At 43.5% G+C, this 70,662-nt stretch overlaps 6 protein-coding genes across 7 annotated transcripts in view; 4 read left to right on the top strand and 2 right to left on the bottom strand.

The window, feature by feature from the left end:
• metrnla (meteorin like, glial cell differentiation regulator a) overlaps positions 1–1,826 on the top strand; it is a 6,261-nt gene extending 4,435 nt beyond the window's left edge. The window contains exons 3-4 of the mRNA XM_076080156.1: positions 711–770; positions 918–1,826. Of these exons, the coding sequence (XP_075936271.1) occupies positions 711–770; positions 918–1,231 (374 nt within the window). The 3' untranslated portion in view covers positions 1,232–1,826. The remainder of the gene's footprint in view (positions 1–710; positions 771–917) is intronic.
• A 9,190-nt stretch (positions 1,827–11,016) lies between these two features.
• Positions 11,017–17,137, top strand: LOC142937314 (medium-chain acyl-CoA ligase ACSF2, mitochondrial-like). Its single transcript, XM_076080164.1, has 16 exons — positions 11,017–11,120; positions 12,947–13,142; positions 13,609–13,737; positions 13,954–14,007; positions 14,582–14,700; positions 14,842–15,004; positions 15,111–15,206; positions 15,287–15,438; positions 15,522–15,613; positions 15,724–15,800; positions 15,906–16,013; positions 16,092–16,243; positions 16,349–16,490; positions 16,718–16,828; positions 16,913–16,981; positions 17,087–17,137. The coding sequence occupies exons 1-16, from the start codon at positions 11,017–11,019 to the stop codon at positions 17,135–17,137; spliced, it is 1,815 nt and encodes a 604-aa protein (XP_075936279.1).
• A 1,694-nt stretch (positions 17,138–18,831) lies between these two features.
• LOC142937322 (medium-chain acyl-CoA ligase ACSF2, mitochondrial-like) lies at positions 18,832–27,115 on the top strand. Its single transcript, XM_076080174.1, has 16 exons — positions 18,832–18,935; positions 19,979–20,174; positions 20,648–20,776; positions 20,986–21,039; positions 21,623–21,741; positions 21,877–22,039; positions 25,091–25,186; positions 25,267–25,418; positions 25,502–25,593; positions 25,704–25,780; positions 25,886–25,993; positions 26,070–26,221; positions 26,327–26,468; positions 26,696–26,806; positions 26,891–26,959; positions 27,065–27,115. Exons 1-16 carry the CDS (start codon positions 18,832–18,834, stop codon positions 27,113–27,115), a joined length of 1,815 nt encoding a protein of 604 aa, XP_075936289.1.
• A 785-nt stretch (positions 27,116–27,900) lies between these two features.
• ndel1b (nudE neurodevelopment protein 1-like 1b) lies at positions 27,901–35,817 on the bottom strand. 2 transcript variants are annotated; one of them, XM_076085870.1, is made up of 9 exons: positions 35,693–35,817; positions 33,568–33,664; positions 31,833–31,986; positions 30,955–31,103; positions 30,667–30,803; positions 30,402–30,569; positions 30,232–30,323; positions 29,945–30,090; positions 27,901–29,808 (listed from the first exon to the last, which is right to left on the bottom strand). In XM_076085870.1, exons 2-9 carry the CDS (start codon positions 33,651–33,653, stop codon positions 29,718–29,720), a joined length of 1,023 nt encoding a protein of 340 aa, XP_075941985.1. In that variant the 5' UTR covers positions 33,654–33,664; positions 35,693–35,817; the 3' UTR covers positions 27,901–29,717. The 2 variants fall into 2 exon arrangements, with proteins under 2 accessions (XP_075941985.1, XP_075941986.1); XM_076085871.1 differs by lacking the exon at positions 35,693–35,817 and adding an exon at positions 34,125–34,273.
• Positions 35,818–35,954: 137 nt separating this feature from the next.
• LOC142938486 (RING finger protein 222) lies at positions 35,955–37,555 on the top strand. Its single transcript, XM_076081691.1, has 2 exons — positions 35,955–36,038; positions 36,893–37,555. Exon 2 carries the CDS (start codon positions 36,929–36,931, stop codon positions 37,553–37,555), a length of 627 nt encoding a protein of 208 aa, XP_075937806.1. The 5' UTR covers positions 35,955–36,038; positions 36,893–36,928.
• A 5,836-nt stretch (positions 37,556–43,391) lies between these two features.
• arhgap44a (Rho GTPase activating protein 44a) lies at positions 43,392–54,160 on the bottom strand. The gene is made up of 15 exons (XM_076080185.1): positions 54,095–54,160; positions 53,834–53,915; positions 53,237–53,364; positions 52,447–52,558; positions 51,849–51,930; positions 51,584–51,664; positions 51,178–51,291; positions 51,000–51,091; positions 50,296–50,479; positions 49,468–49,485; positions 49,178–49,366; positions 47,569–48,081; positions 45,744–45,889; positions 45,253–45,654; positions 43,392–43,546 (listed from the first exon to the last, which is right to left on the bottom strand). Exons 1-15 carry the CDS (start codon positions 54,143–54,145, stop codon positions 43,392–43,394), a joined length of 2,349 nt encoding a protein of 782 aa, XP_075936300.1. The 5' UTR covers positions 54,146–54,160.
• Positions 54,161–70,662: the final 16,502 nt, after the last annotated feature.

The following is a 70,662-nucleotide window of genomic DNA, read 5'->3' on the forward strand; positions in this document are numbered from 1 at the left end:
GCCTGGGGTCAGGCTTTTAAAGTACTGCCTATTTCTCTTTTCTTTTTTAGACCCAATTATTTGCCCTTAAGTCATGAGAGCATGTCTTCTCTTGGCTTGCCCTTTTATTGTTCAAAACCAGATATGTTGATGTGGGAGGCTTTGCCCTTCTTATCGGCCTCCTCTCTGAAGTGATTTCACTTTTAAGGCTGTTATAAAAAAAAAAAACTCTACTTGAATGTTATGGTTGAGACATTGCTCGCTGTTTCAGTCCCAGCAGGCCCGCTGAAGCGCTAACATTGCTCGGGTCAGAGATGAAGCCTTTCCTCGTTGGCCGTGCTCTCCTCACCCCTTCTCATCTGGTCCTTGTTTGTCATGGAGCGTCATGGGCTCTAGTGGCGGGGGAAGCTCACCGAACAGCCCCCATGAGTATTCAACACTAAATGTTTTTTTTAAAAGGAGTTCATGACAGCTAAATCTTTTTCTGCCATCTTTGTATATAAATAATCATTTGTGGGGGGAATATAAATGACTGTTTCCCCAATTCCTTCGTGGCTGGCCCACAGTGGTGTGTTTTGTTAAAGTGGTACTTAACTGGAGCGTTGTGGACCCAATGACGATTTTTATCATGCAGCGAGACTGGGGAGTGCCAAAGACATAGTGGACGTTTCCTGTTCCTGTTTGTCGTGCTCTACCAAACTCATCCGCCTCTCCTCTCTGTTTTTATTCAGCACCCTGTCAGCCCTGCAGCGACGCCGAGGTGCTTCTAGCCGTCTGCACCAATGACTTCGGTAAGTCCAAACGCTGTTTTGGGGGGAAATTATAAGCGTCCTGCTGCTGTATGTACATAAATGTCCAATAACAACACGACTCTGTCTAGCATGAAACACGGCCGGTACCAGAACCTAAATCCTGTCTTCCTTCTTGGTGTTTTTCAGTGGCACGGGGCAGCATTACGAAGGTGGAGTTGGAGGAGGAGCACTCGTCTGTCACCGTGGAGCTCAAGCGCCTCTACAGACAGAAAACCCAGGTCTTTGTGTCTGGGGGGGTGAGGGTACGGAGGTGGACTGGCCACATCAAGATGCCCCTGCAGTGTGGGGTGAGGTCAGGGGAGGGCGAGTTCCTCTTCACCGGGACGGTGAGGTTTGGGGAGGCCTGGATGGGTTGCGCCCCGCGCTACAAAGACTTCCTGCGGTTGTACGGCGAGGCGCAGCAGCAGGGGACCAACCCCTGTCACGTGGACACAGACTGAGTGCGTTACCTACCCTCGCTTTGAACAATGACAAGTCCTCGCTGTGTGGGGAGGAGAGCTGAAAACAGAGTTCATGCTGTGGAGAGAGAGAGGCTGATGGACTGTTCCAGTGGCAGACTCTCGCTCTCTCGCTCTCTCTCCTCTCCTGCTGTCTCGTGACTCTTTTGGAGACAAAGACCGGAGCTCCTGAATGTTGCCAAGCAGCATGCTGGATGGACTCTGCTCTCAAAGTCCAACGTGACGCAACGTGGAATATGTTCGGACTGCTTTTCTCAGACGAGTAACTCCCAGTTTTTAAATGTAGCAAACCCCCATTTGGTTTTTCTTTTGTATAAAATGTGAATGGACATTGTATATTTTGAAGCTCGGCGTGCTTTGTAAAAACAGCTTGATGTACAGTTTTGAAGTTATTACTTATGAAAGGAATGTATAAAGTGAAAGCCTGTTATTTTTATTTTGTTAAAAAAAAAAACGATTCGCAATTTTAATGCCTGAATTCATGTTTTGGTTTTTCAGGCTGTACAATTGTAGAAAAACAGACCAAAAAAAAAGCAAAAACTTTTTTGCCATTGAGAATAAAAGCTTTTATTCCCTGGATGAGTGTTACTGTCTGTGGTGTTTACAAAATAAATAATTGACAAAATCCGCCTTGGGTGAAGAAAAAAATGTCATTGATTTAAACAAAAAAACAAACTTTTCTCTGTTTGATATCATAGTAACCTTATTTTCTGGGGTTTTGGACCGTTGGCTGGACATCTCCAGGCTCTGGGAAACTTCAAACTTCCAAACAATTGATTAATTAGATATATAACTGGCAGATTATTGCACGGAAATAGTTTTAGCCCTAATCATATTTATTTTAAACGCTGTAAACCAACACTTAGTATTTTACATTTGGACATGGTGGGTAATTTAAGATCTGAAAATATTCTCAGTAATGCTAACGGTTATTCTCCCCCCCCCTTATATTCTCCGTTAGAATAAAGCCACTCTCACATGATGTGCATTAGCCTCCTCCGAGATTCACCTCAGCCTAGAGCTGGGACCGTCTGCCAGGGGTACAGAGATTGATATCGGAGAGTTGGAGTGGATTCCTCTGCGTTGGTTCCTGTGGTGATGGGGGTGGCCGTGTGTCAAGGTCAATGTGAAAGGCCTCTTTGTTCCAGTGCAGCAGCCTGGTATGAGAGAGAGAAGACCGAAGACAGACCTGAATACAGCCCTGTGCCTGGGCACGCAGCAGAAAGCAGCACTCTCCAACCACACTCCAAATTTTGATTGGCATGTGCAGTCCAGGCTCGGGCTCCCTGTTTAAATGAAGGCTTTTCATTTTCATCACCTCAAATCAAACATGAGGAACAAATCGCGAGCCGAGGAGGTTATTGGAGCTCTTGGCTGTGCTGCCCCACCAGATGCAACCTGTGAGCCAGGCCTGTCGAGAAGACATCCACTTCATGGCCAAGGCCCTTTTTGTCCGCCCTTTCTCTTAAAACGGAAACGCACCTAGAATGTCTTTCAATAAGTTGCCCCGCATAGACAATTGCTTCTCCAGACAGCACTATGACATGAATTGAATGTCTGAATTCCAGCTGAAAGCCAGCGGTCCCTGAATTGCTCACTGGGAAATGCAAACAGAGTTTCTATGGTAACTATGCCTTACTGTGAACCTTCTTGCTCCGGCTTTAAGACCAAGAAGGAGAGGAGGGTCAGTGGGCATAACTTGGCTGGTGTGTTCTTTGCTGGTTCCTCCCTCTCTCCTTCCTCAGATACACAAAGCGGTCGGCTGTTTTCACTGCAACATAATCAATATCTGCTTCACTGTCCAAAGTGTTAATGTGCGCTGTAATCCAGCGCACATTAACACTTTCCACCCCCAACTGCACGCAACAGAGGCAGCATTTATCTTCAAAATTAACAAACATCAGTTCCAGCTTCTTAGATTTGTGATTATATGAAAACTGTGATAGAAATGTTTCACTGTTGTCGAATAGCTATTGGCTAAGAGCTACTCTCTTTCTGGGTTTGACTTACTTCATAAGCAGGCCTAGGGTGAAAACAACAAAAAAGGATTTGGTCATAGTGTCACTGGGTGTAGCTCGTTCAATTAATCTGACTAACCTGTTACAAATGCACACGCAATTGGTAACAACTTTATGGGTGAGGTCAGATTTCTTTGTGATAGCTAAGGAGGACCAGTTTAAACCAGGCGTGAATACGAGGAGCCTTTGTGCCGTTGGTGTGATTCAGCCAGAAGTCACTGCGTCGTCATCTCGTGGGTGGAATAAAAAAAGTTCTGTTGAAAACTACAGCCAATGGCAAAGTGCACAGTGACTTAGCAGAAAGAAGAGTAGTCAAGTTGAACGGCAGGAGGTCCCCAGCAGTGAGAAGAGGCCTGCGAGCTCAGTGTAGTGGCGAATATTTTTTGCCTCTTTGGGAAGTGGTGGAATGTGGGGAATGTGTTGACTTCACACACGCGTGCACGGCTTCCCTCAGTGCCGCTGCCTTGATTAGCTGTAATCAATAGAGTCTCTGTTTTGTGTGTGTGTGTGTGTGTGTGTGTGTTGGTGTGTATGCCTGCACTGTGCGCGTGGCCCCAACCCCAGCACACATAAACACAGCGCCCCAGCAAGCGAGATAGCCGCCACCCACACTGAGCCACAACTGTCTCTGCAGCTGCGGTCCTAACACCTCCGATCTGACTCAATGCTGCCCTGACACTTCTGTGAAGCAGCCCTCACATGCTCACGTTTCAGGTTTAAAATCTCAATAATCACCACAATAATAATGTGCAATACTACTCCTTTTCTTATGATGTTATTTGTTTTTAACAACTTTGATTTAGGATTGTTTTCAGCCTTGTGTTTGTCAGATGTTAGGGAGACCATGGGAGACTAAAATTGTACAATGATTTCTGATTTATTTAAATTGTCCCAGGTTAAATAAGTCCAGTTACACACAGAGAGAAACACAGGCACTTTTATAGGGGTCATCCCAGGGTCATGCTCTTGATATATTGTGATTTCAAACAAAGGAAGGGAGCCGAATGTTTCAATTGCAGTTTAAAAGGTAAAAAATAAAAAATCAGTACGCTATAAGCTGTTGGTATAGGTGATTTCAACTTTTGACCTAGAGCCTAGAGCAACATACATTGTTGAGAACATAAAAACCCTTTGAAAGGTCTTGATAATGTGTCATATTAAGCTGGGGAACACAGGACCCTAGGAAGAAAGATACGCTCTCCTATTGACAAAAAAACAACTATACCAAGAGTCTACAGCATGTTAGCAGCTCTGTGTAGGCTTAGGCACACACGTGCTTTAAGCTAAATGCTAACATTAGGATGCTAACATGCTCACAGGACAATGCTAACATGCAGATGTTTTGCAGGTAATATTTACCATTTTCACATCTCAGTTTAGCCTGTCAGCCTGCAAACATTTGATAATTAGCACTGACACAGAGTCCAGCTGGGATTGAAGGGAACATCAGTTTTGCAGGAATGCCTATCTGATAATCAACAAAGTATTGGGCAAATTAAAATTATGACCTGACAGAGCACCAGAGCCATTAACATTTATCCCCTAGTGATGTTGAAAATCTATATCATATTAAAAGCCAATCCATGCAAAGGTCTGAGATATTTTAGTCAAAGTGATGGACTGACGACATGTCCTCCTTACAGCCACTAAAAATCCATTGCTGTGCCTGAAATAGGCCTTCCCGTATTTAAGTACCTAAAATGATCTAAAGAAGATTCATCTTTTGATAACAATAAATATAAAAGTACAACTCCATGTATGTAATTTCCAATTCAAGCCAGATAGAGGTGAACATATCAGAAAGCGAGGGTCAGCAAGCCAATAAAGCCCCCCACAGAATGCTCATTAATCCCCAGTGGGTCATGAGTTTCCCAGTCATGAAATACCTCGCAGTCGCCTCCTTAGCCCCGCCTCTCCCACCGAAGCAATGCGGCAGGATTAAGGACTCTGGTGTTGGGTGTCTCTAGCAGAAAGTGATTGCGGGGTCACAGCATGGGCCTACATGTCTAAATATCGGGTATCAAAGGGAGTCTGGGAGTTGTGTGCTCCGACTGAGTAATGGGTAGTGTGCACGAAGTAGACCAGGCACTGTCTTCATTGGATGGTGTGGAGATCAGGGTTGCTTTATTTTGGCAGAGACTCATGGGATCACATCCAATTTACAAACATACAGTAGCAATAGTCTGTTGATGAAACTAGTACCCATGCATGTGATAGAAAGCTCCGCACTGCAAAGCTTTTATCATGTAAATGCCTCTTTCTTGGCTGATGTCTGTATTATGACTAATTATTTCAGTTTGTGAATGGTGATTTGCTGCTGCAGTCTGCCGCTACAAGACTGTCTCCTTCTTCCTTTTGTCCCCAGTCGTCCTCTTTTCTAAATGAGTGAATGTGCGCGGCCGCTGTCAGCTCACATGGCTCCCAGAGGCCGCGTCGGGGTGCCCTGTTCGCTCAGCAAACACGCCAATGTCCTCCAGAGTGGGGGGTCCTGCTGCACAGAGCTACTGGGAGCCCCCCCAATGCACTGCGGCCTAATAACGGAGCAGGACTTGGCTCCGACGACATCAAGCAAACACACTGCAAATGGGCACTTTTATTTACTTGCCTTCACGTCCCCGCCCCCAACAGCCTTCATTTACTGGGATCTGCAGTGCCATTTCCAGGAGCCCATGGCAACAGTCGGCCTTGTCAACTGGGGGGGGGGACAACTTTCTCATGATGTCACCATGTCATGGTTATTAGCGGCCTGTTGCAGAGAGACGAGATGTCAGCATCGCAATGGAACTGATTTTTCTTTTTACAAACACAATTTGGATTTTGCTATTGAACCTTGAACTATGAAGTCAAGTATTTTTTGAAGGATCAAGTTTTGTATGCATTTCACAATTCTGTTCCCTTGTTGTTTCTGGTTTCTTTCCCCATCACCATGGTAAAGACGCCAATCAAACTGCTTGTCGGACTGTTGAATAGCTTCAGTTAGCCCCTCCCCCCCCCCCCAGACATTTCCGAGGTCGGATTTGTTCTATAACTTCCTTAAACTGACGATCTGTAATCCGATGGCCAGCTCTTCACCCCACCTCGTAGCACGGAACACTTTGTCCTTCCAATGTGAAGGCAACATGTTCTATAAACGTCTTTTCTAGCATTTACAGCTCTAAGTGATACAATGGATTGAGGATGGACCATCACAGAAAATTTCCCTGATCACAATAACAAAAGCTTGTCCTGTCACTAGAGCTCTCTTGACTTAATCTTGGCTTTGAATGAGCGTGTTGTTGCAAGCTCTATACAACCTTTCACTCATTATCCCTTGCTTCTTGTCTGATTGGGATAATGCAATGTGCCCGGGCTCCTCTGCTCTCAGGCCTGTCAGACTCAGCAGATCTGCTGTTTGCACAGTCCAATGATCACCAGTGGCTTTGCCTTGGCAACCAGGCCGACCCCCTCTGACCTCTGGCCTGGGTTGTGGCCTTTGGGTGAGAAAAAAAAAAAAAATGGTTCCTGTCTAAATTCAGCCATTAGAATCTGGAGGAGACGGGGGCGTGCCCTCTAGCCTCTAAAGGAAATATGCATCTTTGGGCATTGGGGGGTGAAAATGATCATCAGCCAGAGCGTGATGGATTGTGTAATGGAACATGTGACGTTTGATGGATGTCTAAATGAGGGGCATAATAGCTTGTGTGATGGATAGGTAGGAAGCGAACACTTAGATTTTCACACAGAAGCGGATGTGAGCTGTTTGGTTTGGGACAAAGGATGACAGATCGATTCTTGAGGGAGGAGGACTGGGCAAACGACGGAATAAATGCATCGTACTGCTGTTTAGTTTTTATATTGTTTCTGTTTTTATTGTGGATGGTTTCACGTCTAAACACAATTTAAAGCCAAGAGACAGAGACCATCATGATCCAAATCAAATATAAAAATTACAAATGTTGCTCTGTTACTTTCAATAAGGCAGATACAAGTTAGACATGGAAAGCATACAACATAGGTTATAATCTTCCTTTATGTGCAAAATTGACCCTCAGGAGAGCATACGAACCAAAGGCACATCTATTCAGACAAAAATTCAACAAAAAATTCATGCACCGGTGAAGGAATGTGATAGATGGTTGAAAGTTCTTGTATTCAGTACATTTAATTTTAAGCAAATACAACCACATGCTGTGTCATCAGAGATTGGTGTAAATTCTTAAAATCTTAAAATGAACAGAGTTATGTTCATTTGAGGGTGATTGCCAATAAAAAAAATCAATAAAAGCTGTAAAATATTTCGAGATAATATGAGCACATGTTAAACTCAACCCAACAGAAGCGCTGCCTAATTCAGGATAGCATCAGAGGAATTTATAGGGCCCGTCACACACCAACTCACATATAGCACAGCTCAGCACACATCCCAGCATGTCAAAATTGGATTAACAGGATTTTTACTCTTGGTTAAATTATTTAAAACAACTTTTCTCTCTGTACAATCTTTGAAATAAGATCTATGTTGAATTACTGGGTTATGTGTCACACAGGTGTTGCATTAAAATCATTACTGCGTAAACCAGCATGCTGAGTTTTGAATTACGGCAACAGTTATTAAGTGGACAAGTGTTGGCAACAGCTGAACGGTCAGCTGGGAAAAGAATGGCTGAGCATAGAGAAAGTAGAGCTGCAGGGGGTCACGCACACACACACATAAACACACACACACATGTAATAAACACACACTTGTGTGCACATGCATGTAACTGTTTCACATAGTAGCTTGGCACGGGTGACAGTCAGTGACCCTTAATCAGAGTTCAGGACCCTGTTATGTTGCTGGGCACCTGCTGGCACTGCAAAGGTCACATGTCAACCTGATTAATTAGCATTGAGGATGTAATCCACAACTGCAAAGTGCTGAACTGAATTCAAATTACAATTTTGCCGTTGAGCTTGTGAGAACGAACACATGGCAACGACAGGACAGAGAGAGAATAAAAACAGGCCATTTGTTTTGATAAATGAGACCACAAACATGGGAAACCACATGTATTTCATCCCTTTTGACTTGAGCCTGTTTCGGGTCTTTGCTCCACTTGCAGAGATGTCTTGAGAAAGCTGTTGTGGAGCTGTGGGCTGATGTTGCAGCCCACAGTCGATTCTAGTTTACCCAGTTGCAAGCTGAAGAGACAAGTGTTCACTGGTATGACATAATGTGTAGATTTTGGGAGGATTATCACCGCTCTGCTGTGGAATGCGCATAACATGTCTGAGTGGGGAAATCAGAGAGACGGCGAGCAGCCATGAGGACACAGGAGCCTCACAATGTGCTGACAGTTTGATTCTGGTTCTAAAAAAACCTAAACAAGTAACCCTGAATGTGTCACCAGAGTCATCTAGCTTTGGGCTTGGACACTACAGTTTTTTTGTTATTAACTGGGGGTTGTGAGTGTTTTTTGTAGTTTGAACCACTACTTATTCTTTAAAGCTGTTTCAAGCAAGTCACCCACGTATTTGGAAGTGCAAAGTTCCGTTAAGTTGTTTTCCTTCAGTATTTAAGATCATGTTATAGGATGTCGTATGAAAAAGAGATTATTAATTATAAGGGAATATTACTTATTTTACTTCATCAATCTGAGTTATACATATGCATTGGTGATCAGAAACATCACCTTTGCCGTAACAGAAAAAATTGGACACATACAAATTCACCCTTTACTGTTTTTTTTTCTACATAAGACAGATGGTGCCCCCTGCAGGAAGAACGTCTCTTGCAACTGCTGTTTATGATGAATCCTGAGACAATGACGATGTTGGGTCCAGAGTACATCCCTTCACTTATCACCTTATCATCATGTCTGCACCAAAAGATCGAGTTATGTATAGTATTAACCCACAAACCAAACCCATAATAACAGTGTAGTGAGAGCACAGAAAGTAGGCTTTATGTGTAGAGAATCCCAGAGAGAACGCTCATATTTCCAGCCGTGGTGAAATGCAGATTGATGCTGTAGTCATAACAAAGCCGGAACAAGTCTGACACGGCATAATAAAAGGGCTATGATCATTTGTACTGCAGACATGCCGTCTCGTCCACACACCGATGGATGGCTTGAATCTGTCTAATCAGTGGATGTGTTGAACACAATAAGACCGTGACTACCTGCAGTACTGCTGCCCTGCTGATGCAGAAAACGGACAAATACAAGTCGCTGTCCTAAAGACAACAGTGACCCCGCAAGGGAAGGAAACTTTACTCTGCTTTCTGCTGAGAGTGATTTGGCCGAGTGTGTACTTAAAAACTCATCAGTGTATTCACAAGGGTTGGATTTTCAGTGAGTGTCGGGGGATGTTTCATACCAAATTTAGAAGGAAAACATGGTCCAACAGATCAAGTTCTGTTCATGACGCCTCCAAAGAAATTCAGTAATAAAATAACAGTTGTTTGCCTGTGAGGGGTCTATGAGGTTGTTTTCAATGGGCCTGTGAACACTGACAACCTTTGACTCATTTTACTGATCACTAAATGCAAGACAGTTGTACCATTACATTACATTACAGTCATTTAGCAGACGCTTTTATCCAAAGCGACTTACAATAAGTAAATAATACCATATTTTCAGGATTTACTTTCGGGAATCACTTCATTTGTTTCATTTTTTTCTCTCATACACACTCATACAGTTCTTACAGTGGGAAAGAACAATAACATTTCGGTCCTTTCTCTCTTGATGAAACAAGAATTGTATACACATATTTTACAGGTAGGTCTACAACAGTTGCAGCTACATTATATGAATATGGTCAGAGTATAGGTACATTTACAATTCAACTCTGGCTTCCTCACCATCCTCATCCTCCTTGACCTCAGCGCCGCCTTCGACACCGTCAACCACTCCATCCTCCTCTCACGTCTCCAGTACTCCCTTGGCATAACTGGCGCTGCCCTCTCCTGGTTCACCTCATATCTCTCAGACCGACATCAATTCAATTGTCATTGCTGATTATTGAAATTCTTCTACTTTTACTTCACATCTCACTCCTCATTACTTTGTTGTTTTAATGTTGATATAAAAGTACAGTGAGCTTATATCATCTTTGAGCTTAAAGTTTCATTATTTACCTTAGAAATAGTAATTAAATGTACGATGCTTCTGCTCTAACACCATCTGATATTCAGATTGTAGTCCCAATTTGCTACATCAGAAAAAATAAAAATAAAGCTGCTTACATAGCTGGGTGGCCCGTGTGAGCCTTTCGTGGATGTTTGGGCCCCACTGAATCGCTCCAGGCCGCCGCTCTGCACTGCGCTCATACACCGGTTCCCCCTCAGGTAAACACCGTAAGCTCTGTCAGCACCTTTGTTGTAGTTTGTACTGTTTGCTCTGTTATCGCTGTTAAATATGAGCTGCCAGCTCAGGTGCTGCCATGTTGAGAGCCAATCAAAATGTTTCCAATCTCGTGTTATGCACCTTTAATTTAGTCTGAGTGGAAAACCGTTAATTATGGTAATAAGGGATCTTTCCCCTGTTAATATACAAGAAAAAGTAACCCATGGCATGTAGGTGGCACTACAGGCTCCATCATGTGAAGCTGTAAAAAAAGTTTAAAAGTAAAGTTATAAAAGAAGTTAAAGATTACACAAACAGTGATATAATCCAACCCTTGTAAAGGAGGCAGGTAAGAACCAGCTCATTTGTTGTCAAGACCTCTACCTCTAACTACACACTATTTACATCCAGTTGACAGAGATCGGGTGCTTATAGACCAATGTCTGCACTGCTAAGCTCCTGTGCTCACAAACTCAGATATGTGGAAGGACTCCAACATAAGGCGTGGAAGATATGCAGCACAAGTTTGCTCCCGTGGTGTCGGTAAGTTTATAGCCTACTCATGTTCAGTGGTCAAATGGCAACATGGTGTCACGCAAAAATGTATTGAAGTTAGTGTTCCCTTAATGCAGTGGTTCTCAAACTGTGGGCGCGGCGGTATTGCAGGTGGGGCGCAGGGGGAAATGCAGAATTTTTTTATTTCAAGAACTGTATTCATACCTGCAAACTTGTCGTTTTGAATCAAAATATATCATCGTGTAGATCCGTAGAGCTTTTTTTTTTTTTTGGGGGGGGGGGGGGGGGGGGGGGGGGGGGGTCAACTGGCCAGCCAGCGTTTCTCAGATTGGAGTGAGATAAGAAGAAAAAGTGATGTCGTGATCTTCACAATGAAACCTCTTTGATATGACGTGTCGAGTCTTGGCCAATCAGCTTTAAGATGTCTACAGCGTCTTCATTTCCCCCCGTTAAAGTTTAAGTTACGTTATGTTCCGTTACCGTTCAGACTTGCTGGGTTAAGTTAACGTCCACTGCATGCACAACTTTATCGACTGTTAACGTTCGTCATTATCACGATTTAGGAGGAAAAAACGTAACGTGTTGAAAGATGCAGCCCCGCCCGTGTTCCGGTTCAGTTCACGCGGTCACTCATTAACGTTAAACCCGAACACCGGCACATATGGTTGCAGGTTGTTTGTTTTAACAACCTGTTAAAGTAGAATGAGGATGAGATGATGAGGTCAAAGAGCTCCAGGGAGAGGAGGCTGGTTGTGTAGCGCAGCTTGACGCAGGGCTGAGATGTGAGTGGAGCTGGGCCTGGATAAAGGTGGAGCTGGGCCTGGATAAAGGTGGAGCTGGGCCTGGATAAAGGTGGAGGTCTAAACAGACGTGAGTACAGCTTCCTGCTGTCACAGTATTTTAAATACATTGATAAGGCAGGGTATGCTGAATGCAGCCTCTGCTCCAAGGAGATGAACTACAGCAACAAGGGCTCACGTGTCCTCTCATCACACTGTTCACTGTGATGACCACAGCCAGTGTACTAACAGTCCCAACAGTCCCACGTGCAGCTATTATTATTATCACAGCTATTATCACAGCTATTATTTTACTTTTAGAATGCTACATTTTAAAGCTCATATTTAAAATAAAATGCTCCAGATATGTGTGACACATATCTGCACTCATTTTGTTTTGTTTTTCACAGGTTGCAGTTTATTGTGAATATCTTAGAAAGATATTCACAATAAGCAATTTTTTGCCAAATATTAGTTATTTTTTGCACAGATTGAACTTTATTTGCATTGTTCTAACAAAGTGATTGCACATTGTATTTGTTTTTGTCTGATGGAGCAATCTGGTTTACTTGAAAGTGATTACAATTTTCTTTATTCTATTATTTGAAAAAGCACAGATGGAGGAGTCACAAAATGTTATTTCAATAAAAGTTCAACATGGACCATTTTGTTACAATTTTGTTGGGGCGGTGGGGCATGAACATTTTTCTTCCTCCAAAGTGGGGCATGACAGAAAAAGTTTGAGAACCACTGCCTTAATGGTTCATTGTAAAATGAAATTCTCTCTCTCTCTCTATATATATATATATATATATATACATATGTATATATATATCAAATATATTTATCAAATATATTTTGATTGTGAATCCAAATGTGGGAGTCTTTGCTGTGTTTTTTATCTTTTAATTTTTACTTGATGTAAATTGTACTAGTTTACTTTAAATTGTGTATCTCGTGTATCACTTGCTGGAACTTTTGCACTTTTTATCTGCAGTACATTTTGGCGTTGAAATCATAGACCATGTACTATATTTGACCCCTGTGCTTTTTCCCTAAATCGTTGTATGCCAGATCCCTCCATGTGGACAGTCCTCCGCACACGTCCTCTCTGACCAGCAGCTATGTGCATGGCACCTCCTCCTTCTCTCTGCTCCCCCTGACTGTAGGCCAGAGCCTGGACTCCGCAGTCCAGCGCTGGCCCGACCGTGAAGCTGTGGTCTTCCTGCAGGACAGCGTTCGGAAAACCTTTGCACAGTTTCAGCAAGATGTGCGTCTCCTACTTTGTGCCTCCATGCATGCATCAACACTTCAATGCTATTCATGCTATACGAACGAGTTTCCTGTTTCAATAACGAGACAATTTGTTGGAGCTAATGAGTCAGATCATGTCAAATCATTGCTAAATAGCTAGTACCGTTTCTTTCTGTACTAACTTTTTAGGTTAATAGAATTGTTGTTTGATCTTTTGAAACCTAATGAAATCACATGTGTTGTTCCCGAGACACAAAATGTGCCTCCTTAAAACTAAGTGTGCTTTGTCAATGAATCTAAATGAAGCAGCACCCATAACATTCAGTTTTACTATATGAATTGGTTCTCTTCTTTGAGTCATCACGAAACTTCTCTAAGGAAACTTTTTCTATCAATCACTATCGCATCCACAAAGCTAGAACGCTTGTGTAGATTGCCAGAAGTGACACTACTTTGTATTTTTGTGACATTCATTGCTGCAGGTTGACAAGGCGGCTGCAGGTCTGCTTGCTTTGGGCCTGAAGCGAGGCGACAGACTGGGAGTTTGGGGACCCAACACGTATGAGTGGATCCTCTTCCAGTTTGCATCAGCAAAAGCTGGAATTATACTGGTCAGTTTGTGAGTTTATAATGTTAAAATCACATTTACTGTGTAGCCTTGTGGTTAGACAGACAGCTGCTCTGTGTTACCAATCACCCTGCTGTCAAGGCACAGTACATATATATCATATGTGTATGATATGGTATGTACTGTAAAGCCCTTTGGAAAATATGTGTTGTGGGTCTGTATACGTACACTTGATTTTAAACAGTTTTCATATGTGCAGGTGTCATTGAACCCGGCTTATCAGGTGAAAGAAGTGGAGTTGACTCTAAAGCAGGTACGACGAGTTGTGTTACAGGGCATTAGCCTACTTACATAACTTACATCAGAACCTGGGGCACAAGGTACATAAAGGAATAAAAGAGAAACTGAGGTATCCCTGCCGCCCTCACACAAAAGTTTTTAGTAACTTTCCCGATTTAGATTAATGATATAAACTAATCAACTAATGAAATATAACATTTTATTCTGGATAAAGATAAGTATTTATTGATCTATTGGTGAAATTCAGAAGCTACCCAGCAATATATATTGTAAAAAGCCTCACCTTTACTAGCTGCAACATTGAAGTAATATGCATTCAATAACTATATTTAACTAATATGATATACATTATTTAAGATGGGCTATACAGCATGTGAACCTTTTGTACTTTAAGTATAATAGGTGCAAATATTTTAGAACTTTTACTTTAGTTAGAGTTGAAATGCAGAGTAACAAAGTATTTCTACACTGTGGTATTACTACATTTACAAGATCTAAGTACTGACAATTTATCTTTTTCATAGAAATAGTAATCCTTACACATGACTGTGTCAGTACATTTAACAGAACTGATTTGTCATATGCAGGTCCAGTGTAAAGCTGTGGTCTGCCCTGCCCGCTTTAAAACCCAACATTTTTGTGAGATGCTGAGGGAGCTCTGCCCGGAGATCAGCACGACGCCAGAAGGCATGATCAAAAGCTCCAGGTTCGACAAAGCCAATGTCAAATGTCAGATGCATGTTTTTTCCTCTGTTGTCATTATGGGAGTAAGAGGCTGCAAATACTTCACAATCTATGATAATAGTTCTGTAGATGTGATATTAATATCCCGTGTTGGGTCTGCCAGGTTGCCAGACTTGCGTATGGTGATTGTGACGGATAGCAGACAGCCAGGGATGCTCCATGTTGATGATGTGATGCAAGCAGGGGAGAGTCGGCACCACAAACAGCTGATGGATCTGCAGAGAAAGCTGTCCTTCGATGAGCTCATCAACATCCAGTTCACATCAGTAACCTTCAACATTGCATCTTTCACACAGGCACATTTATTATATAACTTTGACTGACATTATGACGTAACTATGATTCAGATTAATTCATGTTTATTTGTTTCAGGGGACTACAGGGAGTCCGAAGGGTGCCTGTCTTTCCCACCACAATATTGTAAACAATGCCTACTTTATGGGTCTCCGAATGGGTTATGGATGTAGAGTAAGTCCATATTTTCTCTCTCGATTTGCAGAGAAAACACAGTGAATTTTAAGTAATCTTATTTTCCATATTCTTCTCAGCCTCAAGTACGAGTGTGTGTGCCCGTACCCTTGTACCACTGCTTTGGATCTGTGGTGGCAGGGATGAATATGGCTGTACATGGTATCACACTGGTCTTTCCTTCCTCCGGCTACAACAGCCGAGCCAACCTCGAGGCCATTCAGAGTGAAAAGTATGACACGCTGCTCTTCACCCAAATTACTTTTAAATATACAACATTATGCACTCAAATTGATTCTTGTGTTTCCACTCAAGGTGTAATCTTGTTTATGGCACACCCACTATGTTCACCGACATGCTCATCCAACAGGATTTACACAAGTGTGATTTGTCATCAATTGAAGCTGGTAATAGAAGACTTTGATGAATACAAACATGATGAATATGTTGTATTGAACTTGCTGTGATGTTGAGCAAGCATTTGAGGCCTCTTTGCTTATGTGCTGCTGTGTTCAAGGCATCATTGGAGGTTCTCCGTGCCCACCTGAGATTGTGAGAAAACTGAAAACAGACATGAACATGAAAGAGATAATTGTGAGCAGTTACATGTCCTAAACCTTTTCAAATCACGCTGTATAAAACTCATTGGAGTATAGCTTCACCAGCATAATAGAACATCTGTACATCATGTTTTAATAGATAGCTTATGGGACCACTGAGAACAGCCCCCTTACATTCATGGGATTCCCACAAGACAGCGAGGAGCTGAAGACAAATACTGTTGGATGTATCATGAGCCACACTGAGGTATGCCTTATTTTTTTTGCAAAAACCTGATATTGCCGTAACACCGCTGTGACCTCTGCCTGTGTGTCTTTACTATAGGCTAAAGTGGTGGACCCTGATACTGGGGAGATTGTCCCTCTGGGGGCCTCAGGAGAGCTGATGATCAGAGGCAGCTGTGTGATGCACGGATACTGGAACGATCCCGAGAAAACCAGAGAGGCTATTTCTCAAGACCGCTGGTACAGGACTGGGTAAGATGTATACTGCATGTTTGTCTAAAAGAGAAAATACAGAGACCTGTTACCGGAACGGGTTGATGCTCATGTTACATGTTGTGTGATTTTTCTTCTACAAAGTGACACGGCCAGTCTAACCAGTTTGGGATACTGCTGCATTGAAGGACGCATGAAAGACTTGATCATCCGAGGAGGGGAGAACATCTACCCCGCTGAGATAGAGCAATTTCTCTTTACACATCCCAAAGTACAGGAGGTGCAGGTAAGACTCAGCACCACTGGGGGGCAGCAGAAGTCAGATTCATTGTCTCCAAGCAGGCGACAGCAAAGACGCACTTCGAAGACATACTAGTTTTCTCTCTGAATGTGTAGATAATTATAGACATTCTTTTTATCGTGCATTTCATGAGAATATATTTCATATTATAATAATGAACTGAGGTGTTAAATCTACATTCTGGTTGTTCTATTTCTCTGTCCGTTTCCCAGGTGGTTGGAGTGAAAGATGAGAGGTTGGGTGAGCAGGTGTGTGCCTGCATCAGGCTGAGGAAGGACCAGACATCCAGTCCAGAGGAGATAAGAGCTTTCTGCAAAGGCCAGGTGAGTGTCGGTGATGTGCTCAATGAAACTGCTCAACACACTCAAAATCAGCAAGGCTGTACATGTTGTGTTTTATTCCACTAGATTTCTCACTTCAAGATCCCACACTACGTGATCTTTATAGACAGCTACCCTCTGACAGTCTCTGGAAAGGTGCGATACTTCTGCTCTGACACCAACTGAACTATCCTGATGGCTGCGATGATTTGCTGTTGATCAGTATAATGAGACTAAAGCGGCTTCTGTCTGTTTTTCTAGATCAAGAAGAACATATTAAAGGAGGAAATGGAGAAGAAATTAGGCCTTTAACTTCGTGGACCCTGAATGACCGTGTTTGAGTGCATCAGCTGGGAAACAGTGTTGAGTTAATGTTTACTTTACCGAGAGCTGGACTGGGACTCTGCCACTGATTAGCTGCTGAATTGTCATTGCTGATTATTGAAATTCTTCTACTTTTACTTCACATCTCACTCCTCATTACTTTGTTGTTTTAATGTTGATATAAAAGTACAGTGAGCTTATATCATCTTTGAGCTTAAAGTTTCATTATTTACCTTAGAAATACTAATTAAATGTACAATGCTTCTGCTCTAACACCAACTGGACTATCACGATGGCTGTGATGTTTACTGTTGATCAGCATAATGGCACTGAAATGGATAATGTCTGTCTTTTTAGATCAAGAAGAACATTTCAAAGGAGCAAATGGAGAAGAGATAAGGCCTTTTAAAGGTGCAATATACGACATGCAGAGCATTATTATAGCAGCAAACAACTATTTGTTATGTAAAGATATCATGGCATAATATCTAACTGAGCAGAGAATAAAGTTGCTCTTCCACTGTGTATGTTGTTATCCGAGCTTCTCTGTTCTTTATAAGGTTCAACGTTCAACGCTATTTTAGTTGTCATTGTAAAACAGGGTTACACAACGAAATTCAGATTGTAGTCCCAATTTGCTACATCAGAAACAATAAAAATAAAGCTGCTTACATAGCTGGGTGGCCCGTGTGAGCCTTTCGTGGATGTTTGTGGCCCCACTGAATCGCTCCAGGCCGCCGCTCTGCACTGCGCTCATACACCGGTTCCCCCTCAGATAAACACCGTAAGCTCTGTCAGCACCTTTGTTGTAGTTTGTACTGTTTGCTCTGTTATCGCTGTTAAATATGAGCTGCCAGCTCAGGTGCTGCCATGTTGAGAGCCAATCAAAATGTTCCTAATCTCGTGTTATGCACCTTTAATTTAGTCTGAGTGGAAAACCGTTAATTATGATAATAAGGGATCTTTTCCCTGTTAATACACAAGAAAAAGTAACCTATGGCATGTAGGTGGCACTGCAGGCTCCATCATGTGAAGCTGTAATAATTCAGACTAACATTTTGTTCAGTATGTTTATATTTGCAAATCATATGTGTTTTTATTTTTTTATTAAAACCATACAAGCAGGTCGACTTCAGTAAGATTGGTAAAACGTAAATGAACTTATAAAACAGAATTATAATTTATTCAAGCAGGATCTCAAAGTAGTTTTCAATAAAATAGACCTCTGATTAATTAATACATTTATCAATATGCTTCTATAAACCAAGTGTATTGCCAGCCTTTTCCCCTCCTGATGGCTCACGTTGGTTTGCAGCTCCTTGTCTCTTGCTTTTTGAGTGCAGACATGATACATCTTTTGTTTGTCACTAATGTGGCAGAATGAATGGCTCACTTTATAGGCATTATCTATAGGTACTTGTCAATAGCCTGTTGGTAAATTATTTACTGCGGTTATTTTCTTTATAATGATGTTTTCTTAGAATATGATGAAATGGGTTTGAAGTGGCCAATTGGCTCCCAGCCAACAGAGGTGAGCGGAAGTTAAAGATTACACAAACAGTGATATAATCCAACCCTTGTAAAGGAGGCAGGTAAGAACCAGCTCATTTGTTGTCAAGACCTCTACCTCTAACTACACACTATTTACATCCAGTTGACAGAGATCGGGTGCTTATAGACCAATGTCTGCACTGCTAAGCTCCTGTGCTCACAAACTCAGATATGTGGAAGGACTCCAACATAAGGCGTGGAAGATATGCAGCACAAGTTTGCTCCCGTGGTGTCGGTAAGTTTATGCTCATGTTCAGTGGTCAAATGGCAACATGGTGTCACGCAAAAATGTATTGAAGTTAGTGTTCCCTTAATGGTTCATTGTAAATAACTATGAAATCATCTGAACATTGAAAGGTCATAAGGACCCAGCAGGCTAAAACTTTTCTGATTTAAAAAAATAATAATAATAATAATAAGGAAACCACGATCTCACGTAATCAAAGAAGGAGTTACTGATATTCCAGCCGACAATATAAAGAATAAAACACATTTTGCCCACGTGCATTCAAGGACTCACCACGACTATTCCGTCAGTTAATAATATGCGGTCTTTGTTTATCCATATGTTTGGTTATAGAATTATTATCAGTGCACGGAAACAATAGCTCCTCAATATAGATTTTGCTTGCAGTAGTCCACTAATTGCTTTTGCTTGCAGTAGTCACTGACTTAGATTTCTTTCTTGGCCAAGTCAAGAGCGACTGAGTCTGGTTGTATTGGTCCGATTGTCCTTTTACTAAACCATGGCGTCACCCTACCCCTCGACTCTTTCTTGCTCCAAAGAAAACAGGTTATTCAGCTTCTGGTTCCCTCCCCCTATCGAGCGCGTCATGGTTCACTTCAGCCGCTGTGTTTCTCGGAAAGATGATCAAACAAGCACAGTCTCTCTCTCTCTCTCTCTCTCTCTCTCTCTCTCTCTCTCTCTCTCTCTCTCTCTCTCATAACTAAGAGTCAAGCCAGACATTTTGATGACAACTAGGAAATACAACTACATTTCACCAATTCTGAAATACTTACACTGGCTGCAGTCTGTCAGAGAATTGACTTCAAAAGTCTTGCTTTTACATTTATAAATGTGGGAGTATTTGCTGTGTTTTGTATCTTTTAATTTTTACTTGATGTAAATTGTACTAGTTTACTTTAAATTGTGTATCTCGTGTATCACTTGCTGGAACTTTTGCACTTTTTTTATCTGCAGTACATTTTGGCATTGAAATCATAGACCATGTACTATATTTGACCCCTGTGCTTTTTCCCTAAATCCTTGTATGCCAGATCCCTCCATGTGGACAGTCCTCCGCACACGTCCTCTCTGACCAGCAGCTATGTGCATGGCACCTCCTCCTTCTCTCTGCTCCCCCTGACTGTAGGCCAGAGCCTGGACTCCGCAGTCCAGCGCTGGCCCGACCGTGAAGCTGTGGTCTTCCTGCAGGACAGCGTTCGGAAAACCTTTGCACAGTTTCAGCAAGATGTGCGTCTCCTACTTTGTGCCTCCATGCATGCATCAACACTTCAATGCTATTCATGCTATACGAATGAGTTTCCTGTTTCAATAACGAGACAATTTGTTGGAGCTAATGAGTCAGATCATCATGTCAAATCATTGCTAAATAGCTAGTACCGTTTCTTTCTGTATTAACTTTTTAGGTTAATAGAATTGTTGTTTGATCTTTTGAAACCTAATGAAATCACGTGTTGTTCCCGAGACACAAAATGTGCCTCCTTAAAACTAAGTGTGCTTTGTCAATGAATCTAAATGAAGCAGCACCCATAACATTCAGTTTTACTATATGAATTGGTTCTCTTCTTTGAGTCATCACGAAGCTTCTCTAAATCACAGGAAACTTTTTCTATCAAGCACTATCGCATCCACAAAGCTAGAACGCTTGTGTAGATTGCCAGAAGTGATACTACTTTGTATTTTTGTGACATTCATTGCTGCAGGTTGACAAGGCGGCTGCAGGTCTGCTTGCTTTGGGCCTGAAGCGAGGCGACAGACTGGGAGTTTGGGGACCCAACACGTATGAGTGGATCCTCTTCCAGTTTGCATCAGCAAAAGCTGGAATTATACTGGTCAGTTTGTGAGTTTATAATGTTAAAATCACATTTACTGTGTAGCCTTGTGGTTAGACAGACAGCTGCTCTGTGTTACCAATCACCCTGCTGTCAAGAATACAGTATAATATGTGTATGATATGGTATGTACTGTAAAGCCCTTTGGAAAATGTGTGTTGTGGGTCTGTATACGTACACTTGACCTTAAACAGTTTTCATATGTGCAGGTGTCATTGAACCCGGCTTATCAGGTGAAAGAAGTGGAGTTTACTCTAAAGCAGGTACGACGAGTTGTGTTACAGGGCATTAGACTACTTACATAACCACCAGTGGTGGCATCAGAACCTGGGGCACAAGGTACATAAAGGAATAAAAGAGAAACTGAGGTATCCCTGCCACCCTCACACAAAAGTTTCTCGTAACTTTCCAGATTTAGATTAATGATATAAAATAATCAACTAATGAAATATGACATGTTATTCTGGATAAAGATAAGTATTTATTGATCTATTGGTGAAATTCAGAAGCTACCCAGCAATATATATTGTAAAAAGCCTCACCTTTACCAGCTGCAACATTGACGTAATATGCATTCAATAACTATATTTAACTAATATGATATACATTATTTAAGATGAGCTATACAGCATGTGAACCTTTTGTACTTTAAGTATAATAGGTGCAAATATTTTAGAACTTTTACTTTAGTTAGAGTTGAAATGCAGAGTAACAAAGTATTTCTACACTGTGGTATTACTACATTTACAAGATCTAAGTACTGACAATTTATCTTTTTCATAGAAATAGTAATCCTTACACATGACTGTGTCAGTACATTTAACAGAACTGATTTGTCATATGCAGGTCCAGTGTAAAGCTGTGGTCTGCCCTGCCCGCTTTAAAACCCAACATTTTTGTGAGATGCTGAGGGAGCTCTGCCCGGAGATCAGCACGACGCCAGAAGGCATGATCAAAAGCTCCAGGTTCGACAAAACCAATGTCAAATGTCAGATGCATGTTTTTTCCTCTGTTGTCATTATGGGAGTAAGAGGCTGCAAATATTTCACAATCTATAGTTCTGAGGATGTGATATTAATATCCCGTGTTGGGTCTGCCAGGTTGCCAGACTTGCGTATGGTGATTGTGACGGATAGCAGACAGCCAGGGATGCTCCATGTTGATGATGTGATGCAAGCAGGGGAGAGTCGGCACCACAAACAGCTGATGGATCTGCAGAGAAAGCTGTCCTTCGATGAGCTCATCAACATCCAGTTCACATCAGTAACCTTCAACATTGTATTTTTCACACAGGCACATTTATTATATAACTTCCATCCATCCATCCATTTTCCTCCGCTTATCCGGGGTCGGGTCGCGGTGGCAGCCGGCCAAGCAGGCTGACTCAGACTTCCCTCTCACCGGCAACATGTTCCAGCTCATTCTGGGGGATCCCGTGGCGTTCCCAGGCCAGCTGGGAGATGTAATCCCTCCAGCGTGTTCTGGGTCTTCCCCGGGGTCTCTTCCCAGTTGGACGTGCCTGGAAAACCTCCAGTGGGAGGCGTCCAGGAGGCATCCTAATTAGATGCCCGAACCACCTCAGCTGACTCCTTTCGACGCGAAGGAGTAGCGGCTCGACTCCAAGCTCCCTCCTGATGACCGAGCTCCTTACCCTATCTCTAAGGCTGAGCCCGGCCACCCTACGGAGGAAGCTCATTTCGGCCGCTTGTAGCCGCGACCTTGTCCTTTCGGTCACGACCCAGAGTTCGTGACCATAGGTGAGGGTAGGAACGTAGACTGAGTGGTAAATTGAGAGCTTTGCCTTCTGGCTCAGCTCCCTCTTCACCAAGACGGTCCAGTGCAGCGCCTGCTTTACTGCTGCAGCCGCACCGATCCGCCTGTCGATCTCCCGCTCCATCTTACCCTCACTCGTGAACAAGACCCCGAGATACTTGAACTCCTTCGCTTGAGGTAGGCACTCCGTCCCCACCTGGAGGGAGCAGAGCACCATGGCCTCAGATTTGGAGGTGCTAACTCTCATCCCCGCCGCTTCACACTCGGCTGCAAACCGCCCCAGTGAATGCTGGAGGTCACGATCCGAGGAGGCTAACAGGACCACATCATCTGCAAACAGCAGAGAGGCGATCCTGAGACATACGAACCTGACGTTCTCCTCCCCCAGGCTGCGCCTAGATATCCTGTCCACGAAAGTCACGAACAGGACTGGTGACAAAGGGCAGCCCTGGCGGAGGCCAACACCCACCGGGAACGTGTCTGACTTATTGCCGAGAATGCGGACACAGCTCTTACTGCAGTCGTACAGAGACCGGATTGCCCGTTGTAATGGGTCCGGCACCCCATACTCCCGCAGCACACCCCACAAGAACCCCCGTGGGACCCGGTCGAAAGCCTTCTCCAAGTCCACAAAGCACATGTAGACTGGTTGGGCAAACTCCCAGAACCCCTCCAGTAGTCTTGTGAGGGTAAAGAGCTGGTCCACTGTTCCACGGCCGGGACGGAATCCGCATTGCTCCTCTTGAATCTGAGGTTCAACAAACGGTCGGAGCCTCCTTTCCAGCACCCTGGCATAAGCCTTCCCCGGGAGGCTGAGTAGTGTGATACCCCGGTAATTCGATCACACTCTCCGGTCCAACCGAAAGTCCTTCTCCATGGCCTCCCCAAACTCCTCCCATGCCCGAGTTTTAGCATTCGCGACCACCGCAGCTGCAGCCCTTCTGGCCTGCCGGTACCTGTCAGCTGCTTCAGGAGACCCCTGGGCCAACCAGGCCTTGAAGGTCTCCTTCTTCAGCTTGACGGCTTCCCTCACCTCCGGTGTCCACCACCGGGTTCTCGAGTTGCCGCCACGACAGGCACCGATGACCTTCCGGCCACAACTCCTAGCGGCCGCGTCCACAATAGAGGCTTTGAACATGGTCCATTCGGATTCCATGTCCCCAACCTCCCTCGGGATGTGTGAGAAGTTCTTCTGGAGATGGGAGTTAAAGACCTCCCGGACAGGGTCCTCCGCCAGACGTTCCCAGTTCACCCTCACTACACTTTTGGGCTTGCCGGGTCTTTCCAACCGGTTCCCCCGCCATCTGATCCAACTCACCACCAGGTGGTGATCAGTTGATAGCTCTGCTCCTCTCTTCACCCGAGTGTCCAAGACATACGGCCGCAAATCAAATGATACGATTACAAAGTCGATCATTGATCTCCGGCCTAAGGTGTTTTGGTACCAGGTACACTTATGAGCCACCTTATGTTCGAACATGGTGTTCGTTATGGCCAAACCGTGGCAAGCACAGAAGTCCAATAACGAGACACCATTCGGGTTCAGATCGGGCAAGCCGTTCCTCCCAATCACCCCCCGCCAGGTTTCTCCGTCATTGCCCACTTGAGCGTTGAAGTCCCCCAGGAGAACTATGGAGTCGGTAGGCGGCGCCCTTTCCAGGACCCCTCCCACCGACTCCAAGAAGGCCGGATACTCTGAACTGCTGTTTGGTGCATAAGCACAAACCACAGTCAGAGCCTTGCTCCCCGCAACCCGTAGGCGCATGGAGGCGACCCTCTCGTTCTCCGGGGAGAACTCCAACACATCGATGCTCAGCCGGGGGCTCGTGAGTATCCCCACTCCCGCCCGGCACCTCTCACCCTGGGCAACTCCGGAAAAGGACAAAGTCCAACCCCTCTCCAGGAGCTTGGTTCCAGAGCCAGCGCTGTGTGTGGAGGTGAGTCCAACTATGTCTAGCTGGTATCGCTCCATCTCCTGCACCAGCTCTGGCTCTTTCCCCGCTAGCGAGGTGACGTTCCACGTCCCTAGAGCTAGTCTATGCTGCCGGCGATCGGCTCGCCCAGGCCTCCCACCTGACCCGCCGCCCGGTCTGCATTGCACCCGACCCCGATGCTTGTCCCTGCGGGTGGTGGGTCCACAGGGTGGCTGCTCCATGCTGTTTATTCGGGCTGAGCCCGACCGGGCCCCATGGGCGAAGGCCCGGCCACCAGACGCTCGCGACGAGCTCCCCTCCTGGGTCCGGCTCCAGGAGGGTGCCCCTGTTTCCCTGGTCCGGGCGAGGTGGCTGAAGTCCGTGGGCTGCTTATCATTAGGGTCGTTTTGAACCGCTCTTAGTCTGGGCTCTCCCCTGAGACCTGTTTGCCTTGGGAGACCCTACCAGGGGCTAATGCCCCGGACAACATAGCTCCCAGGATCACTGAGCCACTCAAACTCCTCCACCACGTTAAGGTGGCGATTCGCGGAGGAGCGAACATTATATAACTTTGACTGACATTATGATGTAACTATGATTCAGATTAATTCATGTTTATTTGTTTCAGGGGACTACAGGGAGTCCGAAGGGAGCCTGTCTTTCCCACCACAATATTGTAAACAATGCCTACTTTATGGGTCTCCGAATGGGTTATGGATGTAGAGTAAGTCCATATTTTCTCTCTCGATTTGCAGAGAAAACACAGTGAATTTTAAGTAATCTTATTTTCCATATTCTTCTCAGCCTCAAGTACGAGTGTGTGTGCCCGTACCCTTGTACCACTGCTTTGGATCTGTGGTGGCAGGGATGAATATGGCTGTACATGGTATCACACTGGTCTTTCCTTCCCCCGGCTACAACAGCCGAGCCAACCTCGAGGCCATTCAGAGTGAAAAGTATGACACGCTGCTCTTCACCCAAATTACTTTCAAATATACAACATTATGCACTCAAATTGATTCTTGTGTTTCCACTCAAGGTGTAATTTTGTTTATGGCACACCCACTATGTTCACCGACATGCTCATCCAACAGGATTTACACAAGTGTGATTTGTCATCAATTGAAGCTGGTAATAGAAGACTTTGATGAATACAAACATGATGAATATGTTGTATTGAACTTGCTGTGATGTTGAGCAAGCATTTGAGGCCTCTTTGCTTATGTGCTGCTGTGTTTAAGGCATCATGGCAGGTTCTCCGTGCCCACCTGAGATTGTGAGAAAACTGAAAACAGACATGAACATGAAAGAGATAACGGTGAGCAGTTACATGTCCTAAACCTTTTCAAATCACGCTGTATAAAACTCATTGGAGTATAGCTTCACCAGCATAATAGAACATCTGTACATCATGTTTTAATAGATAGCTTATGGGACCACTGAGAACAGCCCCCTTACATTTCTGGGATTCCCACAAGACAGCGAGGAGCTGAAGACAAATACTGTTGGATGTATCATGAGCCACACTGAGGTATGCCTTATTTTTTGCAAAAACCTGATATTGCCGTAACGCCGCTGTGACCTCTGCCTATGTGTCTTTACTATAGGCTAAAGTGGTGGACCCTGATACTGGGGAGATTGTCCCTCTGGGCGCCTCAGGAGAGCTGATGATCAGAGGCAGCTGTGTGATGCACGGATACTGGAACGATCCCGAGAAAACCAGAGAGGCTATCTCTCAAGACCGCTGGTACAGGACTGGGTAAGATGTATACTGCATGTTTGTCTAAAAGAGAAAATACAGAGACCTGTTACCGGAACGGGTTGATGCTCATGTTACATGTTGTGTGATTTTTCTTCTACAAAGTGACACGGCCAGTCTAACCAGTTTGGGATACTGCCGCATTGAAGGACGCATGAAAGACTTGATCATCCGAGGAGGGGAGAACATCTACCCCGCTGAGATAGAGCAATTTCTCTTTACGCATCCCAAAGTACAGGAGGTGCAGGTAAGACTCAGCACCACTGGGGGGCAGCAGAAGTCAGATTCATTGTCTCCAAGCAGGCGACAGCAAAGACACACCTCGAAGACATACTAGTTTTCTCTCTGAATGTGTAGATAATTGTAGACATTCTTTTTATCGTGCATTTCATGAGAATATATTTCATATTATAATAATGAACTGAGGTGTTAAATCTACATTCTGGTTGTTCTATTTCTCTGTCCGTTTCCCAGGTGGTTGGAGTGAAAGATGAGAGGTTGGGTGAGCAGGTGTGTGCCTGCATCAGGCTGAGGAAGGACCAGACATCCAGTCCAGAGGAGATAAGAGCTTTCTGCAAAGGCCAGGTGAGTGTCGGTGATGTGCTCAATGAAACTGCTCAACACACTCAAAATCAGCAAGGCTGTACATGTTGTGTTTTATTCCACTAGATTTCTCACTTCAAGATCCCACACTACGTGATCTTTGTAGACAGCTACCCTCTGACAGTCTCTGGAAAGGTGCGATACTTCTGCTCTGACACCAACTGAACTATCCTGATGGCTGCGATGATTTGCTGTTGATCAGTATAATGAGACTAAAGCGGCTTCTGTCTGTTTTTCTAGATCAAGAAGAACATATTAAAGGAGGAAATGGAGAAGAAATTAGGCCTTTAACTTCGTGGACCCTGAATGACCGTGTTTGAGTGCATCAGCTGGGAAACTCAGAAACGAGCATGTGTTGAGTTAATGTTTTCTTTACCGAGAGCTGGACTGGGACTCTGCCACTGATTAGCTGCTGAATTGTCATTACTTGAAATTATTCTACTTTTACTTCACATCTCACTCCTCATTACTTTGTTGTTTTAATGTTGATATAAAAGTACAGCGAGTTTATATCATCTTTGAGCTTAAAGTTTCATTATTTGCCTTGGACATAGTTAAAATAATAGCACATGGTACATGCGCACATGGGGTCAGAGGGCAAATACTCAGAAGGGCTTTTGTTTTTCATACACCGCTACTCGAGATAGAACAATCGGTAAGTGTAATCACTCTGAACGATGTCTGAATATCCACATCCTATAATTTCAAGAAGTTAATAACAAAGCCAAAGATGCCAATTTAAAATATTCAACAACATTAAACATAACGCAGCTCATATCGTACCTCAGAACTTTAGCACAGAGAAGATGTTGTCATGTTGGTTTGTACAACTTTCCTCTTCTGAGCAGATGTCATTCATCTTCAAGTGTGTGACAAAAACAATGTCTTAATATCACACAAGGCACTTTTATAGAACGTATAGTTATATTTAAAAACTGACACTGGAAAGTGTGGTACATAATGTAAACTAGATCCTGTTCCACATACTTCGGTACGGTAGGTGGTAGTGCATCTAAAAGTTGGGCTTGCAGTCTGCCAAACAACGCTAGGAATAAGAGGAAAGCAACACTGAAAAATTGAGAAAATAAGGTTTATGAATAAATGACAAAAATACGCAAGATTTAAACAAACCAGGAGATTCTTCCATAGTTCCTGTGGACCGTGTAATGACCCAGTACTGTTTACCCTTTCATGGAGCAAACTCCATCCACTGATGAAAGCCACAACATGGGCGTGAAAGCTTTGGAAAATGTCCAATAAGTGGACATGGTGCTGTATCACTTTAATTACGAACGACACCATATATATATATATATATTTGTAATCTCAATCTTTATTTGCTTAAACAATTTGGACAAACAACTTGATATAATACAATGGCTTTAACCATTCATTATCTGAACATGCCATACAGAATCTGAAATAAATAGAACCTTAATGCCAAATGTCAGTATGTACAAATACGGTAGGCAAAGTTACCATCCTCACAAGCTATATACACCGACTGTAGAACACACGTCAGTAACAGGCCGACAATGACATCTCATATTACTAAACAAAAATAATACTGAAGAATTCAAATTTTGCTTTGAGATGGTGACACGAAGATCTAGGAAATTGAGAAATGTGTGGGCAAAACGGATTCAGACCAAATTATGACGTGTCAAAAGTGAATGCATTGCCAATATCCAGCTAAAAATCAAAGAATCAAGTCAAATTAACATTAGGTTCACACAATAACAAATAATCAGCAAATGTGCTGCATGACACAAATGGACCATACATTCATAAACCAGCCAAAGTTAACATACAGTCTCAAAAAGAATCCTTCAGTCAGTTTAGTTTTCTATCCTTTTGTGAGTTTTATAAAGCCAAATGTAGCTCTACAACAACTCCATCGTGGATAGTTGCCATTATATCAGAATGAGGTAAATGAGCCTGTCACAATAGTAAAAAAGAAAATCTATATATTAAACATTCAAAAAAAAAAAAAAAAAAAAGAGGAAAAGGCAAAACTGTTCCCTCGAAATGTGAATGGATGTCCACAGAGGAAAACACACGACTGCAGCAGAAACTATGAGGAGCCGTTTGTTTAAGGTTTAAACTCAGAGGACAGGACCAGCTGATATTTCCAACCTCGAACATGGAGACTACTTCCAAATACAGCAAGTAGCCAGTAACAAGAGGAACGACTGCATCACGGCTACATGGCTTTGAACGATCAACATTCACTTCCGTCATGAACATATGGGGTGCAGCTACACCTCTCCAACCCCACAGTACATATGCACACATGCAAGAAAATAGCAAATAGGAAATATTGCATTTTAAAGCATACTGTGAGATAAATTAATTCATATGAACACATCCCTTTTTTAAATAGAATACATTCTAAAATTGAAAATAGTTAAACTGTGCAATTTTAGTGAAAATACAGGAGGAACAGAAGGTAAGGATGAAGCCGTGGTCTGTTGAGGACCTTTTGTCAGGGATAGTAGCTTTCATCGAACGATGGAACCAAGAATATATAACGGTGCCACTTCGGCGTTGACATCTATAGAGCGATGCATTTGCAATGGCATTCATACAAGCACAGTACAGTACGGCTATAGGCACATGCAAGTATGTGGTAGGAACATATGCACACATGACTGTGCACCTACTCACAGATGCATTTCGCGCTGCAAACTGGACGCAGCTCCATTGTATCGTCAAGCCTCTCTTTCCACACATCACATTCAAAAATGCACAATCCCAAACAGGCGCGCACACACACACACACACACACACACACCTAGCACACAATGTGATGGTCTTTCAAGTGTCCTCTCGGTTCCCACATTGAGTTGGGTGAATAGGAGTTTCAGTAGAGGGTTACGTGGTTTGGGACGCCTCACATTCTCAGAGGCAGCATGCCTGGTGGAGACAGGGCTCTGGATGTCGCAATGGCGGTCAGGGAGCTGGGGTCCAATCCATTTACAGTCCTGCAGTCGCCACGTGGACATTTTCAATATTAGCAAACACAGACACGCATACGGGGCAGAACAAATATGCATAAAACCAGGTACAACACACTGCATTGCTATAGGAGCAGAACAAAACTTGCTCAAAAAGACTCACGTTTTGTCAAAGTAAGTGGCGTGTAGAGAATGAGAGAACTTTGTGGCATTGCTGTTGATGAGTTTGTCGTTGTCTATGGAGTAATTTTTTCTTGCTGCCTGGTCTTTGGCAAAGTTCCTGCAGGCGGCGATTTTGGACTCCAAAGCCTGGTCACAAAAACAGGAAGTTGGATCTGTATTTAGCCTCATCGTCTCTTGTGGTGGAGGACACACTGTTCCTCTGTGCTCTGCAACCTATTCAGGTAATTAATGTAACGATGTCTTGAATTAAAAAGGAATGATGCCTACCCCAACTTTCCTCAGGAGATCGCCAACAATATTAAGAGCTGAGATTCTAGCAGAAGGCGTGAGGGATGAGTTGCCACATCCATTGGTCAATGCTGCACAAGGACACAAGCTGGTATTAGAATACATATAATTTCACGTGTGCGTTAAGAGTGAGTTTAATTAATCCTGACCTTTGGGGCTGATGAAGGAGTGCTCTATGCTCTTTCCTACGGGTGTTGATGGGAGGGATAAAGAGGCCTGTACTGCAGAATCCATCTTGTCGATGTCTAAAGTGGGTGAGCTAGGTGCTGACATCCTGTCTGTGGTCCGCTCACGTACTGCCAGCTCCTGTCTCAGGTCTGCAGAAGAAAGATTTAAACTTATGAAATACTTCTCCACCAAACCCTTTTCACAGAGGACATATCCTGAAAGGGCAGAATGGATTATTGTCTTTACCTCGTGCTTCATCTTTCAGCCGCTGCACGGATTCTAACAGAGACTCCTTCTCGTCCAGCTCACTTTCCAGGAAGGCGTTTCTCTCGATGGCCTGGTTTAAACGGCCCTCGAAGTCCTCAAGAGACACTATTGTTGCCCTGCACATGAGTAGATAGGTTGAAGGGCACAATTGTTAAAACCTGAGTTTTAAGTCCAATCGCTATAAAATCGACAGCTAGAATTCTCATCTCCTCAGCGCTACCGACAACAATTCATATATTGACCAAAATGCACCGGGGCAGTCTTGACCTTTTGGCTCTCTCCAGGTCATCGTTGGCCTGCTCAAGCTCTCGGACGTATTTCTGCAGCTGCTCCTTGATGCTGCGTGTCTGGCCCAAGTCGTCCTCTAGCATAGAAACCTGTTTATAACTCTGGGCGTACTGATGCTCCAGCTTCTCCTGGTAGAGATGGATAGAGTGAAGAAGAGAAAAGAGCCTGGGAGTGAGTGTGTGTGTGCGCGTGTCGAGAAACAAGGACATCAAACAGACCTATCGCTCCAGGATAAAAAAATGAAAATCACTTTAATTTTGCAGCTTATCATTAATATACTAAACAAAAAACAACAGAATCACAAGACAGTGAGTGCGCACACATTATCTTTACTTTCAAAGAGCCTCTTTGTTTGCACTCCAGTCAGCATGTCTGCATCGTGGTCCCAGAGCATGATTCAGCATCTCTCTGCTTCATCCACACAGTTTGTTTTCAGCATTTAGCTGCTGCAATCAAGCTCACATGATAGGCCATGTGAGCGTGATATCACAATACTTTTCTGCTCCGTGTTCAGTGGCTACAGAGATTTCCTGAATGTACAGTAGTAGTAGTCGTTTGATGGGCATGTTCACCAGACGAGAGCTCACTGAATACATCCGACCACCGTTCATGCCTGCAGGGATTAACTTGTCCTTGCAGTTTTCTATTTTCTTCCAATCTAATTAAGGAGTGCTGGAGGATTACCTCAGAACATGCCTTATTAACACCGAACATAACAATAAGACGCCCGACTTAGTCCTCAGGATCCAACAGAAACCTCTTACGTAGCCACACATTACTTTATCTGCGTCCTGACCCACAGTTAAAGCCAAATACACAAATAAACTACAAGGTAAGTCACCAGGCCCACTAGTCACCTTGAGGTTGGACACCTCGTTCTTCAGCCTCTCGTTTTCAGTTTGGAGATCTCGAAGGCGGTGTTCAGCCTGGCAAAGCTGCGCCTCCAACTCAGCTTCCAGCTCCCGGCTCCCTTCCTGGAACTCCTGCAGCTCCTCCTGGGCATCATAGCAGCTGGATGGCACACACACACACACACACACACACACACACACAGATACAGAGAGGGGAAACACATAAACAATCATTGTCAACTACCAGCTACCCCTGTCCACTGTCCACCATTCAGTTCTGTATAGCTGACTGGCTAAATCACTGCACGCAGGAGCTCTAGAAAGCTGACTGGCTTTTGTCTCGTAAGATGAGCCAGGCTCAGGCGCGTTCTAGTAGCTTTACCTCCAACGGACAGAAATAAACCAGAAATAACCTTCACCGTGCACAGGAATCTCTGCACGGCTCAGCATTGTCGAGTTAGGAATCCTAAATATACGGCTCTAAAGAGACAGCTGTACTGTGGCAGGAGGTGGTTCAGAAGCAGCTCAGAAAAGCAGGCCTGCTGTCATGAGTCCTCAGCTGTAGGAGAGGTGAAAAGAAAGTGAGAGGGCACAGAAACAGGAAGTGGACCTGTGCTAAGAACCAGGATGTGTGTGTGTGTGCGTGCATGCTGGTAAGGACTGATCCCATGTAGTAGTATCTCTAAACACACACACAATAACACATAACGTAGGCTTCTGAATGTGTAGATTCATTCAAGTAAACATGCAACATAGAATAAGAAGGAAACATCTCTGAGTTTATGTACATGGACCCTAGTTCTCTTCACCCTATCAAGGGAGCGCAAACACATGATGACACCGTGGTTAACACTGTTCTGAGATCAGCTGACCCGTGCTGCGATAATGGCCTCACAGTGGCGCTACAGAGCACTGGATTCCGTGAATCAGTTGTTGTGCCGAGGTCGTTGCACACATACCGAAACGCCTCAGTTGCTGCTTCATCAGCACGCTGGGCCCTGTGACTTTATTACACAACAGTTCCTGCTTGGATGCAGGAAACACACGTATACATCTCACACTATTACATCTTTTAGGGATAATCATAAACTGTATGATGTCCAAGTAGCGTGGAAGGGAGATCACTTTTCAATAGGTAACTAATAAAGACTACATGCTGCCACTGTGAGCGGTTTCCTGGGAAAACATATGCACAGAAACATGTGTGAGACAAGCCACCGTATAATTGGGAGTCATTTTTTCCACGGGTTGAAGTTTTTCCTCCGTGTACCCACATCAGGAATTTCTTAGAAAAAACCCCACCAGGGCTTTAACCCCCTCTGTGCAGGTTTACACTTCCCTTGAGGGTACGATGGGGCCCAACTCCACGAATAGGAAAGACAGACGGACCGGGTTCAACAAAGATTACGCAACACTCACGAGCACCGCTGCTGCCTACGCGAAACATAGACTGTGATGTCCGTTTAAGAAGGCAACGATGTAGTAACTTCCTACTACGCGAGCCACAGATGTTTGTGGGAACTGATTTCAAAACAGTCTGTTTGGTGCTCGTTTGCCTTATATGGCTAAACATGGATTTCTGTGTAACTTTAAACTGAGACGAGTCCACAAGACTGAATATTCAGCATATTCTCAGCTGCCTTTTATGTAAAAATCAGCGATTACTACTTTTTAAACAGAGTTGTATATATATGTATGAACATTCAGACTTTTGATATAAGAAGTAAATCACACGACCTACCTTTTCTTATATTTGAGGGCTTGGGACTTCCAGTAATCAACTTCGTCATCCTTTGACGTAAATTTGGGAATCATCTCTTTTTCCATGTCAGGGCACCCTGAGGATTAAAAGAGACACACTTGTTACTCTCACAGCTGTTTCATTTTACCACAAAAGTACACACGAAAGCGCTCGTGAGGGTAAAAAAAGAACAAGCATCGAGCAGTGAAAGTGAAAACTAGCAGGTGACTCAAAACACGGTACAACACTTTCACTATACGTCTCCTTTGGCATGTAGGATCATGCCCTCTTATCTCAGCGCTGAACAAGCCAAATCAAGATTAAAACATTCCCCTCGTTCCTCAAGAAGATAACCGATCTCTCTTTACTCAAAAGGGACAAACAAAGGCAGCTCGGCCACGTCATCCTGTGGTATCTGGGTCATTACATCCTCATGAATCACCGACCATAACCTCGGATTATTTAGAAGCCGAGTTATGATAAACTGACCGAGTGGCCATCGAGACACGCTCAGTAGCAGTGTGCCCCCTTTTATTAAACCTCATTAAATTCCTAACCTTGCAGCTCAACTCATGTGACGTCAACATTACTAATTCATTAAAGGCGGTCCATGTGAATTAAGTGTGAATTAAGCCGTCTGTTGTAGAACCGGTTCTAAAGTCCTTCCATCCTGTTTGCAGAAATACCACTTCACTAAAACGGCTGTTCCTCTTTTCTGGTGAGCTAATGAGGTTCAGGAAATGATTCAACACATCTGGAACGACCCGTGGTGTGTGTGTGTGTGTGTGTGTGTGTGTGTGTGTGTGTGTGTGTGTGTGTGTGTGTTCTGTGTGGGTTGAACACAGCTCCCATTGCTGTGGCTTCAGGAACATTCGTAATCCGAACAAGAGATCTTCAGGGATTTCCTGCAGATGGGTCAGACAACCAGAGGACAGCGGATACAGGAAACCCTTCCGCTGGACTGAGGGTCAAGCAAACTACTCTCGACAGTTCACGGCAGTTTGTATTTACGGTCTAGACTCAGAAGAATGGAGACACAGAGGCAGGACCGCCTGTTCTGCCCCTTTTAAACATTCCTCAGAGATGGCGTCATCAGCAAATGTACCCCGCTACGAGTCAGCAGCACACCACTTTGGAAATCACCAAAGCCATTTCACATATTTAGGACACGCGAGTGGCTCAGTTACATCACGCAACAGGTCAAGAGCCGAGACTCGGTTCCCGTTGTCTCTCATTTCAGCACCCTTTGGTGTCAGTTTGACCCCCCCCCCCCCCCCCCCCTGGATTCATGCGTTTGTTGTCAACAACACCAGGTCAGGCAGCAGGAGGTGGTGACATCTGGAAGCTACTGTACAGACAGCGGAAGGAAGCGGAGAGAAAGTTCCCTTTCCCACATTCTTGTCTCTACGTCTTCTTTTGTTGCCGATGACTATGGTGCTTACTAAAGAGTTGCTGACACGCATGTAGTCACATTTTTTTTAATAACGGGGCCTGTGAGAGGGGGTGAGTCAAAATGCCTCTTTGTGGTCCTGCTGGTTTGCTCTAATGGGAACAATAACCAGCTCTACAGCTCTACGGGGTGTGGTGGTGGTAGAGCTCCTCTGACCTGGCCCCATGTGTTGGTCCCTTGTGATGCATTTTAAAGAACATGTAAGAAATGTTAGAGGTTCAAAACAGCCATATTATTGATCACCAAGTGATCAACAGAAGGAGGCTTCACTACGAAAATGACAAGTGACACGTATCGCACATCATTTCCAGGAAATACACACATTTTACGCAAAATAAAAGCAGTCCCCAGTTTAAATGTCTCCGACCAGCGGGAGCTTGTCATTTCGGTCTGTTAAGCTAATAAACAGCACCGTCAATGTGCGATGGTCGACAGTGTGCTATGCTTCATGCTGTTAAAAGAAAACACGGGGATTCCACACGACACAAAAAAAAAGTGAAATTGAATATCATATGTAGCAATAATCAAAGCGATTATTAGGCATTTAAATCGAGCTCGAGCTGCTCTCTCGGCACCGTTGATTACACAGAAAGCGGCAGCTGAACACGACAGCTGGACTCACACACAGGTCACACATTTAAAAAACGGTGTATTTTTTGAAGTTAAACTCAGTACCTGCTCATGTCAAATCGGCGTCCAGCTATCTTCTGTGTCGGGGGGGGGGGGCGGGGGGGGTGTTCGCCTTCCAGCCGGTGTCACATCCAACACCACACACACACACACACACACACAGCTCACGCCTCTCTCCTGCCTCGAATGATGTTTAGGAAATTGCCAACGCGTCTCCCGGAACCGCCGTGTGACGCCCGGCAGACGTGCGTTCTGACGTAAAACCACGTTGACGTCAGATCTGGGCAGGGCTGCTGTAGAAATACAGCTACTAGAATCAGCCGCACCTCCTTTTTGAGTGCAAGACAGTGACCACGAGGTGGCGCATGCTTGCCAGAGACCGCCACACAGGGACAGGGACGAAGAAGACAGACCAGGCTTCCATAATATTCTTTTCCTTTTCTAGTGTTTATGGACAATATTAGAGCTGCACGTGCCCTTCATTTCTCAGTTGTATTACACAACTGCATGTTTCGTCTGTCATCATTATTATTACTTACATTTTTGATCGTCTAGTAGCTTATTTTTTCTTTTTTTCTGTTACACTATTCCATATTTCATACTATATATGAGCTATCAATAGAATACAATATAATATAAATGATCATTACCCTCATTTAAGAAACTCATGGAAAACACTGGAAAAAAGGCTGATAAAAAGCCTACATTATTGATCTGATGCATTTGAAATTGGGGTAACTCAAAAAAACAACATTTCTTTGTGAGTTTAGTGAAGTTGTTGATATTTTGAGTTGGGCAAACTAAGTAACAGTAACTTCATTAGACTTAAATTTGAGTTGGCCTATAGCCTATGTGAAAAGGCACAACAACAACAACAAATAAAGTTCAACCAACTTTATTAAAGTCGGTATATGAATTACGCAAATCTTGATTAAATTGAGTCGAATTTATGTTTAACAACTTGCATTAAGTCGTTCTTGTAATGTAGGTTGAAAGGTGATCGCCAATTGGTCAGATGTGCTAGTTTTGCTGATATTTCAGGAATGTCAGTGCAGCATATAGTGCTGTAGAACATAACACATGAACCAGCTTGGCCACATGAACTGACAGGGAAACCAATCAGTGAAGTCACTGGCAGCCAGAGGTGGCTGGCCCTGTTTTACAAGGCGCAGCTCTCGCCTCCACCCTCAGCAAGAGAAAATCATGCGCTCAGGGAATTCACGCTACACTTACGCAGGAATCGACTTTTAATCTCCTGCTGCAGTGGTTGATTTTCCTTCAATGGCATTGTATAAGGAAGACAGCCAGGAGGACGCGCGAGAGTGTCCAGTGTGCTATGAGTGTCTGTCGGGCACGGAGAGGACCCTGAGCTGCGGACACGTCTTCTGCCACGACTGTCTGGTCAAAACGCTGGTCAGCATCAACAGCAATGGAAACATCAGAGACACTATTGTTTGCCCCATCTGCCGACATCTTACATTCATCAGGAAACAACAGGAAGCGCCCGTGGCCGTCACGACGGACAAGGATCCAGGTGAAGGGCAGACCCTCGAGGTACCTCTCCCTCCGCCTCCGAGACAGGTCCAGCGCGCGCGGGGCGACTCCGGGGACACTTTACCGGGAGACGTTAACCGGATTGCTCGCTGCTTTAAGGGAGTGTCTGATCGATTCCGTCGACAGAGGTTGATCAGCCCCAGCCATACCGCATCTCAGATCTTTATCATAAGCGCTCAAGGGCGACCCATGGCCGAATACGATGCGCTCAGCGTTGTGGTGACTGTGGTTCAACCCCGGCGCAGGCGAAGGCGAAGGATTTGCACAACTGCGCGATGCCTGCTCGTTTTACTGTCAGCATTTACTATACTGGCACTAGTGGCTGCTACTTTACCCTGGATTTTTCTGGCATAGCCCAGTGATATGGATTATTATGGGGCACGATGAACTGAAGTTGTTTTTACTAAAATCAATTATCTTATGCATTTCAGGAAATAATAAATGCACTGAAAATGTACAATTTCGTTAATATGGTAATACTTTTGTTTGCAACAAGGTTTTAAGATGTTGTCTTTTCCTTTCCCCTTAAGGAAAAGTCAAGGAGTTTATAAGCATGCCCATGTCCTTTATGTGCATTACCAAGCAACAGTCTGAGGTAAAGTAAAGGTTCAAGCCTGGACAGCTAACTCTTGAGTCTGTGACATGTTCCACCTGTTTTACGGGAAGCTATCATGCAGGCAATTATAACAATTCCAAAGCACATCCAAAAGTTTGTAAATCCAAGAGGAGTGGACATTTTGAAATGATGATTTCAACAATAATCAAAAAAAGGGGGTTGGCTGAAAGAAACGTAACAAAAAAAACGTATAACCCTGCTTGTTGAAGCTGCTCAAGTCATTGTTGTGTTACTCTGTTGTTGGACACACTGTTTCTAAGCAGCAGAACAAAAACTGCATACTTCAGAGCTAACATCTTTCCCACCTTCAGGATTATTTTTGAGTGTCTGCATATGTCCTCAAAATAAAAAAGATGGGTCACATTTTGGCAGCAAGACATTAGCTTGGTTTATTGATGGAGCAAAGTGTAATAGTAAAGACCTTGTTACAAGTGTATCATGTTGACAGACTTCCTCCACTCCTTACAGTAGACGAAGACATTTTTAAAAATATCACGCAATTTCTATTTTAAGCATTCACTTTACACATGCTGATCAAGTGGGAAAACGCAACCTGGAGGGAGTCAGAGGTTTTGTTAGACCCCAGTAACACCCCGATCCTATACAGCGTGCGACTGCCTCTCCTTGTATTGTGTAAGTGTAAACAGAGCCACCTTTAAAACTTTCAGTTAGAAATAATTGATGCATGGCAGTCTGAAGGAGAGATATAGCAGGCAGAGATGAGCTGCGCCTGCCTGTAAGGAGATACACTGCTGGACTGTGGCATTAAATTACCGCCTGCAAAACAAAAATTTCTTGGAAAGTCTAATGATAATTTTTCTGAAACAAATAGCTCACAATCCACAAAAGACTGCCAGTATCGTCACCATCCTGACAAACATGTACACTCCTAGTTTCCTCCAATGTAACAATCCCTCAGCCATCCTGCTGGGCCAGTCCTACAGGTTACACACCCGGAGAGGCCTCTGTTTTTCAGTCTTGCCCAGTTTCTCAGTGGGTGAGAGGACAATAATTATTTATTTCATTTGATAACTTTTTTTGTTGATGATATTGGGTTGCATGTCAGTGGATATAACCAAATTAACTGTAAAAAGTTGTAAATGCGGACAAAAAGACACCAATTTCAAGGCAAAGAGATTTCTCAAAGAACCAGCTGTTAGGTTTCTGCTCACTCTGATGAATACATTCCTGTGGCAGAATTAATCCCCAGGTGGTGGTGGAAGAAGCACTCAGATCCTTTAAATATTCAATTACGAGTCAAAGTCCTGCATTTAAAAAAATCCCATAGAAGCATAATAATCAAAATGTTCTTAGCATCAAAGTAAATATACTGCTCAGCAGTAAAATGTTCCCTGTGACTGATTTGCTACAATATATTAAATGAATATTGTTGTAGCTGGTTAATGTGGAGCTATAGTGTTCTTGCTACCACGAGACACATCTGGGGGTTTGTGAGATGATTGATGTTTGAGGAAAGAAGAAAAATAAAGTTTTGATACAAAAATCTCTTTTCACTTAACTTTTCTCTCATCAAGAGCTGTTAGCAAACGTGACAAAAAATAGATTGTAAACCAATGGATACATTTTTCACATAATGTTGGGTTTCAAATATGCTTCTCATATGTTTGTTTTAAGGTAAAATCTTAATCTGAAAGGTAATTGGTAACTTTAGCTGTTAGAGAAATACATGGTGGAAGTATTTAGATCCTTAAATGAAAGTACTAATGCCACTTTGAAAATATTCCATTAGAAGTTAATGTTCTGCAGTCAAAAGAGCAAAAGTATAATCAGCAAAATGTACATAAAGTATGAAAAGTAAAAGTACTCATTGTGCAGTAAGAGGATGTTTTTGGATTAATACTCCTGCTATACTTACTTATATATTGTTGGGTGGTTGTAACTACAGCAATGCATCATATTAAATAAGATCATCATTCACGTTCATGTATAGCATCACTGTCCTGTGACGTCTCTAAAACGCTAACTTTTCCTGAGCTCAGAATGAGAGCCCTGCATGTTATCAGCTTTGTGACGATGCATTTTTCCAGGTGATACAAGAGTTTAAGAAGTGGGAGAATTCTCTCAACCCATAAAGGAACACTTCGTTCTTCCGTTTAGCAGAAACATTTAAAGTCACCAAGTTTGGAGATACATGTTTTCACTGGAAAGTGGAAGGAAAACTGTAATTTGCTGAAATGTAAATGTAATGAGTAAATAGTACAATATTTGCCTCTGAGATGTAGTGGAGAGCTATGAAGTTGCATTACATGGAAAAGAGTAATTTTTACTTGAGTAAATGTACCTAAATTCCACCGTTGGATAAATGTAGTGGGGTTGAGTGGATTAAAAGTACGTTTTTTCTCCAAAATGAAGCAGAGTAAATGTGGCAAAAGACAGAAATACTCATACATAAAGTACACATACCTCAGAATTATAATGTACATCCTGACTGTTAGTCCTGTCATCAGGGATCATCATACGCCCAATTAAAAACAGATATTTTTTCCAAGAAGAAAACACTGAAATAAAACCCACATGAACCAGGTGAGATTATTGAAAATGTAGAGTTTAATATATATATGTGTATATATATATATATATATTTATTTCTGACATTCTGATAAGGATTGCAGGTAGGCTTCACAGTACACACTGTGTTCCACTTGATATGCTAAGCAGAGGAGGAAGGGGTGGACATGGTTGGCTTGACAAGCGGCAGGTTTTGTTTGTACACATGTAGTGAAAGCAGAAGGAGGCAGTACATCCACAGGCAACATCCACTCCTCTACCGTATTGCTCAAAACCCCACGAAGGACCATTTATTGTGATCCACATTCTCCATCTCTACATTTCACCCCTTTTACAATCCCTAAAAAGACAGTGATTGACACAAAACGTGGATTATCAAAAGACTATCTAAGCGCATGCATGACACTTTTTTTTCCTCATGTAACCCCTCCCCCCACAAAATGTAAACAAATTGAGCTTTACCTTAGACCAACTTGGTGGTGAGGTGATACACCTGGTCTACAGTACTTAAAATGCTTGATAAAACTATTTAAGAGTGTACCATTTGGTGAAAAAGGTGGCTTCTGTCATGCTCTTGAAAATCGGCGTAAAGTTACGGGCAGAAATTAGATATGAAATTATGACTTGTGTTGTGGGGGAGGGTACAGGTGTTTTATTATTCTCAGAAGCATAACAATCAAACCTAGAATGAATATGAATGCATGCTTTTAGGTGGCTGTAATTTCCAGTTATGATGCACAAAAGCATTACAGTAATACTGCACTGCACTTATAACAATACATGCCAACAGGCCCTAACTAACCTTCATCCAAATACAAGCTCTCATTTTCTTATTAGTTATTACAAAATCAGATAGCCTATTGTTTGAAATGAGCGAGTCACATTCAGTCTGCACACAGAGAGAGAAATACCCCTGCCTCCTCGTATAAATGTATGGATCCAGCACAGAAAATGAAAAACCTCTAGTACACATTAATTATGCCTATAGTTCCAAAATAACGACCAGAGTGAGGGCACTTGCAATTGTTGTCAAATAATCACCACGACGATCAATATAATTATCAACGTCACCAAAATCGTCATAGAGAACACACACTGAGGCATACCATTGATCACTTTTGGAGAAAGGTGAATCTAGAATTCATTTTGTCCGAAGAAATTCACACATAAAACAAAACAGAAGAAATGAATTGCATTGCAATAAAATGAATGGCTTTCTTTTCTGTAGGCTTGGGAAGGGTGACTTTGACCACTTTTTGGATTGAGGTGGATCAGTTATTAACACTGTAATTGCACTTTAATTGACAAAATCATAATCCTAAAACATTTTTTTTATGGAATTAAAAAAGTGACACTGCAGCATCTGTTATCTGATGAACTCGAACTGTCTCTGATTAGTTGTCTGCGGCGAGAATAACAACAAGGGACTCAATTTTCTTTTACATTTTTGCAGCTGATACCGCAGGTGTGCCAAATCTAATTACGCATTCGCCTTTCTAATTGACTGAGCGTATATATTTTTAGTCAGTCCCACAGTATCGGTTTGGGATTACATTTATCCTCATTGTGAATTAATTAAACGGTCAGAGTGTGCTAAAAGCAATCAAATTATTTACACAGGAATCTATTAAATAACTGATTAATAAAAAGGAAAAGCAGAAAAGATAGGGCATTGGTGTGCAACTCATTCGTGCTCGAGCAAAGTTTGAAGTCAATGCTCGGGAGTCAGAATTAGAAAAAGCACAATTCTAGCAGAAATAAGCTTCTGCATTTCTGCTGCAGCACCATTGTTACCTGGTGTTAAAGTAAAACACTATGCATCTACAGTAAACCTGTTCATTGTGTGCAGGGACAAAAATAACAGCACATTTTTAATCATTACATTTTCTACACATGATAAATATCAGCACATATATTATTATTATATATATATTCAAGATATGCATTTTACATATACTTTTCCTCTCATATTTATATACATCAATTTCTGTACAGCCTTTGTATTTACACTAGGGGTCTAAGGTCACTGAACCTGAAGCACTTGAAACAAAGTTAAGAGAGAGAATCATACGAACCGAAAGGCAGTGTAGTCATCCATCCATTCTCATAAAGCTGTAACAGCACATGGGTGGTCTAAATGTACTCCGAGGACAACAACAACAGAAACACTCACACAAAATAAAACACTGTCATTCTGAGGCCCTCGATCCGAAGCAGTCTGTTCATATTGGCTTGTCATGCAAACACATCGTGGTGCTTTTCGTCAAAAAAAAATTGAATTTACAGGAACATTCTTCTCATACTGTGCTGGTATAAAGTGAGTTAAAGTGAGCTTACCTGTATGAAGGTAAATGTTGGATAAAGAACTACAGTTGTAATATGTGATAAGAGAGCGGAAGTAAAGACTGGGAGTGACAATAAGAATTAAACTGCATGAAACGTTTCATCCTGCATGCAAAACCTGTCTCTACGGCTCAGCATTTTTCCTAATGTGCACAAAGCTTGAATACCCTGTGAGCAATATAACAAGACTACTCTCTGTCTCTCTGTTTCACCCTGAGGATGGGCCTTGCTCCTAACTACGTATGTCAGGCTCTGAGTTTCCCTTACCAATAGTTGCACAACTTGTGAATATCATATTGCAATTTGATTGCGTGTCCTAATAAGGCAAAAAGAAATTGGAAAACTCACAGAAATACAGACCACTGCATCAAACAACGAAGATGAACAAAAGCAAAGCAAAAAATAAATAAAAAAATTGAAAAACCTTAATGTAGTAGTCATCCATATTCCAGTCTTTCCTCCTAAAGGCAACTGTTCCTCAACTATGGCATTTTGGTGTTTTTTTTTGTAGTCACATTTATGTACTAGCGAGCGATTGTAAGATTAGTTTCTTTGCAGCCTGTAGCAGATGTGTTCGAGTTCTGGTTTCAGGTGGGCATTGGTGAGGCCAATTGGTGTTTCCATCAGGCCTTGGTGGCGACAATTAAGAGTATGCACAGCCACAGGGGTGCTGGTAAAGCTGTGATGCCTTAGGGTCATAGGTCATAGAGTGGTGCTCTGTGGCTCCTCCTCAGGCACAGCGTCCCCCTCTGGAGAGTCTGTCACTGCCACGGACCTCCTGCAAGGGACACCGCTGAACTCATCGATGAGGCTGTCCAGATTGACATTGATGGAGGGGATTTCATAATTGAAGATATCTAATGGTGAGCATGGTGGGAGAGGTGAGTATGATGAGCAGAATGGTGGAAATGGTGATGATGAGCAAGAAGAGGAGGAGGAGGAGGAGGAGGAGAAGAGGGCATATGATGATGATAATGAGGTGTAAAAAACGGAAGAGAGCAGAAATAATATTAATCTTTTTGAGTCTGAACTCATGGGAAGTGGCATATGACATCTGTAATCAGTCAAATATATGTGCTTCACATTGTACACAGGGATGTATTAAGTGTGTTGCTAGTTACACTTGAACAAGCTAGTGTGGTATGTCACAGCTTCTTGTGTCTTTTGAGACAACAACAACAGATATCTTCTCAGATAAAATACAATAACAGGTCAAAATGACTGCACAATGACACCTGACTGTACACGTTTACAACAATGGCCAGGTAAACCAACACAGAGGCAACATGATGTGTGTGGAACTCTGTGGAAAAGTGGCACCAAGACACCAAGTGGGCTTGAAGTAACGATGGAAATCCGGATACAGTATTTGCTCTGAATATATTCTAATGTGCTGCTGCATTTACTGAGACTGATGACTACTCCTGTGTAGGAATGAGATGGAGCGTGGCAGTGTAGTTAAAGGGAGCAGAGGTTATAAAAAGCGATGAACCTGCCAAAGGGGGAGAGGGGGTTACCTGTGGCCCCCCCCGATACCGGTGGCAGGCGCGTTAGAGGGGGATGTCTGCTGGCACAGGGCTGGCAACGGGGGAACGAAAGGAAGGGGACTTTAAGATGGACCTTTGTAAGCGACGGCGTCTGCAATGTGAGCGCAGTGTGGTGCACTCTGGGAAGTCCTTAAGCCATGCATTATCGGTTGAACTACAACACCATGCAAAGAGTCAATAATAGCCACGGAAATAGCGAACATTTTCTGATTGAGAGCAACAGGTAGGTATGTTTGAGGCAGGCTGCAGGAGACCCCAGAGGCAGCCACAGCACGAGGCCAGGCAGTGAGATGGAGCGCATGGGGGCGGGGACGGTCTGGCTTACCCTAAAAGTCCCCCTCACACTTAGCCCACACTGAATCCCTGGCCTCACACAGCTGCAAGGTACACAATAGTAGCAGGGGGGGGACAAGAGAATGATAAATATTGCAAAGTGACAGAATGATTGGTAGATAATGACAGAACACCTCATCATCAGACATCATACTGTAGCTATAATGTGGGGTTTGTCTGGCTAGGTTCCCGTGCCTGCTACGCAGAGAGAGAGAGAGACTGGACTGGTGTGTAAGCCTCTGACCTACCTCTGCCATGTGGGGGTCTGGGTAACACAGATAAACAGAGAGCACATGATGAATCTAATGGCAACTTCCATACAAGCAGGACGAGCTATGCTTCTCTGATGTTTCCACACATTACCCAGAAACATCATCACATAACACAAGCAATGAGTACATAGGTCAAGGAGATTTGCTCACTACGGTAGCGCGAAAATGCTAATATTTACATAATTGTCAGGCATCTGTGTCTAAAAGGCAACTTTTATTAATTCAGACATCCGTTTGGGAGCAGTCAATAAAGGGGAAAGGTATCTTTTATATCTAAAGTGACAAGTCCTACAGAGTCCTACACTCGTCCACCGTCTCCATTGGACAGAGCCACAGCGAGTCTGAGAGAGGGCCGCTGCAGCCCCACCTGTGGTGGCGGAGGGGGAGTTGTTGCCAAGGGCTGATGTTTACCTGTAGACATGCTCTCCCCGGGAGACAGTCCATCCAGGAGGCCCTGCTCCAGGGGCTGGGGAACTGGGGCCATGGACGGGCCAGTGAACCCTAGGGGGGCTGTGGGCGGCTGAGGAGGGGGCAGACTGGGTCTCTGCCTGGGCTTAGGGGCGGGCCGCGACTTGGTGAGCGTTCCGGTCAGGGAGGGTGGGGACGAAAGGGAGTGGGGCGCCCCCAATGGGGTCTGCCCAGGGGAGGATGGGGGCACTTGCCCTGGAGGGCAGGCCAGTCCATAAGGGGAGGGGGTGCTAGGAGGTGTGGGGGACAGGCTGACCGGTGACGGCTGACCTGTGGACTGGTCGGACATCCCGCAAGACTGGCTGTAAGGGACCTTCGGAGGCACAGGGGCCAACTTCTTGGAACCTGGAAACATACAACGCAGTTACATTAGTGTTAAAAAATGCATTCACTTAAACTGAAGAAAGCCGGCTCAGATTGAGAGATGTGCTGACCTTTACGCAGGGTGTGTGGACTGTGCTCTGTGGAGTGCAGGGACTGGCTACTGCTCTGAGGACTACAGCTGGGGGGGACAGTTGGACCTGCCACCTGGATGCCTTTGTGTCCAATTACAGGGGAGAGCTCTTTACTCTTGAATGAACTGAAAGAGACAGCAAGACATTAGTGTGTGAACAGCAGCAGACACAACAGGTTTGTGAACAGTATCTCATGTACAATACCTCCGTGCCACAACAACCACTACCGCCACCATCATCATCATCGCCATCATCATTCATGAGTGTTTCACTATATGTAAGTACAGTGTTACCAATATTACTCAATGTTTCCTCAAACCCAGATCTTATGTCAAGCAAGGCTACATCAAGGTAAGGTAAGTATTTAGCCAGCAAATGGTTTCACATCTATTTAAACACCTGTTAAATAACAGTTTTAGACACAAATGGTGCACATCAGCACATAAGTCCATACAACGAAGATGAAAAGATGCATTTGCAAAGATTTTGTCTTTTTCGTTGATGAAAATGTAATCGATCAATCAGGGACTCTTTTTAGTTAGATGGCATTGGCCATCTAACTAAAAACGACATTGGCGTGTCAATCACACTGCCTGACAAACCAGATTAGTATTTCACCATTACTGTTATAAAACACATTTCAGTTTGAATGAAATAAAAAGTAAGTAAAAAAAAAAGCTTCCACACATGTTTTTCACTACACTAGTCAATTGGATCAATTGTTGTTTTATATCCTGAAATATATATACAGTATAGTAGCATTTTGATAAAAAAATCAAAACTTTAAACTTCTTTCTTCTCCGTAGATGCAGGGGCTTATAATGATCTAGAAAAAAATATAGATGTTGAGAGACTCAACTACAGTTCAGCTGGACTCACAAGGTTTCACACTTGATTTCTGACAAAAAACGCCACTGAGCTAAACAAGGTGTGCATATCTGTATCCAGCAACACACAGAAACAAGTCGTCTTCTCACTGTAAGATGTAAGTTTATCTGCATTTAATGTCTGCAATGTGGATATACTCAATAATATAGACACGTATGGTTGCAAAACTCATGTGATCCAACACCCACAAAGAGCACCGATGCTGTAGTACGGAAGTCACATTTTTCATTACATGACATCTTATTAACTGTAGTCCCTTTGAGCAGTCTTTCCCCGAAAATAATCCATCTGAATGGGATGTCATGGAGCTACCAAATCACAAGAGGGAGCATTATCAAGCGTGCTTGTTCTTATCGCTGTTCTTATTTGCTGTAATGATTTCACACTGTCCAGTGTGGTTGTAACACCACAGACATATGAGTCAGGAAACTGTCACAGTCACTCCGTACAAACGCCGCACTTTGGGTCAAACTGGAAAAATGCGCAAACTGTATGAAGATATTCTATACCGTACATACGGGACATAATTGCAAACACAATTCTACACATTACTAACCTTAAAATCTTTACTTCCTTAACAATGTTTTCCGTCTGCTGGTTAGTAACAAAATGCTGCTGTAGAATAAATACATTCATATGCTTTTTGATAGCCACAATGCAGCATTGTCCATGTATTTATCGTCTACTCAATACCAGCATGAAACCGAGCGCTGTATAAGCCAGTAACATCCTTTGTTGCTAGGCAACCCCTATGAGAGGCATCCCTGGACAACCTGAATGTTACAGAATCTGAGGGATGTAATTTGAAGGGGGAGGAAAAAAAAAAGAAAAGAAAATATGAGCCAGCGAGCTAGAGGAGAGATACAGACGCCACTCTGTGATGCATCCATCGTGGCCGTGGGTGTGTTGTATTTACCTAGTCAGCCTGGGGGGTCCTCTCTCTCGGGCACATGGACAGGCAGCCCACGGCGGGGGTGGGGGCGCGGACGAAGGGAGGCTAGGGGGGTTGCCAAGGGACTGGTCGTGGCGGGCTAGTATCAAGGAGGTTTTGATGTAGAGTGAAGAAGCATTAATGTCCGGTGGGGGAGCATGCGACATGTCACCAGGCGGACTGTGCTTGGGGAAATGCAGACAGCTGGGTTTGGGGTTCGAATTGATGTCAAGTGACGAGGAGGAGGAGGAAGAAGAGGAGGTAGGGGGTGGGGCCGGTGGAGTGAAGCCAGACCAGCGCAGTGGGGGCGGGGGAGAGGCGGGGGGCTGGGACTCTGGACCCGGTGCCACAGGGCGAGCGCAGGGTGGGGGTTTGGGATAGAAGAGGTGGGGGGCAGTGTGGCACGAGGAGATGGGGTAAGGGGGGGGTGGCCGGTCCTCCCCTGGGGGTGGGTGGGCATGAGAGGTGTCCGGCCGATTGGGCGACACGTTGTCAGAGCTGTAGATATTAAGAGAATAGACAGCACAAAAAAACAGCTCTAGTGACTGAACAGGGAGACGCATTGGAGCGATATAGGATAAGCTGTTTTGATGATTAGGGTGTTAGTGTGTTAGTTGGTCCGAAGCCAAAAGCAGAAGAAAAAAAGAAAGAAAAAAAATTGCATTTTAGGGTGGGAGGTGGGCACCAAGCTTAGCACACAGTCAGCTTAGTGCAAATACAAAGACAAGCACAAAAAAACAGCAAAGGAAAAGAAAGTTTTGTCGCCAAAGGAAAAGTGTGTAGGACTCTGTGATCACCTTGTGTCTGCACACTGCATGGAGCTGTGAGGATCTGTCTCTGAAGCCAAAGTGCCGGTCTACAATATTATCAAGCCGAGCTGATGACTGAATATCTCCTCTCTGCTATATATGGAAACCCTATCTGCCCGTATCGTACAGTTTATGACTTGTTTGCATTGCAGGTCCTGCCGTCAGCCCAGGGCAGTGTGAAACAGACACAAAACCCTTTCATCGGCTGAAAGAGCCACAGGAGAAGTGGGGAAAGCCAGCCAAGCCAGAAGCCGTGATATCTTATGCCTGCAACACAGGCATAGGCAGCGACCATGAGGCGATTATTTGTGTTTAACTATGATAATCATACCAAAAAATGGTGAAAACATTCTGAGTGTCAAAAAGAAAAAGGAAATAATTCACGACCAAAAGCTAAGAAAGCCAAGCCACAACAATGGGATATTGGAAATATTAGCATGCTCGCAAAGGACTTGCAGATTGAAGCTTAGTGCCATGTAAAGAAACAAAACTTCCAAACAGTATTTGGACTAAATCCCTTCAGAATTATAGTCTTAAAATGTCATTAACCCTTTTGAAAATGTTACCCACAATGACAGACATGAAACTGAAGAAATGCGGAGTGTGAGAAATCATAATAATAACAGAGACATGAAGAGCTGCAAAATAATAGTATGATTAAAACAGCCAATGATCTTGATCACACAGAGCTGAGAAAGTTGATGATGACGATGGTGATGACAACAAAAATGAACAGGAGAGGAATGCGTGAGGAAGAGGGGGACAGCGTCTCCACTGTGACTTACCAAACCCTTTCTCCAGGTGGCGGTGTCGTGCACGGGGAAGTGGCGAATTCTCCGGGTTGCTCTGGGATGAGAGTGTCTGCGGGAGAGCCGGGGCCTTGCATGCCTGGAGGTGTGGAGGAGGTCTTGCGCACCAGCGTGCCCGAACCCTTACGAGACACCCAGGAGGTATCCATAACCCGGACACCCATACTAGAGACAAACACATACCCACAATCATTTATGCTGCATGAAGAAAGAGGTGAGTGGGGGTGGTGAGGAAAGAAGTGGGGGAAAAGGGAATGATACAGTACCTTTGTATCTTCCTAATGCTGCGTTAGTAGGGGGAAGAGAGGCAAAGGGGATATGAGGTCAGAATGCAGACTTCACAACACCATACTTAACCACACAGTACACTGAATATGATGGGGAGGTGAGATCCACAGTGGCAGGGGGGAGCAGAGGAGACGTTTCAGAGGTGCACAGAGGTCCAATTGTTTTTCTAATTAAACCTGTTTGGTCTGAGAGACGCACAAACACACCGACAGACGCTTTATCGTGAGCTGCTAACTACTCTAAACAGATAAAAGCTATTTTCTATCTCCCCACATTGATATTATGGGATGCAGTAGATTTAGATCAACGTTTATATTATCACGGCCTTCGTTTTATTGGGGGTATTTGGGTGAAGGCATCGGTTTCTAATCCTGTGATTTTCCACCAGCTGGATGAATGACTCAGGCTGGGTGACGTGCTAGCCAGACTGTGAAGGAGGAGGTGGATGTGGGAGGATGGGAAGATAATACTGGAGAAATATTTCCTGAGAAAAAAAAGAGGCAACCAGCAGCCCTTCATCAGAGACACGTCGCCATAGAGACAATGCCACTCAAGGCAATTCAGCGTCATGTATTCAAACGAGAGGCTTCTCTCGTCCCGATGAATCCTGACAACAGGAGTTGTATGTGTTGGACTTATTGCCAGTTGAGATATATATGAAGGGTCTAGAGCAATTGTTAATGTGCATGCACTCAAATATAATTCTTAAATATCAGATGCCTGAGAGGAGGCGTGGGTGGAACGAGAGAGAAGAGAGAGTGAGAGAGTGAGATGTGGGCAGCAGAAGGATGCACTTGGCATCATACCCATCCTTCTTGTAAAACTCCAGCATCATGTTGTCAGTGGCGACGCTCAGTGGGCGCCGGCTCTGGTCGTGATGCTGCTTGCGATCGGATTGGTCCATGTCTGGTGAGGGCATGGAGCTGTAGTTGGAGTTGTGGTTGGTGTGGATCGGGCTGCCGTAGCTGCCTGTCAAGTTGAATTCAATCTCTGAGGGAGGAGCAGAAACACCGTCATCATACAGTATAATGACGGTATACTGCATGCTGATGCTTACTGTTTGCACAGTATATGAACAGGAATATAACTAGGAAATTGCTGGTCTACATCTTATTGTAACTCCACACTGTACTTGAGACGAGGTAACAGGAAGTGGTCCCTTATAGCGAGCAAAGAGCAAACACAGCATGAACGCAGCTTCGAACACATCGTGTTCAGATACCATGGTGTGTACATTACCTGTGAACTGTTTGTTATGCTTCATTTATGTGTTTGTTGCGTTACAGCTGGTGTGTTTTATGACTTCATGGTGCAATGTGTTGTTTATGTGAACTGACAACCATGAAGAAGAACGATCACAAGGTATCGTCGTGTTCATATAAGGCTGAGCAAAATGAAATAATAAGTATTTAGTAGCTTTGATAGATTAATTTGGTCAAAACTGGCAAAATTGTGGGTCATACCCTACTATTTTGCTAACAGTATTACATACATAGTATGTGATCCCCACCTCCAGGGAAGAACCAGTCAGCATGCTGGATAATGGGCTCAATGATGCCCACAATCTGTAGGGACAGCGTGGTCATCATCTCTGTCATGTTCCTGGAAAGAAAAGAAAGAATTGAACTGCAGTATGATTCTTATGTGATAGGTTTAGTTAAGGTAGTTGTGTTAAAAAAAATACATACGGTTCAGTGTGTGTCCAAAGCAAGTTAGGGCCGAGAACAATCGCCATGTTTCCAGGTGTCATCTTGTTTGCGTCTTGGTAGTCGCCCAGCCTGGCTAAGAACTTGGTTAGATATCTGTGGGATTTACATAGAAGAGGATATTTCATACCTTATTTATTCCTTTTAGTCAGACATGTTAAGACTTGTTAAGCCACACACACATATATAACTCTACAGAGATAATCTCATGATTGATTAATAATAATTATCATGATTTTCCTCACATTATCCTTATAGCTGTAAACAATTTTAATACTTGCCACTTGTATACAATAAGTTGGTCTTCTTGTTTTTAATCCAGTATAGAGCCATATTAGAACATGGCATGTACAAACGATTGGACAGAAAATGGGGGAAAGCGACTGACCTGAAATTGTTCAAGTTGTCTGTGGGGAGTTTTTCACACACCGCCATTAATGCTTGTAGTCTCTTGTCCATATCTTGAATGCTGGAGAAATAAAACCAAAAAAACATTATGGTTTACTCTTTCTCCATTTCTTGATAAATGTCACCATTATTCATTTTGGCAGTTAAGACCCCTCTTTATAAAGACTTTGGACTATTTTTTGTTTTTCATCGAGGCCAATGGCATAATTGAAGAAAATGCTTTTAAGAAGAAAACAGCAACTCACTTTGAGGCCTGAATCCATTCATCATAGAGTTCAGTGGTCATCAGTGGCTCGGGGAGCTCACGGAGGTATGACTTTAGAGCCCCTTTGGGTGGGAAAAAAAGGGAGAGAGTGAAAAAATGGTTCGCTTTTAGAAGAGGAGGGTTGTTTTCTCTCTTCAGAGTACTGGCGAGGCCATGTCCCATATTTCCCCACTCCCCTCCAGCAGGCCCTTGCAGCTAGCTGCAGCTGCCAGATTCATATCGCTCAACACAGATTTTATGCTAATGTGTGAAATGCACAGCAATATCGGAACAGAAAGCCTTCGGGAAAAAAGAGCACTGAGGGCAGAGCTGATGAAGACTGCACTATACTCGCCCGATGAAGAGCAACATTTTCCACCAACCTGGTCCAAAATCAATCGGAAAACCTATTTGCACTTGTACATTACAAATGACCTTTCCACGTCATAAAAAAACTGGCAGATGAGTAAAAATAATTGCCTTTAACATATGTATTTTACAGCAAAGCCAGTTCTTACAGTTTTCCTGCCTTACAATGTGTAGGGGTTGTTGTTAAGGAAATGGGCTTTGAACAAGGCATTCGTGTGGGTGTTGTTCACCTGCGATGGCGTGCGGGTCGCAGGAGTACTCCTGCACATCCAAAACTCCACAGTCCAGGGACGCTTTCAGCTTCTTCAGCTTGGAAGCTGACGGAGCCACTCTGAAGAGGCCCTGCAGCCACACACACACACACACACACACACAGACAGTAAACACATAATCATGTGTAATTATCACGTCTAACATGATGCTGTACAAAAGTAAGAGCCTTTGTGGTGCATTTGACACTGGCTGATGATAAATAACACAGGAGAAACTGGTGGCTTTACATGTTTTTGTCCATTAATGTACGAGTATATTTACTGTCAACCATTTTCCAAACCGTGAGATTTAAATTGATTTAATTGCCACATTGTAAAGATGATGAGTAACCTCTATCTCAGAGCCATGTTTTCTGGTGCAAAGATATTGCTGCTTGTCTTTTCTCTTCTTCCTCAACTTAAGTTAATTTGAGTTTGAGTCTTTCCAGTCTGACAAGGAAGCAGTCAGGTTTATTTACTGAATATGGGAAGTAACAGCAGCTCTATGCTTTGAAATGGTCATAATTTATGTCAATTATACTACGGATATAAAATGAATTTTATGGAATATTTGTGTGTGAAGGTGCACACATATGTAAGCAATGCAATGTTATCTTTTAAATACAAGGATCAATAAGGATTATGTTTAAGCACCAGGAGTGTCTTTCATGGCACAGACTCAAGTGTGATGACCAAAATAAGCATATTATCTCACACCTAAGATTCCTAAGTGATGTGTCTGATGTGTGTGTGTGTGTGTGCCCTCTACCTCCTCTTGCATGCCACACTCTAACAGCATTGTGACACATGCTTCGATGGGGAAGGCAATCTCTCTCCCACTAATATTCAGGTGTTCCTCCAGAGACTTGCCAAACGACGGTTTCTCCACCCACGCCTCTGCAACACAAGACAGCGGCTTGAATCACAGTCAGACACAAACAAACCTACGCACCATAACGGCCTCTTCTGCTGAACGACTTTAGACCAACGACTGAACGTCAAGTTAGGAGGCAACGCTCATCAATTGAATCCAAACTGCAACCTAATGTGACTTTCAAGATTAGATCACAGTTCAATGTTTTCCTGGTGCCACATCTCTATTTCTAGTATTTCAATAGGAACATGTGACGTTGAGCCCTCTGTTTGGTGTCACACCCCGTTAACTAGCCGGTAGCACAAAAATGGAGGTGGATAATTATAGCCTGACGAGATCGTTATGTGACATGTCAGGGCTATTAACTCCATTCCTTCTCATCTTAATATTGCTTCAGGTGCAGAATTGGAGCAGATCTCTCTCTACACACACACACACACACACACACACACACACACACACACACACACACACACAGAGTGTAAGACTCACCTTGGTGAGCTTTAATCTGGGGCAGGATATTTTGAAGAATCTCTAATGACTTCCTGTGATATTCTGCTTGCGTTTCTATCAGCTACAGGAGGAGAAAAGATTAAAACAAACAATCCCTGACAAAGTGTGTATCATGAAATTCTGTTTGTGTTATTAGATAATCTACAATGTTTATTGTAACCTGTGCTAATATGGAGAAAAACATTTTATTTGTTTTTTGAAAAGAAAGGGGTCGGAACTTTGATGACAAAATATACTTACTGTCTGAAAGTAATTTGCATAGTCTATTTCTTTGGCCACAAAAGTGTACATATCTGCTGACAATTGATCCTGAAACAGAAAGTAGAGAGCAACCATCCCATAAGAAATTATCCAGACCTACTAATATCATCCTGGCACTTTGGTGAATTTGTATTTGCTTCATGAAGGAGGGCTTTAAATCAAATGGAGGGCAAAGGATCTGGAGGAGGGAAGAATATCTGAGTGGTTCCGATTGGTGACTCACCCTGCAAATCTCCATCCGATTGGCTGCCTCCTCCATCTCCTCTCTGAGGGACTCGGCCTTGGCACCGGGCTGCAGCGTGCTCGGGTGACTGGATGACTTGGACGACTGCTGATATCTATGGGCATGAGGTCAAAAAAAAAAATGGCCACTGCATTGGATATGTCATACTTTCTGCACAAACATTTAAAATCTGACCCTTTATTTAAAAAAAATAAATGAACAAGAGAAGGTTGCAGCCTGGCTTTTAAATGTGGACGTCACCTTGCTCTAGCGGAGTCCATGTCTAATACAAGTTTAGCTAAGTGCTTCCTCTGTTTTTGGATGTTGGGAATGTCCACCTATAAAAGAAAATTAAGTGCATGATTAAAGTCAGGTCAGGGAATAAAAGAGCAGCGTTTTTATGGTAAATGAGGACCATATTCTCCTTGTAATCCTTTAATAATCGGAAATAGAAAAGTGAGTGTGTGGCTCTGTAATTCAGTCATGTCAGGGAGGGGGTTTCTCTTAATTGGTGCTCACCTCAGCGAGCACATAGAGAGGCTCCACCACATCTCTCTCTATCTGGAACTCAAACTGGATGAGCTCCTGGGCCAACTTCTCTTCTGTCTCCCCACACAGCGTCAGCATCTTCCTGTTCGGTGACAGCCAAACCCAGAGTCAGAAGCAAGCAAATACAATTAAAATGCAGACAAGGGTAATGAGGGCAGAGAATAATTCAATAGCCGAATCAATAATTTAAGATGACTGCGGGGCAGTGTGTGAGCAAAAGGCCTGTGGATGTCAGTTACTTACCCGAGGAGAGAGTCATCCCCCAACACTGCCGCCCCTTCTACCATACACTGGGCCAGGATTGTAAGCGGTAGTTTTTTCTGGTAGTAGAGAGAAATAACATTACTAGAGCTTCTGTGAGAATCATACACGATTATGAATAATGTTGCTTCACCACACATTCTATCAGTTTGCATCAGTGTTCAGTGTCTGAGAAAATGATGGACGCAGGTACTCACAGAAGGTGACTTGACAGATCTCTTCTCCATATCAGTCCCCTGCTGACCCTGCAGGCAGGCAGTCAGCTTCTTGTGAGTGCTGTGCGTCACCTGCTTGACCAGATCCAGACGCTTCTCCACCTGAACACACACACACACACACACACATCAGAAACCTCTTGGCATACCAACACATGCACCCATGTAATACCACAGACACAGCGCTGCACCCTAATGCTGCGTTCACACTACGAGTGACACAGCAACATACTACAAGTCATGTTGAATGGAATCTGGTGACGTGAAGCTGCAAACTGACGCCCGACACTTAGTCGCTGCACAGCGGGCCTGGGCGCATTACAAATCAAAGTTTGGCTGGTCTCATCTTTTTTTTCAGCGCTCCAAAGACTCAGTGTAGCGTGAACCAATCATATGGTTTTGTTTCACCTTGTTCTGTTATTCCGTTGGCCAGTTTCCTGCGCTATTTAACGACATGTCTACGTTAAAGAGTCCTCGAGCAAGACTAAATACATTAGTTAATTTAACACAGCATGAACAGTGACAGCACTAACTGCTAGGAGACCATAATTCCATCAAGCACCTGTTTGCAGGTGTTGTGATCGCCCTCCCTGCTTAAACACACACACACACACTTTTACATCAGGACTCACCAGTAGAAGGTCATCGCTTAACACCTCTGTTTTCTCTGCCCTGTAAAGATAAAAGTGTATAAGGGTTAGGGTATCCGGGGAAAACTACATGCTAGCGTTGTTCTGTTTGAGCTAGAAGTAGTAGCTCTGGCAATGAATGCAGCTTTGTGTACTGTAAAGCCAGGAAACTAAATGTTTCTTTTAAGTCACAGTGGTTGAACTTGTACAAATATTCTCCATCAGGTCACTCAACACACAGCTTGTGATGGTGACTATTACAGATTAATTTTGTACTCTTAACGTGAGAGCAGAAACCATGCTCGTAAGTATCCTTATCCTATTATCTTCATAGGCCTTTTAAAGAAAGTGTTGTTATGACATCCCAGTGGCGGTGTGTGACTTAAAGTCAGGACAGGAGAAAAACCAACCCGTGATGTCACGCTATTTTACACTAGTTGGCTACTTATCTCTACTTTTTTTAGTTCAAGTTTATATTTATGAATAATAGATTTTGCCAACATCATTATCGAATGTATTGTAAAAAAAACATTTGTCTTCTTTTCTTGGGTTTTTGAACAAACCAAACAACACAGTTTCCCATAATAATGTGAAGTCTTTAAAGATATTATCAATGACAGATCTGCAAAGATCCTGCCAGAAGTTCTTGGTGTGAGACAAATGGCCTTCCCGTTGAGGGTCTGCTCGCTGAGGAAGCAACGCCCGAGGCTTCGACAGCGGAGCGGAGCTCTCCATTCCCTTCCCGTCGGCGTCCTACCGCTGCCGTTAATAGTGATTTACAAAGAGGTGAGAAGACATATTTTCAATGCTGTATTGCATTGGATGTTGACTCATTCACTGAATTTTTGCACATCATCAATGTGGCAGTGCTCCAGAATGGGTGGGCCACATCGATGCACCTGTCCCTTTGGAGCATGTGTAAGTGTGCACGTGAGGACATGCGTTTGAGTGGCTGACTCTCTCAGTCATGATCTTAGAAAATCCGTTAGAAGAACACATTAATTATCAGGCAATCTATTCATGCTGTAAACTCGCTGAAGCGTTCTAACACCAGCGTGAGCAAAACGAGCAGGACAGCCACTGACAAGGACATTGATTCAAATATGCCAGTTCCCACTGAGGAGCATCACATCCCACTGTGAATCCAGAAGACCGGGGACTTAGCCAAAGACTGAAGGAAAGGGCAGAGCTGCACTGCCGCTGAAGCAGATAAAGCTACTCATCCGGAGTACTGAATGAGCCATAAGCTCAGAAAAGAGCAGACCACTGGATATCATAAATACATGGTGTCAGCTCAGTTTAGACAGCTTATATTTTAAGACGTTAGTCCTTTTTGTGCAAGGATTCCCAACAGAGCTCAATATGCCTTTTATAATCCTCCAAGAAAAGATGAAATGGGCAAATTGTCAGTATTCCTACATCAATATTGGTTGTTTTCCAGAATTCCTTTAAACACACTTGGTCACCAACAAAGCAGATATCTAAAGCAGCAATTCAGAACCTATGAAGACTACCTTATCAGAGTGGAGGATAACATGTGCTTCCTGCTCAAAAGGGCTGTAGACTAACAAGGGAGCCAACCTCCTAAACATGAGTCAAAACCAGACCTGCCGACCCCCAGCAGCCACCCAGTGGTGCACACTTTCTCTCAGCGCTTCCCCTTCCTGTCTGCCCGACCTCTTCCTGCTATTGTGCCCCAACCATGCCAATGCCAATTGTGGATAACAGCTTTTTTTTGTCTCGTTTGTTTAAAAAACGAAATCTGAAATCATTTTACTGTTGACCAAGAGAATGGAAAAGACCTCTATTATTCATCAGCCAGAGAAATACACGTCAGTAGCACATAAATGAATTCCTCTTTTCATGTGGAATGCCTTATCACTCTGTCAAACCCAGTGAGATTGTGTTGAAGAGAAAAAGAAAAGAAAATCAGTTTAATGTTGACATGTAGTTGTGGATACATATTCCATATGTCGTTGCCAGCAACAGAAAGCTGAGCTTTAACGATGTCAGTTATTAGAATCAAAGCTCTCGTGAGCATGGAACCATGGGAACTGGGTCAAACCATGTACCAATGGATCTTATCACAATCGGCCTTTTGGAAAACTGCTCTGCTCAGTGAGGTAGGAAGAAAAGTACAGGAAATGTGTGCGTCTGTGTGCATGCTTAAGAGTGAAAGAGAGAATGTTGTAGAGGGACAAGTTTCTGGCATGATTTGTAAGGACAAGTGTGATAGCAGATTGCTGATTACATGACAAAGGGGGACCAAAATAACCCAAGCATTGCACCAAAATTTGGCTCTGTTTTGCTGCGACATTCCAACAGCCTCAAAAGATCTCTGAAACTCCATTTTCCATAAAAGAACTTGCAGGCAAGACTGTCACATGTACACCATGCTGAGTGTGTAGGATGTCTGCAATGCAGCTGTAAGCTTGTCAATGTCTATGTTTTCCTCACATTGGCTGGTTGAGGAGTCCCTTGGGGAGACTCTGGCGGGCTGAGGGACCCTAATAAGGGTCAACAGCACAGATAGGGCAGGGGCTTCAGCAGTGACAGGGATGTGGAGAAGCTACTCAGTTAGCGATGTTTGACAGAGATCCGTGGACAACCTGTGAGACTCTCTGGCCTGGCTGTCTGGAGCTCTTCTGACACACTAAACAATATGACAGCAGCATATGAAAGTTTATATAGTAGGGGGGGCATCCTATTCATATTACTATTTCTTTTTGTGTCCTGTGAGTGTTTGTGTGAGAGTGGGACAAAAAAAACACAACTAATTTTCTCTTTAGAACAAGCGACACAAAGTTTCAACGCAGGCATGGTGTTCTAATTGACCACAATGTCACCATTTTGACTCTTTTGTTCTTTGAGATGGTTTCTCAGGAGAGCGGTATCGTACATAACCGTCCTGTGAGACAAAATAACAATGCTGGAAAACAGGACAATGGGTACTACAGTTGCTCTACAACCTGATTCACAGCTAACTCGCAGGAGATGTGAGGAGTGAAATTCCTCTCAGCAAATAATGTGCAGAATGAGCCCTGGGAGGAAAGTAAACACGTGGGAGAGTTGGCAGCCATGTGGGCGGTGTGCTCATGGAGGGAGAGGAAGACTTTGCCAGGGTTATGCCAACCATCTGCCACTTTGCAGGCATTCCTTTACCTGGAGCTGCTGATGACTCAATACAAACACGCACACGCACACACAAACGCACTAGCACATCTATAAATATACAGAATAATTAACTCAAGTCAAATGCTGAAATTTTTAATAATCTTTCAGACCAACACATACAATATAATTTCAAAAGCTGACAAAATTGTGCTTTCTTTGTAACAGCAAAAAAGAACTTTACATTTCTGGAATGCAAAACATGAAGGAAGATTAATTAGTTGAGATAATATTCACACAGACAGATTATGGGCCAGAATTTGAATAACTCCTTCTTCACCTCTGGTGACATTAACAAAGTGCTGATACGAAGAACGAGGGTCTGAAACATCTCGGGTTTTGTATTCACAGCTGGCCAAAGACAAATGTCATTTTACCGTGCATATTTTCCCAGGGACCTTAGACATTCCAAGTCATTGTAATTCCATAAAGTTGGAAGTAAAATGTGTGCACCAAACACCCAGTTGTCCGTCCAAACATCAGCTGCTCATTCCACACAAACACATGTTATAAAATAAATACTTCTATCTAGAGAAATGTTAATGTTGGAACCCCTCATGCTCAGTCCCCCAGCACTGTGCATGGTTTATGAAAGCATGAATAATCCATGTTGACATAATCAAAATGTGAATAAGTTAACATCCACACTCTTGAGCGTGTTGACTTGTCAGCTAGCCAACTGTTGGCCGTAACACTTTCCGTCCACAGGTCCATCTGATGCGTCCGAACAAAGAGAAAGTGGTCATGCTCTGGTTTGCTCACACTGCTAGCCTGGCTAACAAAAGCGCTTACTCTGGGCCCTGCAGGAGCTGTGCTAGATGCTAGGTCCTGTGCTGCGAGGGGAGGGCAGTGGAGCAGAATGGTGGCCCTGGGCCTCAGCAGGGCACCACGCGGCCTGGAGCAATGGCACGAGATCCACAGTCAGACACAAACACACAGACACACATTCAAAAACACACTGCAGTGCTCATGCTATCTGCTGAATATTTCTCCATTTACTGCTTTCCCCAGACCTTTGCCTTGCAAACGCATCTAGAGGCCCACTCGGTTTCCTCCCAAATGACAAGGCGGAGGACTGATGGGACACAAGGTTACGAAAACAGAAGAACCCACTTACTGTAGTTGTCCAGCAAACTAGGTCACAGTTCTGTTAAGTATGCAAGAATAACTGTGAGAGGAGTGTGCACACACAAGCGTGCACTGACACGCACACACACATGTCCAGAGAGGGAGTGAAGGAAAAGAGAGAGAGAGAGAGAGAGAGAGAGAGAGAGAGAGAGAGAGAGAGAGAGAGAGAGAGCCTGCAGCATTCAGCAACGTTTCACTGGAAACACAAGCAGTGAGTTATCTCTAATAACTTTATTCATGGTGAATAATCTCCACAAGAAGCACTCTATGACTTTACTGTGCATTAACACTTGGCATCTGCCCGAGCATGCGCACACACACGCACACACATACACACTGTACCTACATTATTTCAAATGGCCTGTAGAGAGCATCAAATAAACAACAGAATGAGGCAACAAAGTTGAGCAATACATGATTGAACATTGTCACAAGCCATCATTCTTTGTTAGTTCTAAAAAATAAATATTCTCCGCCATTTCTGGATTTAACATGTGAACATGTGGGCTGTCAAAGCCCAACGAATGTGATGAAACAGCTAATACCAAATGAGCGTTTCTCGGCAACCAACGCAAATTAAGGATTTTAAATCCATTGTATAGAAAAGGAAGATGAAGAATCATCTTCTGTAATTAAAGAGCAAGATTCTGAATGAAAAATAATGAACTCTTAGAATGACAGGTAAACAAAACTGGATATTGGTATTAGTGCTTCCTGTTTTGAGTCTATCGGCATTCCTGAATGGAAGGAAGTGGGCATGATGATGGGGAGTCGCCCTTCTCTTTTGCAGAACTTAGTTATTTCTAACAACAATACCACTCTACTGTAGCTATTCTTACGTACAGCTGTGCATTAGAATAACGTGGCGGCTAACTAAATGTACGGTAGCTAAGGCACCACTAGAAATTAAAGACTTTAAAGAAACAGAAAACTATGTTCGAAAATCAATAAAGATTTCTGAATATTCCTACCGCACTAACTTGATACAATACTGCTTTTAAATAGATACAGTTATTTCTTTTTATGAAAACATATGACTACCTCCTGTGTTTTACCTGTGGCTTGCAGTGTCTATGTGCAGCCTATTAAATCCTCTTTAGACCCCGTCTCACTCCTGAATGCCTCGCAACTTGAATTGCATCCGATTCATTTGCTGCATTTCAGTCAGGCCCTGAGGTCCCTGAGATCATGAGCAACAGACTGGGTCAACTCTGACACTCGTAACACATCATCACAGTCGTGATGGAACCAACTTTTAATATGCAGCAGGTCAATAGGGACAAAAAGGAAATCAGAGTGGAAATGAGAGTCTGTCGGCGACAAGCAGACGTCCCCAAAGCTGTTAGTGCATTGTTTCTTACACATGTGCTCATATCATACACTAGTGCTGAATTTGTAGTGGACTGCCAGAACATGGGCTCTTTTGATTGAATTAGCGACACAGAAACGGAGAAAAAGCGCTTCTGTCCGATATTACATCATCTCTCTTTTGATGGCCAAAATGGTCCCCTGACAAAGGCTCTTTATCACTAACTCTATCGTGTCTCTGAGAGGCACTGACGGGGTTATGGGGGGGGGGGTTATCAACATGGACCTCTGACACTCCCTAAATGGCACTATTCAAGTACAGCAATAGCTCTTGCTTCAAATAAAGATACACATTCTAGAACACAAGTAATGACGCATTCCTTATTGCCGATGACTGATGCCTCAAAACTACAACAGAACTTTTGCCATGGAAAGGCCTTGACTTGTTAAATAAAATGCTGACACTGTGATTTCCAGTCAGGATTTAACAATGTGATCAGCCAGAAACTATACAAAAGTGAACCCAGGAGAGCAGTGAATCACCTGCCCTGTGAAGGCCACATAAGCGAATCAAGGCAGCGAGGTGGAGGAGGAAGAGAGACGGAGGAGGAAGAGAGACAGAGGAGGAGATGCTGCATTGGCATTCAACAGGGTTGCCTCTAACATCTCATGTTACCTGTCAGCTCTTACGCTCGTTTAGAGTCCCACACACATTCTTGCCAAGAGGCGCACATGTGCAAATGCTGTGCTGAATGTAAAAACAGCCACGGCTGTTATCATTTATGCTAACAGAAATTTGTTTCCAAGATTAATATGGGATACATTTAGTATTCATGCATAGTATTCAAAGTGCATGCGCATCAACATTCAAACTTCACGCTGAAGTATACACAAACACGCACATACACAATTCATAATGTTTGCCTTGTGTCCTTCTCCCTCTTTCTATGTGCCATTCGTGTAAACCCTTTCTTTGGACACAAAACAAATCTGTGAGAGAGCGCCACATTGTCAGACAGAAGGGAAAGAGAAAGAGGGTAAGAGTGAGACAATGCAGGCGAGAGAAAGCATCTTCAACTCATGTGCCAGCCCACAAACGGCTGCCATTTTCTGATAAGTGCGTCGTGGAATGGTGAGCTAAAGCCTAAAAGGCATGAGCAGGAAGAATGTTATTACCATAAACTGGTGGTATTGGTGAACATCACACAGGTGACTGATGCAGGGTGGGTGTGAGGGTGGGTGGGGTCGAGAGGCAATTTGTCAGGAGGTTAGGGCTAGTGACAGTAGGGATGAACTTTTTCAGTACCGATACCTTCATCTGGGCTTTGGGTATCGTCCGATACCGACTACTGATCAGATACCAGTGTTTAATTAATAACCTGGTGCTGGGATCATTCTTTTATGTGTAAGGTAAACATCCGGCTTGACTTAAACGTTGCTTTTCTACCTTTGTAAAACACGATGTAACAAATAAACACATTAAATTGTGCACCAGCAACTTGGCAAAGACTCGTCAAAATGAACATGCATTACAGTGCAAGGGTAAACCTTTTAAATGCAGCGACAAATTGGTTCAAACTCCAGTAAAATTCCAGTATATAATATATACATTTAGAATTGAATTGAATAGATCAGCGCCATTGTCACCGACACCCGATCCAGCTTTCTGAGTCAGTATCGGCCCAACATATCAATATCGGTGCATCCCTAAGATACAATGGTGCCCTTTTCAAGTATAAAAAGGGAAAAAAAGTTCAATTTAAACTGTGTTTTTTTCTTAAGATTCTCTGACAGACTTACAGACTCGTTTAACCAGGCTGTCCTGGACCTAGATAGGACAGTGAGTTGGGAATAGAGAAATAGGTCAAGAGAAATGGAGGGTGGGAGCTGGCTGGAGCAAAGTTATATTTCCCTGGCTCATTTTGTGTATGTGAGGGCATCAAAAAAATCACAATGCATATTGAGAATATCAAGGAGAATGCTTAAGGCCTCTATTAAGGCTGAAACACAGGACTAAACTACCCAAAATAATGTCTTTAGTTAACAAAAACCACAACAATTTTATAAAAAAATGCACACAAAGACTCTCTTCAGAGCCGTGACGCCCTGCTGTTCCCTCCCACTGTGCCATAACACATTTCTGTCAGCTATAGAGTATGCATGGCTGCACATCCTCCAGTATGAAGTCTTGCTCCACAGAGGCAATTGGTCAAGTTGACGATCACATGACATGGATCTCACCCCGACAAGCGGCGGCAGCAGCAGCAGCAGCAGCCCTCAGAGAGCCAGAGAGATGCTGAGACAGCACACCTGATCGCCAACCCCCCACTGAAGAAGACCTTCAATCCCCACCGCATACTGTATAAGACATACATAAGAAAGACTCACGGTCATGCAGAGAGACTCGCCATTACAGACATGATAACACATGCCAGAGGGAGGTGGGTAGATTAAATGTCTACTGTTAAAAAGCATACGTGTTACCTCTCAATGAAGACACACTCCTGCTAATAACACTCACACAGATCATTGTTATCGAAGTCATACAATTTCCAACATGGACAGTCCGCTTATGTGGATTTGTTGAGTTGTTTTGAAAAGACTGAGGACTGGTCAGCGGTATTAGGGGCTCTACTGAGACTGCTGAGGATCAGGAAGGTCAAATACTCAATCCTACAGAGTAACCCTCATTCCATTTGGAGGATGGGTGACTCTTGAGTCAGCAGAACAGTATTATCTGAAGCCTCAGTGAGTACGAGACGGAGCGTAACTATGATCGGCGAAATTGCTAATGAACAGACTTTTTCCATATATGCTAATTTAATTAATCTAATCTTTGCGGCGCCTTGGAACTCATCTCAAATGGCAAACCAGCGGAAAGAAACTGAGCTCAAGTGTGAAGTAAAGACAGTAGAACATGGCAAAACAAGGTCGGTGAATGTTTACTTTAGGATGCCTGATTAATCTGCACAAACACACATTTGTCTGACCCCCCCCCCCCCCCCACATGCTGATCCTGCACTAACAGAACCAGGCATGTGTGTGTGCAAGGACACATGCATCACACTGTCACTACGTAATATATGCACACACACACACTCACATTTTTCCTCTATAGGTGGTGCAATCAACGGACATTATCACCCTTTAGGGCGCAGATATAAGAAAGAAGCTTTAAAAACTCAACACAACAAACTATCAAGAGAGAAGAAGGTAACAGTTTATCATGAAAAGCAAGATGTACCTTATGGTACTATGATTGTGTGTAATTTTAGCATGAGTGGATAAGTAGATAAGCTTTGTGTGGTCTGGCTTCATTCACATACATTAAACCTGCTGTCCCAGGATGGCACAGATTTGGATATTTCTTTCTTTCCATCTCTCCCAGTAAGACCAGACTAATGTTTGACACTGCTCACGGTCACCATAGGGTCAGATCTGTCACTTCTTGCCCCGATCCAAAGCTCAGCAGAGTGTTTGGGAGTAATAGTGCTGGCTGTGAACAGCACAGTAGGTACCATTAGCAAGGGGGAATGCTGTTGCTCATGATGGTGTTGTGGTACAGGCAGAGACCACTTCAGCAGGTATAGCTGCTGCTGCTCCAAGACAGACAGCTTCAGAAAACAGGAGAGTGTGAGAGGAATATTATGCATGAACACACACACAAACACACACGCACACACACACACACACACACGCACAAGGAAACACAGCCTTCTCTGCTCACATGAAAGGCCCACAACCCGCTTTGCCCACACACACATATCCAGAATCAAACCCACACACACTAATGAGTCACACAGAAGTAATTATAAAAAGACTGGAGCAGCCTGGAGCAACTGACAGTGATAGCACAAACAGAGCCTGCAAGGTGTGTCCCCCTCCCTTCTGAGTGCATGCCTCTCCACACAGCCCTGTGATAATAATGACCCACACCTCCTGGTCCTAATCCGTACACGGGAGCAGAGAACACCCTCTGGCCCCGTGTGGCTTCACAAGCTGCTATGTCTCCATGTGAGAGGAACGAACAGGGTGGGGGGGGGGGGGGGAGAGTGATAAACCCATAAGACCTGAGTAAAATGTACCAATTCATCTATTTCTAAAGGGATTTTAGAACCACGATGCAGGGCAAGTACAGGACATAGAAGACTGCGAGGAGAGGGATGGAAAATCCTCCCACATAAAGCTCTCAGTTGGACCTGTTTTAAGGAACTACAGTGGCATGATAAAACATGTGAAGGCTCATAATATAATCACCATTATTCTAACTAAAAGTATGTTAGATAAAAGCCAGATGGGGAATACGACCTTCAAGAATTGACTGACTTGATAACCCACGCCTAGGAGGTGCTTCCCCTCCTCACAGCTGATATTACTGCGTAATGAAAACATTGCGCCTTTTCCCGTTTTCCCTCACGTCGCAGCCCGCACCGCATCCGTCTGCACCACGTTCACCTACTGACAGGTTCTGTGACAGGAGGTGCATTTAATCACACCGCAACTTCACAATATGCATGTTTGTCCACACTCCAGGGGTGATACCTTGTCTTTAAGAGGAGGTCGTCTCTCCGTGAAGGTCTGTGGTGCTGCGAATGTCTATATTTAATGTATTTCCGTGGGCAGGTTGCACTGGGGCAATGCGCCTATACACGCTGCCTATGCGGTAGCCTCTTCCAATGGTCATTACGCATCAATATGAACATGGGCTATTCTTTTGTTCCTTAGAATTAGTACGACTGCACTGACCATTCTCTATTCCGCATATTCAGCCTAATAACATGTCAAATACATCATATTTGCATGCAGGTGATTCACATCTAATTGGGGCCATACAGGGGGTTTCTCCTCCCTTTGGCCCGGCGAGAATAGCGCACTGAAAGGGTTTGCTTACCTTCCCACCGTTTGGTTGGCGAGCTGTCGCATCCGATTGAATTGCTTCTTCATCTTGTATTTTCTGCGTTAACACCTACAGGGGGAAATATTCCGCATTATTTCTCTCAATATAACGGTCCGTGCTCCACAGAGGCGCAACACAAAATCCAGTCTGCCACATCTTCCGTCCCTCATCGCAAACTGCCATCGCCAAAAAAACCTACTCCAGGATTACATATTTTCAAATGATATTTTTACATCTACATTTTCCACACTGCCTGCGCAGGGATGCTGGACCAATTCACCGCGAGCACTCACAGGCAGAGAGCGACAGCAGTGACAAGTCGCGGCTGCGCAGCAATGCAGTGTGGGAAATGTAGTAGCTAAATCAAGGCTGATGCTCAAGAAAGAATCCAACCTAGCCGGTTCCCAGAGGGCTATGCGGCGTGATCAAATAGGCGTTTATTTTAATGCGAGTCTATTTCAGCTGTTGAGTACAACAATGGAATTAATAATACATTTTGTCTGTAGGTCTATAGCACTTTAATTAGCTGCAGTATAATGCTGCTCAAATCCGGAGGCAGTGGCTATAAAGTAATTCACGTGTGTGGGGAAACACAGACACGGCTGAATCTGAAGCGTCAAATAATAACAATCATAATATATGAATAAATAAATAAATAATAATAATAATAACTAAATAGTCGTCCAATAATTCAAACAAATTCTGAAAAACATTTATAAATCCGCAGAGAGACATTTTCCTTCACAGATTTTCAATGATTACTTTAATGTGGTATTATTTGCTCTTCTATCATATTACGCCCCCCTGAAATAGTGGGATCCAACAAAACCTTCACTGCGGTGGGTCAGACTGGCGAACATCTCCATCTGGTGTCTTCTGTGTGCCAATGCAACTAAAGGTTACATAGTGGCACCAACACGTTCTTAGTTTCAAAGACAAATACAGTATAGCCTACTAGACTTTGGCTGCTGTCATGCTCATAACGGGATTGCTAATGATAGTAATAATAACACAATAAATAACTTTTTGAATTTTTTTTGCTTTCATGTAATAATTTTACATGTTAATAGAAACTATAAATTATTAAAGGGTCCTTCATTTTTATTTTCTTCTGAAAGTTAAACATATTGTCAGTTCTGACTTTTTAATGATGTATTTTTGGTACTCTGTACTGCTTTCAACTGTCCAGAAGGGAGCAGTCTGCTATTATAAACCACTTAACATCTTCAGCACTACAATGTGAAGCACCAGCTTTAGCACCATGACTGGGCTGTTTATTAAGGATATCTGCAAACGTGTAATATGTTCAAACACAGAGACACACCGCATGAAACGCTTCACTTGGTGCATGTTTATCTGCTGAGTTCAGCAAAGTGTTTTCAACAACTGTGAAATTATAAAGCAAGTTCATCAGTCACGTGGGAAAGGCTTCTATGAAGTTTTTCAAAGCACGTTATGAGAAACGTCATTGAGCAAAAAGTCTCACATTTAACTTTCCAATCTGAGTATTCGTGCTGGCGAGATGACACAAGACAATTAGGAGGCTTTTGGAGGCTTAGAGTAAAGACTTTAATATCTGCGCCTGTCCGTGCTGTAACAGAACAGAAGAATTACAAACCCAATTTAAGACTGATGCCCTCTGGCTTATTGTCATAAGGCCCTAACAGGCCAACAGGTGGGCTACACACCACTACCACAGGGTCCTGAGGCCTCAGGGAGTAAATGATACTGAGAAATGGCTGTTCAATGCCCTCATTAATCTCCCAAATTGGAAATTGAGAGGGGCGGAGGATCCTCCAGCCTTGATCTCAACCTTTTGACCTTGTCAGATCATTTGTTTTCATTAGTTCCCACTCTGACGAACTGGCCAGTCCCAGTCCAGACACCCCCCCCCCCCCCCCCCCCCAAAAAAACAGGGAGCATTTCTGAAAGCATCTCCGGGGGTCTTCTTGACTCTAACCCCAACCCCCAAAACGTATACTGCTCCAGAGTGTCTCTGGACACTTCTAAATCAGCATGGATGCTTCTTCACATCCGCTAGCCTGTTTCAGAAACGCTCTCACTGCTAATCCCCTCGACAATGAACAGAGAGAGAGCAGGGGGAGGAACATCAAGTCAAGCTACAAGGGAATTCAGAGGTGGATTTCAACCCCCAAATATCATTGAATAGTTCCCAGGTTTGCGTCTCATGAGACCAAAACAAGAAAAAAAATTGAACGACCATTCTTCATCTGCTCTCCTGCTGTTCCTCTCTGTGAGTGGGATGACTGAGTGTTCTCCTCTCACTCTAATGCTCCTCCAGTGGGCAGCTCGGGACTAATTGGCCCCCAGTAAACCAATTGAAGCCATATCCCAGGTCATACCCTCTCCAGCTGATGACCCATTCCTGCTGGTGATATGTGAGCTGCACTTTGACAGTGACCTGTGGTTGCTGCACTGAGGCGTGCGATCTAGATGGGTTAGGTCTTGCTGGAAACAAAATGTTGGAGCATCAAGTGTTAGCTTTGCTCAAAACAAACAAGGGTAGAGCATATAGGTAGGACCTCATGGCACCTTAGGAGATCAGGTTAAAAGCTACCCGGTCAGCAGAGGGGAAGATTTGCGGTATCGCCACGTACATCATGCTTGTGTTTCATCTTCTGACAAATAGCATCGTATTACCCAGATCAATCAGTCTGGGTGTGAGGGGTGGGTCGCTACAAGCCTTTGGTCTGTCATTAAAGAAAAGTGTGACATATTCATCAAGGAGGTGTGTGCAAGGCAGCAGGCAGGCACCATGAGTTGTACACCCTCTGGCTATGACTCAGAGTCCCTTTTTTAATCCAGAGATATTCACTTTTATGTTAATTCCACGCCAAATATAATCAGGGATCAATCACTGATTAAGATTTGAGTCAAACAACGTGCAAGAAGCGTCGAGATTTGGTTCTCTTTGTAGTTGATACAGATTGTCTCTAGCAGACTGGGTGTGGAGAGACAAAGCTCACCATAGGCATTAACATCAGCCCTGTCTGGTAAGCCGGAGTGCCGAGGCCAGACTTTGTTGTGTCTTTAAAAGGATATCTAAGGCCATAATGAGCCCCAGTTAGCCCAGCGCCAGGCCTAATGAAAACGCTGCAACATCTGAGGGGGAAAGATATTACAGGTCTAAGCTACAGAGGCCGTTTTAACGTGCATCAAATGACAGAAAATGATGGTTATCACAACCACCTTTCAGACGCTAAATGCAGGCCTGCTGGTGAGTCGACCTGGAGTTGAGAGACAAGAGCTGAGCACTTAAGACTGATGGCATGTTGGACACTCGAGAGATGTAAATACAACAGGAAAATGCTTCTTTCGTTGGGAAATCCAAAGATGGTGGTGACTTCATCACTTTAACAAGATAACTCATGGATTCTATTAATAAGGTGTGGGCATTATTGAGAAGATGGTGCTTTCATATCAGCTATTAAGGTGTCACCTTTCACAGCACACCTTTCATCACATAGATCTTAGGATGCAAAGAATACCAACTCAATAACTGCTTGCCGGGGTGTGGTGAGCTCCAGCTGCAGTGTATTGTGAATATATTGTGTTCAGAGACAGAGCATGTATGTACATGCAAGCACACTCACGTAATAAATGGCAGGCTTTGCTTGAAAGAGAGCATGAATAGAAAACAGAAGTCTGTTAGAAAAGATGGCTTTTTCTGTTTGGGGGATCAATATGTGGAACCCCTTATCCACAGAGCTTAAATTAAACATTTTAAATTCAACTTGATACAGTCGTCAGTCATGTAGTCATGAATGATTGGTGAATGGTAATTCCACAGACCATCAGAGGTGTCAGTTTTACTTAAAGTTACTGTGAGGAATTTTTAACTAAAATCAATTTAATACTGATGCCTCTATATGACTTTCATAAGTAAACAAGACCATCGGTGAGAAGATCTTGTCTATATATGGTTATTCTTAGAACCACAACCAGGACTGAGAGGAGCAGACTCTCAGACCCTGCTGCAGTAAAATCAGAGTTTTTAGATTCTGGTACTCAAAAGCGCTACTGTGGCTTTGTCCACAGGGACTGTCAAAATAAAGTTCCTCATAGTAACTTTAAGTAAAAGTACAAAAGTATTGTAAAAAACATATACAAGGACCAAAAGTAAAAGCACTCATCATGCATATTGG

The sequence above is a fragment of the Anarhichas minor genome, unplaced genomic scaffold (genome assembly GCF_050575085.1).
Source record: "Anarhichas minor isolate MPS153535 unplaced genomic scaffold, ASM5057508v1 ptg000007l, whole genome shotgun sequence".
Lineage (NCBI taxonomy): Eukaryota > Metazoa > Chordata > Actinopteri > Perciformes > Anarhichadidae > Anarhichas > Anarhichas minor.

Coding starts and splice junctions, on each gene's coding strand:
- LOC142937314 (XM_076080164.1), top strand. CDS start 11,017: ATGTCTGCACTGCTAAGCTCCTGTGCTCACAAACTCAGATATGTGGAA. Junction 15,005..15,110: donor TCAACATCCAGTTCACATCA/GTAACCTTCAAC, acceptor TATTTGTTTCAG/GGGACTACAGGGAGTCCGAA. Junction 16,982..17,086: donor CTCTGACAGTCTCTGGAAAG/GTGCGATACTTC, acceptor CTGTTTTTCTAG/ATCAAGAAGAACATATTAAA.
- LOC142937322 (XM_076080174.1), top strand. CDS start 18,832: ATGTCTGCACTGCTAAGCTCCTGTGCTCACAAACTCAGATATGTGGAA. Junction 25,419..25,501: donor GAGGCCATTCAGAGTGAAAA/GTATGACACGCT, acceptor TTTCCACTCAAG/GTGTAATTTTGTTTATGGCA. Junction 25,594..25,703: donor TTTGTCATCAATTGAAGCTG/GTAATAGAAGAC, acceptor GCTGTGTTTAAG/GCATCATGGCAGGTTCTCCG.
- ndel1b (XM_076085870.1), bottom strand. CDS start 33,653: ATGGAAAAAGAGATGATTCCCAAATTTACGTCAAAGGATGACGAAGTT. Junction 31,104..31,832: donor ACGAGGTGTCCAACCTCAAG/GTGACTAGTGGG, acceptor CATCTCTACCAG/GAGAAGCTGGAGCATCAGTA. Junction 30,324..30,401: donor CTCCTTCATCAGCCCCAAAG/GTCAGGATTAAT, acceptor GTCCTTGTGCAG/CATTGACCAATGGATGTGGC.
- LOC142938486 (XM_076081691.1), top strand. CDS start 36,929: ATGGCATTGTATAAGGAAGACAGCCAGGAGGACGCGCGAGAGTGTCCA.
- arhgap44a (XM_076080185.1), bottom strand. CDS start 54,145: ATGTACACTTTTGTGGCCAAAGAAATAGACTATGCAAATTACTTTCAG. Junction 48,082..49,177: donor CCACCTGGAGAAAGGGTTTG/GTAAGTCACAGT, acceptor TAATATCTACAG/CTCTGACAACGTGTCGCCCA. Junction 45,890..47,568: donor GGACCCCCCAGGCTGACTAG/GTAAATACAACA, acceptor TGTCTCTTTCAG/TTCATTCAAGAGTAAAGAGC.